The sequence below is a fragment of the Notamacropus eugenii genome, chromosome 2, assembly GCF_028372415.1.
Source record: "Notamacropus eugenii isolate mMacEug1 chromosome 2, mMacEug1.pri_v2, whole genome shotgun sequence".
Classification (NCBI taxonomy): Eukaryota; Metazoa; Chordata; class Mammalia; order Diprotodontia; family Macropodidae; genus Notamacropus; species Notamacropus eugenii.
The window spans coordinates 175060143-175132231 of record NC_092873.1 but is presented as its reverse complement, the minus strand read 5'-3'; positions in this window follow the sequence as shown (position 1 = coordinate 175132231).

The window sequence follows — 72089 nt, the reverse complement described above, 5'->3', positions numbered from 1 at the left end:
TCACATTTTTATCATCACATCATTCACTTTATACCTACTCGCTCTATACATGTATATCCCTTTTATTTTTCATAAAAATATATAATTCTCAAGATCAAGAAGCATCATCTTCCCTTACAGGGATGTAAACAGTTTGCTCATATTGAGTAATAAGAGTTTTTTTTCCCATTTACCTTTTTTTTTATGGTATATTTCTTTTTTTAATTATTATTATTATTTTTTAATGTTTAACAATCACTGCCATACAATTGAGATTTTATCCCCCGCACACCTGCCCCCCACTACCTCCCTCCCTCCCCACGACTGCATACAATTCTGTATGGGTTCTACATATACTTTCCTACTGAGTATATTTTCACTATACTCATGCTATGTAGTCAGACTAAAATAAATGAAAGAAATCATATAACAAATCAAAACATGATACACAAAAACATACACATACACAAACATGATCTCCTACATTTTGCGAATGACTTCCATATTTCTTTCTCTGAGTGTGGAAGGCATTTTGCCTTGAGAACCACCATTGGGATTTTTTTTTTTTAAAAGTTCTTGTGTTATTACGAAATTCCAAGTCTACCAGAAAAAACTCTCGCACACTGTGGTCATTGCTGTGCACAAAGTTCTCCTGGTTCTGCTCCTTTCACTCAGCATCAGGTCATATAAGTCCTTCCAGGCCTCTCTGAAGTCTTCTTGTTCATCATTTCTTATGGCACAATAGTACTCCATTACATTCATATACCATAATTTATTCAGCCATTCCCCAATTGATGGACATCCCCTTGACTTCCAGTTTTTGGCAACTACAAAGAGTGCTGCTATAAATATTTTTGTACATGTGGGACCCTTTCCCATTTTTATGATCTCTTGGGGATACAGTCCTAGTAGCGATATTGCTGGGTCAAAGGGTATGCACATTTTTGTAGCCCTTTGGGCATAGTTCCAAATTGCTCTCCAGAATGGTTGGATGCGCTCGCAGCTCCACCAACAATGAATTAGTGTTCCAACTCTCCCACATCCTCTCCAGCATTTATCATTTTCTTGTTCTGTCATATTTGCCAATCTTAGAGGTGTGATGTGGTACCTCAGAGTTGTTTTGATTTGCATCTCTCTAATCAATAGTGATTTAGAGCATTTTTTCATATGATTATAGATATCTTTAATTTCTTCTTCCGAAAATTGCCTGTTCATATCCTTTGACCATTTATCAATTGGGGAATGACTTGTATGATAATACATTTGAGTCAGTTCTCTATATATTCTAGAAATGAGGCCTTTATCCCCGAGCTTAGCTATAAAAATTCTTTTTCAATTTACTACATCCCTCCGGATTTTGGTTGCATTGGGTTTGGTTGTGCAAAAACTTCTCAGTTTAATGTAATTGAAGTTATCCATTTTGCATTTTATAATGCTTTCTATCTCTTCTTTAGTAAAAAATTCTTCCCTTCTCCATAAATCTGATAAACACACTATTCCTTGCTTCTCCAATTTATTCATGGTATCAATCTTTATACCTAAATCATGTACCCATTTGGACTTTATTCTTGTGTATGGTGTCAGGTATGGGTCTATGCCTAATTTCCGCCACACTGTTATCCAGTTTTCCCAGCAATTTTTGTCAAACAGTGAGTTCTTATCCCAGAAGCTGGGGTCCTTGGGTTTATCAAACAGAAGGTTGCTATATTCCTTGCCTACTGCGTCTTGAGTGCCAAGTCTATTCCACTTGTCTACCTCTCTGTTTCTTAGCCAATACCAAGCGGTTTTGATAATAGCTGCTTTATAGTACAGTTTGAGGTCTGGTAGCGCTAGGCCACCTTCCCAAGCATTTCTTTTCATTAGTCCCTTTGATATTCTGGACCTTTTGTTTTTCCAAATGAATTTTGATATTATTTTATCCAGCTCTAGAAAATAATTGTCTGATAGTTTAATTGGTATGGCACTAAATAAGTAAATTAATTTAGGTAGAATTGTCATTTTTATTATATTAGCACGGCCTACCCATGAGCAACTAATGTTTTTCCACTTACTTAAATCTGACTTTATTTGTGCAAAAAGTGTCTTGTAATTGTGTTCATATAATCCCTGGGTTTGTTTTGGCAGGTAAACTCCTAATTATTTTATACTGTCTACCCTAGCTTTAAATGGGATTTCTCTTTCTATCTCTTGCTGTTGGACTTTGTTGCTAATGTATAGGAATGCAGAAGATTTGTGTGGGTTTATTATGTAACCTGCAACTTTGCCAAAGTTGTTTATTATTTCAAGTAACTTTTTACTTGAATCTCTGGGATTCTCTAAGTAGATCATCATATCATCTGCAAAGAGTGATAACTTAGTTTCTTCTTTGGCTATTCTTATTCCTTGAATATCTTTATCTTGTCTAATTGCTACAGCTAATATTTCTAGTACCATATTGAATAATAGTGGTGATAATGGACATCCTTGTTTCACCCCTGATCTTATTGGGAATGCATCTAGCTTATCCCCATTGCACATAATGCTTGCTGAAGGTTTTAGATAGATACTGCTTATTATTTTATGGAAAGTTCCCTTTATTCCTACATTCTCCAGTGTTTTTAGTAGGAATGGGTGTTGTATTTTGTCAAAAGCCTTTTCTGCATCTATTGAGATAATCACGTGGTTTTTGTTAGCTTTGTTGTTGATGTGATTGATAATGCTAAGTTTTCCTAATATTGAACCAGCCCTGTAATCCTGGTATGAATCCTACTTGATCATAATGTATTAATCTCGTGATAAGATGCTGTATTCGTTTTGCTAAAATCTTATTTAAAATTTTTGCATCTATATTCATTAGGGAAATTGGTCTATAATTTTCTTTCTCTGTTCTGTCTCTTCCTGGTTTGGGTATCAAAACCATATTGGTATCATAGAAAGAATTTGGGAGGACTCCTTCTTCCCCAATTTTCAAAAATAGTCTATATAGTACTGGAATTAACTGTTCTTTAAATGTTTGATAGAATTCACTTGTGAATCCATCTGGCCCTGGAGATTTTTTCCTAGGGAGTTCATTGATGGCTTGTTCAATTTCTTTTTCTGAGATGGGGTTGTTTAAGTATTCAACTTCCTCTTCTGTTAATCTGGGCAATTTGTATTTTTTAAAATATTCATCCATCTCGTTTAGATTATCGAATTTGTGGGCATAAAGTTGGGCAAAGTAGTTTCTAATTATTGTTTTAATTTCCTCCTCATTGGAGGTGAGTTCACCCCTTTCATTTTTAATATTAGTAATTTGATTTTCTTCTTTCTTTTTTTTAATCAGATTGACCAAAGGTTTATCAATTTTATTAGTTTTTTCATAAAGCCAACTATTGGTTTTATTTATTAATTCTATAGTTTTCTTAATTTCAATTTTATTAATCTCTCCTTTGGTTTTCAGTATTTCTAATTTGGTATTTACTTGGGGATTTTCAATTTGTTCTTTTTCTAGCTTTTTCAACTGCAAGCCCAAGTCATTAATCTCCTCTTTCTCTATTTTATTTATGTAAGCATTCAAAGATATAAAACTTCCCCTAATAACTGCTTTTGCAGTATCCCATAAGATTTGGTATGTTGTCTCACTATTGTCATTCTCTTGAATGAAATTGTTGATTGTTTCTATGATTTCTTCTTTAACCCAACCCTTCTTTAGAATTAGATTATTTAGTTTCCAATTGATTTTTGGTTTATCTTTCCATGGCCTTTTATTACATGCAATTTTTAATGCATTATGATCTGAGAAGGATGCATTGATTATCTCTACCTTTCTGCACAGGACTGTGAGATTTTTATGTCCTAGTACATGGTCAATTTTTGTAAATGTTCCATGTACCGCTGAGAAAAAGGTATATTCTTTTCTATTCCCATTTAATTTTCTCCAGAGATCTATCATATCTACCTGATCCAGAGTTTTATTTACCTCCTTAACCTCTTTCTTGTTTATTTTGAGGTTAGATTTATCGAGTTCAGAGAGGGGGAGGTTGAGGTCCCCTACTAGTATAGTTTTGCTGTCAATTTCTTCCTTCAACTCCCCCAACCTCTCCTCTAAGAATCTGGATGCTATACCACTTGGAGCATACATGTTTAGTAATGATATTGCTTCATTGTCTATGATGCCTTTTAGCAGGATATAGTTTCCATCCTTATCCCTTTTGATTAGATCTATTTCTGCTTTTGCTTTGTCTGAGATTAGGATTGCTACTCCTGCCTTTCTTACATGAGCTGAAGCACAATATATTCTGCTCCATCCTTTGACCTTTATCCCATGTGTATCCCCCCATTTCATATGTGTTTCTTGTAAGCAGCATATTGTTGGATTATGGCTTTTAATCCATTCTGCTATGCATCTCCGTTTTATGGGAGAGTTCATTCCATTCACATTCACAGTTATGATTACAATCTGTGTATTTCCCTCCATCCTCTTTCCCACCATTTGTGCTTTTAGTTCTCCCATCTCCCTTCCGCTCAATAGTATTCACTTTTCACCCCCTCCTCCTGCAGCCTTCCCCTCCTTCTTTTAGCCCCCCTCCCTTTTACTCCCCTTTACTCTTATTGCTTCTTCCCTCCCTTTTAGCCTCCCTCCCCTTTCTTCCCCCTTCCCCTCCTACTACCTATAGAGCTAGTTAGGATTATCTACTTAAGATTATTATTCCCTCCTTTAAACAAATCAGATGAGAGTACCTCTCAAACAATGCTCATCTCCCTCCCCTCCTTCCCTCTACTATAGTTTTGTACTTCTTCCTGTGATGTAATTTGCCATTTTCTGCTTCCTCCTTTTCACACCTCCTATTACAATCCCTTCTCATACTTAAATCATATTTTTGACATGACATCATTTACTTTATACCCGTTCCCTCTATGTATATCCCTTTTATCATAATAGCTGCACAGTTCTCAAGATTAGCAGGTATCATCTTCCCGTATAGGGAGGTAAACAGTTTGCCCTAACTGAGTAACAAGTTTTTGTTTTTGTTTTTCCCCCCTGTTTACCTTTTTATGATTCTCTTGAGACCTGCATTTGAAGATCAAATTGTCTACTGAGTTCTGGTGTTTTGGTCAGGAAGCTCTGGAAATCCCTTATTTTGTTGAATGACTTTCTCCTTGCCTGAAATGTTATGCTGAACTTTGCTGTGTAGTTGATCCTTGGTTGAAGTCCCAACTCCTTTGCCTTACAGAATATTGGGTTCCAATTCTTTCGATCTTTTAATGTAGAAGCTGCAAGGTCCTGTGTGATCCTGACTGTATGTCCTTGATATTTGAATTGTTTCTTTCTGGCTGCTTGTAGTATTTTCTCCTTCACTTGATAGTTCTGGAATTTGGCAACTATATTTCTTGGGGTTTTGAGTTTGGGATCCCTTTCGGGAGGGGAACAGTGGATTCTTTCGATGACTATTTTGCCCTCTGAGTCTAGTACTTCTGGGCAGTTTTCCTTGATGATTTCCTGGAAGATATTGTCCAGACTCTTTTCTTCATCATGGGTTTCTGGCAGGCCAATAATTCTTAAATTTTCTCTCCTGGATCTATTTTCCAGGTCAGTTGTTTTTCCAATTAAATATTTTACATTTTCTTCTATCTTTTCATTCTTTAGATTTTGTTTGACTGATTCTTGTTGCCTCATTGAGTCATTAGTTTCTACTTGCCCAATTCTAATCTTCATCATATTGTTTTCTTCAGTTAACTTTTGCATCTCCCTTTCCATCTGACTAATTTTTCCCTTTAAGGAGCTATTTTCTCCATTTAATTATTGTACTTCTTTTTCCATTCGACCAATTTTCCCAGTTAGGTTTTGTGTTTCCTTTTCCATTTGATCAATTTTCCCCATTAGGTTTTGGGTTTCCTTTTCTGTTTGATTAACTCTTCCTTTTAGGGAATTATTTTCTCCAGTTAATTTTTGAACTTCCTTTTCCATTTGTTCAATTTTCCTTTTCAAAGTGATGTTCTCATCAGTGAATTCTTTTTTTATAATTTTAAAATCATTGGCCAGTTTTTCTTCTATTTTCTTCTTCATCTGTTCCAGGAAAACTAGTTGTGCTTGCGAGAAATTCATAGTCCCTTCTGAAGTTTCAGATGGAAGTACAGTCTCAGCTCTGACCTCTTTGGTGTTTGTGTTTTGGTCCTTATCCCCATAGAAAGATTCTATGGTTTTTTCACTTTTTGTCTGCTTTTTCCGATTCATGATGTTGCTGAGTGTTGTAACTTCTGGTTCTTTCAGTCAGAAGGTACAGAACTTTGTGTTGAGCTGATGTGTGAAGAAGGTAAAAGCAGGTTTTTGTTTTTTGTTTCCCAGATCAACCCTGGGGTTAGCTTGTTAAGTGTGTGGGAGGAGTGGTCTGGTCACAGGAGATCTCCTCAGCTGAACTGAGGCAAAGGCAAGCTCAGGGGATGGTGATCCCAGCTTTTCTATTATCTTCCCTTTTCCCCTGGAGGGCTGAGGCACGCCTAGATGCTAATATGTGTTCCCACCCCTCCTGGGGCTCGTCTCCCGGCGCTGAGGCTTGCCTGGGTCTCAGTGCGAGTTTTCTCTGCCCTGGGTCCTCTGTCCTTCCGGATCACCTCCGCCACAGTAGGAAGAATCCCCCTTTGCTATTTTCCTAGCCTCTGGTGTTATGAGACTATTTGCCCCCTTCTGCTGTTCCCACTGATCCAGGATTTTTCTTGGGAAATATTTTATGGTTCTTTCACGGACATCAGGGGAGAGGAGAGAGCATTTACTGATCACTCCGCCATCCTGGCTCCCAAAAGTTCAAGTAGGTGACTTACCGAAGTTTAATCTTCAGGCTGAAGGTCTCAGGAGCTGCTGCGCTGATATCTGGCTCTCAGCGGCTGTCACTGGCTCGGTTTGGCTGGTCTCCTGCTCCTCTGGTTCCATCCGCCGCTCTCAGGCTTCTCAGGTCCCTTCCGCCCCGTTGCACTGACCGCACTGTGCTGTGTGCTGGGGGCTCACCCCCGCAGAACAGATCCTTCCCGTGGACCTTCCAGTCTAACCTGGGCTCCGAAGCCGTCAAAGTCTGTCACCCACTGGATTCTGCACCTCCAAAGTTTCGTCAGATTCTCCTTTCAGAGGTATCCAGAGGAATTTGTCCAGGAGCTTAGGTGAGTTGTTGCTTTCACTCCGCCATCTTGGGTCCGCCCCCCCATTTACCTTTTTATACCTCTCTTGAGACTTGTGTTTGAAGACCGAATTTTCTATTGAGTTCTGGCCTTTTTATCAGCAAAGTCTGGAAATCCCTTGTTTCACTGGATGTCCATCTCCTTGACTGAAATATTTTGCTCATGGGTAATTGATCCTTAGTTGTACTCCCAGCTCCTTTGCCTTACTGAATATCATATTCCAATTCCTTTCATCTTTTACAGTAGAAGTTGTAAGGTCTTGTGGTATGCTGACTGTATCTCCTTGATATTTGAATGATTTTTTTCTGGCGGCCTATATATAGTATTTTCTCCTTCACTCGATAGTTCTGGAATTTGGCAACTATATTCCTTGGTGTTTTTAGTTTGGGATCCCTTTCAGGAGGTGAATGGTGAATTCTTTCAATGACTATTTTGCCCTCTGATCTAGGACTTCTGGGCAGTTTTCCTTGATGATTTCTTGGAAGATATTGTCCAAGCTCTTTTTCTTCATTATGCTTTTCTGGGGCCAATAATTCTTAGATTTTCTCTCCTGGATCTATTTTCCAGGTCAGTTGTTTTTCCAATTAGATAGTTTACATTTTCTTCTATATTTTCATTCTTTTGACTTTAACTAATTCTTGATGTCTCATAGAGTCATTAGTTTCTACTTGCTCAGTTCTAATTTTTATCAAATTGTTTTCTTCAGTTAACTTTTGCATCTTCTTTTCCATCTGTTCAATTATTCCTGTTAAGGAATTATTTTCTTCAGTTAGTTTTTGTACTTCCTTTTCCTTTTGTCCAATTTTCCCATTTAGGTTTTGTGCTTCCTTTTCCATTTGCCCAATTTTCCTTTCTAAGGAGCTGTTCTCTTCAGTGAATTTTTTTTTTCATACCTTTAAAATCATTAGAAGGTTTTCTTCTGTTTCTCTAATTTAGCTTTTAACTTCAACTCTTCCAAAAGTGCACTTTTTGCTTGTGACCAGATCACATACCCTTCTGAAGTTTCAGATGGGAGTATAGTCTCAATGCTGACCTCTCTGGTATTCATGATTTGGTCCTTGTCCCCGTAGAAAGATTCTATGGTCTCTTCTTTCCTGCTTTGCTTCTTACTCATGCTGATGAGGCTTTGTGTATTGTGGTCTCTTGTTCTTTCAGCTAGAAGCTAAAGAACCTGGTGCTGAGCTGGCTGGTGTGAGACAGCAGAGGCCAGGGGAAGTCTTTTTCTGGTTCCCTGGATTTGCCCTGGAGTTAGCTTGTTAAGTGTGGGGGATGGGTGGTCTGGCCACAGGAGGTCTCCTCAGCTGAGCTGGAGCAAAGGCAGTCTCAGCAGTTGGTGATCCTAGTTGCCCTAGTGTCTTCCTATTTCCCTTGTGGTGCTGAGGCACACCTAGGGTCCTGGTGTTGGTGGTTGGGAGGCTCCACACCCCTGGGGCTCCAGATTTCCTCTCAGTTCACTGAAGTGGGGCTGTCTGGGACAGTTCCAGTCCTGCACTGGTCCCCTTCCACCACAGCCAGAGGGATCCTCCTTAGCAATTTTTTCTAGCCTCACATGCTACGAGACTCTTTGCCCCTTCTGCTTATCCCACTGATTCAGGATTTTTCTGGGAAAATATTTTATGGTTCTTTCAAGGTCAACAAAGGGAGGGAAGAGAGCATTTATCTATCACTGTGCCCCTTTGGCCCCTGGAAGTTCAAGTAGGTGACTTACAGACATTTTAATCTGTGGGCTGATAGTCTCAGGAACACCCGCTGCATATACCTGGGGCTCTGCAGCTCTCACTTGCTCAGTTCCACTGGACTCCTGTCTTGGGCTGATATGCCTGAGATTATGCAGCGCAGCCACTTCCTCAGAGCACCTGGGACTTCTTGCTCAGCCCTGCTATGACAGGGACGCACTGTGCTATGCGCTGTTCACTCTTCCATGCCCGCAGAACAGACTTTCCTTTCTACCTTCCAGTCTGTCCTGGGCTGTCAATCTGCCACAGTCTGTCTCCTATTGGATTCTGTCCCTCCAAAATTTTATCAGATACTCTTTTTAGAGGAATCTGAAAGGGTTTGTCTAAGAGCTTAGGTGAGTAGTTGCTCTCACTCCACCATCTTGGCTCCATCTTGTAAAGCACTTTTCAAACCTTAAAACACTGTATAAATGCTATTATTATTATTATTATATGTATAATATATATACATACATATGTATATATACATATATATGCATGCACATCTATCCCCATCTCAGTATCCATATCAATATCTGTTTCTCTATATGAATATAAATATACATACATATATATATATATATATATATATATATATATATATATACATGGTCATACTTACACAATTCATGCATATGTAGATGGTATACTCTCTATATCCACATATGTGTATGTATTATACACATATATAAACACATATATACACATACTCACACACACACACACACATTATATATGTTACCAATAGGGCTGCTTTGATGTTTTGACCTACCTCCTCACAGCTAGCAGTAAATTGTGAGCAACAAATAAAGATACAGTAGAGTCCAAACATGATTGTTTCTTTAATTTATGGACTTGATAAATGTCCTGTTTCAGCTAAAAATAAAGGTGTATAGTATTTCCCTTATACTAAATTTTGTGGTGAAATATCTTTAATAACTAAAACTGACTATAATTTCCTCCTTTTGCCTGTTCTATTTCAAGGTCTCATAAATCCCTTTTATTGATTAGTTTTACACAGAATACTGTAGAGTTGCAAACACAAGAATTTGTACTGAATGACAGGAGAATTTTGTCTTTCAACAAGGCAAAAGGGACTACTAAGGGATAGTTGACTTGGTGAACATTTTATTTAAAAAAAAAGTTTTGCTAATAAGCATGTAATTTTGGGTCATTTATTTTTACTCCAAAGTTAGGACAGGAGATAACTAATAAATTGAACAGATGAGGCATTTTTAGTCTGTTTAAAAATATATATATTTATAGTGTAACATTCAAATATATATGTTCCAAAATCACACACACACACACACCTCCAACCATCCATATCTATATCTATATCTATATCTATATCTATATCTATATCGATATTGATATCTATAGTAACTCAGCAAGAAAAAACAATGGAAAATTGCAATATACCTGTAAAACTGGTCTCAGAATTATTTGTTAATGATGTCTCTCTTTATTGAGGAATTGGAATTGATTTATACTGCCATTATTTAGAATAATACTTCTCTAACCACTAAACTTGGGCATTCCCCAAGGCTCTACCCTAAACTTTGCCCTTTTTTCTTTTCATTCTCAAATATTTCACTGAGGGGTCTCATTAATTCCTATGGGTTGAATTAACAATTCTGTGTAGATGATTCCCAGTTCTATATTTCCAGCTCTATTCTCTCTTCTGAGCTAGTCACACATAGCCAATAGCTTTTTTCGATGTCTCATAGACATCTCAAACTCAACATGTCTAAAATGGAACTTGTTATTTTTTCCTTAAATCTTCCTTCCTAATTTTCCTATTATTATGGAAGACAACACTTTCTCAGTCACCCAGACCAACATCCATGGAGTTTTACTCAAGTCTTCATTCTTTCTTACCCCAAATATCCAATTGGTTGACAAATCTTGTTTCTACCTTCATAATACCTCTGGATTCCTCCAAGACTCAGCTCCAAACCTACCTTCAGCAGAATGCCTTTCCTTCTCCTCTCCCCATTCTAGCAAATGCCTCTCCTTTCAGCTAACCCTCCCTCTACTCTGTATGTATCTTGAATGTACCTAGTTATTTACATGTTTTCATCTTCATTAGAATGGAAACTTTTGGAGAGCAGGGAACAGTTTCCCTTTCTTTGTATCCCCAGCACTTTGCTTGGCACATAGTAATCACATTATAAATCCTTTCTGACTGATTCTATGCACATATTTAGGCACTTAGGAAGAAAAAAAATCCAAGACCTTATTTGTAGCGTTAAATAAAAATGTGGCCAGGCTTCATTCTAAGGACAGATGATTATAAAATATTTATGTGATAATTCAGAACTGGACCTCAGACATTATATAATCTAACTCTCTCATTTTATAAATGAGACCTGGGAAGGATAATCAATTTGCCCAACGTGTCACAGCCAAAATTCAAATCCAAGTTACCTTCTAACTCTAATTCCTGTGCTCTTTTAACACATAATACTTGGCTTTGTTCACCTGGGCACCCCATACAGTTTTTGATATCCAGTTATTTTTTCTTTCTTACAGTTAATTTTTTTCAATTACATATAAACAAAATTTTTTAACATTTGAATTGCAAATTCTATTTCTTCCTCCCTTCCCTCCCCCTTGTTGTCAAGAGCAGGAATTTAACAAAGGGAAAGCTGAGTCAGCTCTGAGTGAGATATCATTTATTAGCAGGAACATGCAACCTCCATTTATGCCAAATGACCTGGAGTAAGGGTTGATGCGCCTTTGGCCTTCAGATATGGATGATCACAACTCTCTCTGACACTGAAGGAATGTCAGTTGCTCCTTGGGCGACAGCTGCCTCCAGTAAGTTTGACTCAGTGTGCTTCCCCCTAGTTTTGACTTCCCCATTGGGGAAAACATTGCTCCAAATCTTGATTAGAAAGCAAGGACAGGAGACTTGTCTCCTGGAGACAGCTTAGGTAGTTCAAGTCGGTTCTCTGTCTAAGGGGAGAACAGAAGTGAGGGACCACTTGGAGGGGCCCAGCCAAAAGCTGATGAACCAGAAGATGCCTTGTGGGCTGAGCACTATCCCATTCCTCAACTCTACTTTAGTTCAGTCTGGGAGAGGTCTCCTTTTGAGCTAGGCTAAGAGATAGAGGTTTGACAAAAAAGTATATATTACAGATTAAGATTAATTTTCCTCAGCCTCCTTGAGAAGGCAAGATGTTTGATATAGATTATACATGTGCAGTCATGCAAAACATTTCCATATTAGCCATGTTGCAAAAGAAAATGTAGACCAAGAATCAAAAATAATAAATTTTAAAAAGTATGCTTCAATCTGCATTCAGACTCCATCAATTATTTTCTCTGAAGGTAGAAAACATTTTTCACTTTAAGTCCTTCAGATCATTGTATTACTGAGAATAGCTAAATCATTCATAATTGATCATTGTACCATATTTCTGTTACCATGTCCAAAGTTCTTCTAGTTGTGCTCATCTCACTTAGCACTGGTTCATATAAGTCTTTCCAGGTTTTTCTAAAAGAATCATGCTGATCATTTCCAACAGTGTTCTATCACAATTATGTACAACATGTTCAGCCATTCCCCAATTAATGGACATTCCTTTAATTTTCAACTTTTGTTTGCCACCACAAAAAAGAGCTGCTATAAATATTTTTGCACGCATAACTCCTTTCCTTTTTCTTTGATCTCTTAGAGATACAGACATAGCAGTGGTATTGTTGGGTCAAAGAGTACGTACAGTTTATAGCTCTTTTGATGTAGACCCAAATTTTTCTCTGGAATGGTTAGATCAGTTCACTACTCTGCCATCTGTGCATTCGCATCCCTATTTTTCCACATCCCCTCACACATTTATCATTTTCTTTTTCTGTCATATCAATCAGTCTGAGGGGTTACCTCAAAGTTTTTTTTAATTTCCATTTTTCTAATCAGTAGGGATTTAGAACATTTTTCATATGATTGTAGATAGCTTTGATTTCTTTTCTCAAAAATTGCCTGTTCATATCCTTTGACTATTTACTAACTGGGGAATGAATCATATTCTTATAAATTTGATTTAGTTTTCTTTATATTTGAGAAATAAGACCTTTGGAGAGAAATGTCAAAAAATTCTACTCCCTGTCCAGTTTCCTTCTAATTTTGACTGAGTTGCTTTTGTTTGCCCAAAATCTTTTTAGTTTGATATAATCAAAATTATCCATTTTATATACTCTAACTCTATCTCTTATTTGGTCATAAATTCTTCTCTTCCATAAATGTGACAAGTAAAATATTCCATGCTTTCCTAACTTGCTTATATTACTGTTAATGTCTAAATCATGTAATTATTTTGAGTTTTTCTTGGTATATAGGATGACATATTGGCCAATACCTATTCTCCACCAAATTGCTTTCCGGTTATCTCCACAATTTTTGCTGAACAGTGATTTCTAGTCTCAAAATACAGGATCTTTAGTTTTGTCAAACTCTAAATTACTATAGTCATTTACTACAATGTACTGTATAGTTAATCTCTCCCAATGATCCAGTTTATTGGATTTATCAGCCAGTACCACGTTGATAATTACTGCTTTGTAACACAGTTTGAGATCTGGTACTACTAAGTTACCTTCCTTCAAATTTTTGCATTATTTTTTCTAGTCTCTTAAAAGTAATTTTTAGTAGTTTGATTGCCATGGCACTGAATAAGTGAAGCAAATTAGTTAGAATTATAATTTTTATCACATTGGCTCAGCCTTCCCATGGTCAATTAATATTTCTGATTGTTTATATCTGAGTTTACTGGTGCAAAAGGTGTTTTATAATTGTTTTCATATAGTTACTGGTTTCCTTTGGCAGATAGACTCCCAAGAATTTCAAATTGTTTGTAATTATATTAAATAAATCTTTTTTATCTCTTTCTGCTATATTTTGTTGGTAATATATGGAAATGTTGATGATTTATGTGGATTCTTTATATATTCAAACTTTGCTGGATGTTAATTATTTCAACTAGTTTTTTTAATTGATTATTATATCAACAGTAAAGAGTGATAGTTTTGTTTCTTCATTGATCATTTTTATTCTTTCAATATTTTTCTTGTCTCATTGCTATAGCCAACATTTCCAGAACAACTTTGAATAACAGTCATGATAACGGGCATCCTTGCTTCATCCCAATCTTATTGAAAAGGCTTCAAGCTTATGCCCATTACTGATAATACTTGGCTAATGATTTTAGGTAGTTACTGCTTATCATTTTAAGGAAAGCTCCATTTATTCCTATGCTTTCTAGTATTTTTAATAGGAATAGTTCTTGTATTTTGTCCAAAGTTTTTTTTGTATCCACAGAATTAATCATATGATTTTTGTTGGTTTTGTTATTTATATAGTCAATTATGCTGGCAGTTTTTCTAATAATAAACTAGCCCTGCATTCCTGGTATAAATCCCATCTGGGTTATATGTGTATGATTTTTTTTGGTATCTCTTAGCTAATATTTCATTTGAAACTTTTGCACTGGGGAGTGCACAGCACACAGGCTGTACTAGCATGGCCCCACTGTGGCAGGGCCAACTGGGAAGCCTAGGTGATCTGAGGTAGCAAGCTGCACTGTGGAATCTTGGGTATATCAGCCCAGGAGAGGAGTCCAGCCTAAATGAGCAAGTGAGAGCCGTGGAGGCCCAGGTAACAGTAGCAGCTACTCCTGAGAATATCAGTGCGCAAATTAAATGTCTGTAAATCATCTAGTTGAACTTTCAGAAGCCAAGATGACAGAGAGATCATTAATTGCTCTCCCTCTCCCCTTGTAGACCTTGAAAAACCCATAAAATATTTACCCAGGAAAAATCCTGGAACAGTGGGATAAGCAGAAGGGGTAAACAGTCTCTTAGCCCATGAGGCTAGGAAAATCACAAAGCGGGGGATCCCTCTTTCTGTGGATGAAGGGGACCAGTGCAGAACTGGAGATGCATCTGACAGCTACTCAGCTAACCTGGAGGAGATCCTGAGCCCCAGGGGGGTGGAGCCCACAGCTTCCAACACCAGGACCCTAAGCATGCCTCAGCACCACAGGGGAATTGGGAAGACACTAGCGCAGATGGATTCACCAACCCCTGAACTTACTTATGCTCTAGATCAGCAGAGGAGACTTCCTGTGGCCAGACCACCTCTCTCCCACACTTAACTCAGATAGCTACAGGGCAACTCAAGCGAAACCCAGAAAGACTTCACCTGGCTTCTGCTTTTGAAGATCAGCCAGCTCAGCACCAGGTAAGCTGCAACATTTTAGCTTCTAACTGAAAGAACTAGAGGCCACAGCACACAAAGTCTCAATTTTTAGGCACAAGAACTATGGGACAGAATCCCCTGTGCCCCAGAAGCAGAGATTTACTTTAAATGCCAAGAAAAGGGTGATCAGCAAGAGTAAGAACCAAACCAGAAAAGAAAAGACCATATAATATTTCTATGGGGACAAGAATCAAAACATGAATATCAAAGAGGTCAGCATTGAGATGGTACTCTCATCTGAAAATTCAGAAGGGAATATGAACTGGTCTCAAGTCCAAAGAGCATTCTTGGAAGATGTCAAAAAGCATTTTAAAAGTCAAATTAGAGAAATAGAAGAAAAACTAGGCAATGATTTTTAAAAAAACAGAAAAAATAATTCACTGAAGAAAACAGCTTCTTAAAAAGGAAAATTGGACAAATGGAAAAGGAGGCACTAAACCTAACTGGGAAAAATGAACAAATGGAAAAGGAAGCACAAAAACTAACTGGAGAAATAACTCCTTAAAAGGAACAATTGAACAGATGGAAAAGGAGATGAAAAAGTTAACTGAAGAAAACAATTTGATAAAAAATTAGGATTGGGCAAGTAGAAGCTAATGATTCAATGAGATATAAAGAACTAGTCAAACAGAATCTAAAGAATGAAAAGGTAGAAGAAAATGCAAACTATCTAATTTAAAAAAACAACTGACCTGGATATTAGATCCAAGAGAGAAAATCTAAGAATTACTGGCCTACCAGAAAGCCATGACGAAAAAAAAAGAGACTGGACAATATCTTCCACGAATTTATCAAGGAAAACTGCCCAGAAGTCCTAGATCCAGAGGGAAAAATAGTCATCCAAAGAATTCACCACTCACCTGCTGAAAGGGATCCCAAACTAAAAACACCAAGGAATATCACTGCCAAATTCCAGAACTATCAAATGAAGGAGAAAATGCTTCAGGCAACCAGAAAGAAACAATTCAAATATCAAGGAGCTACAGTAAGGATCACACAGGACCTGGCAGTTTCTATATTAAAAGACTGAAAGAATTGGAATATGATATTCAGTAAGGCAAAGGAATTGGGACTACAACCAAGGATCAATTACCCAGCTAAAGTGAGCAAAATATTTCAGGCAAGGAGATGGATATTCAATGAAATAAGGGATTTACCGACCTTCCTGATGAAATGGCCAGAGGTCAATAGAAAATTCGATCTTCGAACACAAGTCTCAAGAGAGGCATAAAAAGGGAAAAGGAGGCAAAAAGCTTGTTATTCAATATGGGCAAACTGTTTACATCCCTATAAGGGAAGATGATACTTGTTAATCTTGAGAACTGTAGGAGGGGAAGGGGGAAAGAAAATGGAGGGGAGGCTAAAAGGGAGAGAAGAAGTATTAATAGGAAAGGGGAGTAAAAGGGAGGGGGGCTGAAAGAAGTGAGGGAAGACTGCAAGAGGTGGTGGTCAAAAATTAAAACTCTATTGTGGATGGGAAGGTAGAAGTAAAAGCACAAATAAGGGAAAGAGGATGAAGGCAAAGACTCAAACAGTAATCATTACTATGAATGTGAATGAGATGGACTCTCCCATAAAACAATGGCAGATAGCAGAATGGATTAAAAACCATAATAAAACAATATGTTGTTTACAAGAAACACATTTGCAATGGGGTGATACAAACAGGGTAAGGGCAAAAGATTGGAGCAAATTATGTTGTGCTTTAGCTCATGTAAAAAAACAGGGGTGGCAATCCTAATTTCAAACAAAGCAAAAGCAGAAATAGATCTAATCAAAAGAGAAAAGGAAGGAAACTATAGTCTGCTAAAAGACACCATAGACAATGAAGTAATATCATTACTAAACATATGTGCTCCAAGTGGTATAGTATCCAAATTCTTAGAGGAGAAGTTAAGGTAAGTACAGGAAGAGATAAGCAAAACTATACTGGTGGGGGATAGAAAGGAATATACCTTTTTCTCACTAGTACATGGAACATATACAAAAATTGACCATGTACTAACTACATTTTCCTCCATCCTATCCTGCCCCCCATTTCTTCTATTCTCTCTTTTGACCTTGTCTCTCCCCAAAATTGCTTACATGTGATTACTCCCGTCTCCCATTTGCCCTCCCTTCTATCAACACCCTCACCTCACTTGTCCCCTTCTCCTCTACCCTTCTGTAGTGCAAGATATACTTTCATACCAAATTGGGTGAGCATATCATTCCCTCTGTAAGCCCAATGTGAAGAGAGTAGGCTTCCCCTCTTCCTTCTCACCTCCTCCCTTTTTGTTTCCACTGAAAAATCTTCTTACCTCCTTTATGAGTGACAATTTACCCCATTCCATTTCTCCCTTTCTCCTCCTGTTATATTCCTCTCTCACACCTCAATTTTATTTATTTATTTTAGGTATCATTCCTTCTTTTTCAACTCACCCTGTGCTCTCTGCCTGTGTGTGTATGTGTGTGTGTGTGATCCCTCCAACTACCTAAATACTGAGAAAAGTCCCAAGAGTTACAAATATTATCTTTCCATGTAGAAAAGTAAACAGTTCAACTTTAGAAAGTCCTTTATGATATCTCTTTCCTATTTACCTTTTTATGCTTATCTTGATTCTTGTGTTTGAAGGTCAAATTTTCTATTCAGTTCTGGTGTTTTCGTTAAGAATGCTTGAAAATTCTCTATTTTATTGAATAACCATTTATTCATCTGAAGCATTATATTCAGTTTTGCTGGGTAGGTGATTATTGGTATTAATCCTAGTTCCTTTGACTTCTGGAATATCATATTCCAAGCCTTTCAGTCCCTTAATGTAGAAGCTGCTAAACCCTGTATCATCCTGATTGTATTTACACAATACTCAAATTATTTCTACCTGCTTGCAATATTTTCTCCTTGATCTGGGAACTCTGGAATTTGGCTACAATACTCCTAGGAGTTTCTCTTTTTGCATCTCTTTCAGGAGGTGATCTGTGGATTCTTTCAATATTTATTTTGTCTCTGGTTCTAGAATATCAGGGCAGTTTTCCTTGATAATTTCATGAAAGATGATATCTAGGCTCTTTTTTTGATCATGGCTTTCAGGTAGTCCCATAAATTTTAAATTGTCTCACCTGGATTTATTTTCCAGGTCAGTTGTTTTTTCCAATGAGATATTTCACAATATTTTCTATTTTTTCATTCATTTGGTTTTGTTTTTTAATTTCTTGGCTCTCATAAAGTCATTAGCTTCCATCTGTTCCATTCTAAGTTTTAAAGAACCATTTTCTTCCGTGAGCTTTTGAACCTCCTTTTCCCTTTGGCTAATTCTGCTTTTTAAAACACTCTTTTCCTCTTTGGCTTTTTGGATCTCTTTTGTCAATTGAGTTAGCCTGTTTTTAAAGGTGTTATTTTCTTCAGCATTTTTTGGGTCTCCTTTAGCAAGCTGTTGATTCACTTTTCATGATTTTCTTTCATCACCCTCATTTCTTTTCCCAATTTTTCTTCCACCTCTCTAACTTTATTTTCAAAATCCTTTTTGAGCTCTTCCATGCCCTGAGACCATTGCATATTTATTTTGCAGGTTTTGGACATGGAAGACTTGACTTCCTCTGATATTATGCTTTGTTCTTCCTCATCCAAAAGGATGGGAGAAAATATCTGTTCACGAATAAAGTAACCTTCTATAGTCTTATATTTTCCCTTTTGGGGACATTTTCCCAGTCAGTTACTTGACTTTTGAGTCCTTTGTCAAGAGGAGGGTATCCTCTGGAGACCTGTAAGTTCTCAGTTCCTCTAAGGTGGCACAATCAAGGAAGAGGGTGTTACTCTTCTCCTGGCCTGCACACTGGTCTAGGAGGTACCAGAAACTTTTCTGCCTAGAATTTGCAATTGGAATTTCCTCACCACAACCACCTGGAGCTCCACCATGCCAGTGCTCTCTTTCAGGCCTGGGTGCAGCTCAGGATTGAAAAGTAGATCAGTGGCTCAATTTCCCCAGGGGCTTTAGGTGGAAGTCTCCCAGGGCTGCCCTTCAGGGCTGAGATTCAGATCAACGCTCAATTCCCCCAGGGGCTCTCGGCTGAGGTCTCCAAAAATGGCAGCTGCAGTGCCTGCAGCCTGGAGGTCCAGGCCACATTCTCCTCTCTTAGATGAAGGAACCCTCCCACTGACCTTTGAAGCTGTCTGTGATGTTTGTGGGTTGAGCAATCTTGGAACTGCTGCAGATGGTGCCCTGAAGTCTGTTCCAGGTCCTGTCCCTTCTGCACTGCGCTGGTCTGTGCACCACATTGGTCTGTGTGCCATCCTGGTGTGCATGCCTCATGCTGAGTGCTGCACGCTGGGCTGATCTGCGCACCACATGCTGAGCTGGTCTGTGCATCACACACTGGGCTGTGAATGGAGAAATTTTTGACCAAACAAGAGATAGAGAATATTATGAAGTACAAAATGGATAATTTTAATTACATTAAATTGAAAAGTTTTTGCACAAACAAACCCAATGCAAGCAAGATGAGGAGGTAAGCAGACAACTGGGAAAGAATTTTTGCAACTAGTGTCTGATTAAAGTCCTCATTTCTAAAGTATATAGAGAACTGAATGAAATGTACAAGAATACATCATTCTCCAATTGATAAATGGTCAAAGGATATGAAAAGGCAGTTTTCAGAGAAAGAAATTAAAGTTATCTATAGTCATATGAAGAAATGCTCTAAATCACTATTGATTAGAGAGTTGCAAATCAAAACAACTCGGAGGTACCACATCACACCTATCAGATTGGCTAACATGACAAAACAGGATGAGGATAAATGTTGGAGCAAATGTGGGAGAGGTAGAACACTCATTCATTGTTGGTGGAGCTATAAGCTGATCCAGCCATTCTGGAGAGCAATTTAGAACTATTCTCAAAGGGCTACAAAAATGTGCATACCCTTTGACCCAGCAATATCACTTCTAGGACTGTATCCCAAAGAGATCATAAAAATGGGAAAGGATCCCACATGTACAAAAATATTTATAGCAGTTCTCTTTGTGGTGACCAAAAACTGGATATCAAGGGGATGTGCATCAGTTGGGGAATGGCTGAACAAGTTGTGGTATGTGAATGTAATGGAATAGTATTGTGCTATAATAAATGATGAACAAGAAGACTTCAAAGAAGCCTGGAAAGACTTATATGAACTGATGCTGAGTGAAAGGAGCTGAACCAGGAGAACTTTGTACACAAGAACTACAGTGTGTGAGGAATTTTTCTGGTAGACTTAATCTTTCATAGAAAAGCAAGGACCTAAAAAATTCCCAATGCAGTTTTGAGGCAAAAGACTTTCCACATTGATAGAAAGAACTATCAAATTGGACTGTAGAAAGAACCAGATCATTTACTTCTGTATTATGTTTTTTGTTTTGTTTTGTTGTGTGGTTTCTTCCATTCATTTCAATTCTTCTAGTCAAGATAACTAAGGTGAAAATGTAAAAGAAAGAAAGGAAGAATGAAAGAAAGAGATAAAGAAAGAAAATTAAAAAAAAAACTTTTGCATCAATCTTTATTAAGGAAATTAGTCAATAGTTTTATTTCTATGTTTTTTACTCTCCCTGGTTTGGGTATCAGTTCCATATTTGTGCTGCAAAAGGAAAGTGGTAGGACTCCTTTGACTATTTTTTCCAAATAGTTTATATGGTGTTGAAATTAATTGTTTTTTAAATGTTTGGTAGAATTCACTTGTGAATCCATCTGGTCCTGAGGATTGTTCCTTAGGGAGCTCCTTGATGGCCTGTTCAATTTCCTTTTCTAAGACAGGTTGTAAATATTCTAACTCCTGGTAATCTGAGCAATTTATATTTTTGTAAATAGTCCACTTTACTTACATTGTCATCTATATATATATATGTATATATATATATAGGCATATAATTGGGCAAAATAGCTCTTCTATTTAATTTCCTCTTCATTGATGGTGAATTCTCCCTTTTCATTTTTTGATAATGATATGTTATTCCCCCTCCCCCAACATCCATGGATGGAAAACTCCAGAAGCTGCTGCCGCCAATGCAATAGCCTCCAAGGTCCACAATTACAGGCTAGACTACCATGTCATGAGGCAATCCTTTCTAGCCCTCTAAGTTGTCCTGGGCTGAAAAACTGTTTCACCTTCTCCTTTTGTTAGTTCTGCTGCTCCAAAATTAAATTTCTGGCATTATTTTAGAGATATTTGGAGTACAATTTAGGAAAGTTCAGCTGAGTGCTTCTCTACTCCATTATATTCCCAACTGCTTCTCTATGTCTCTAATTACACCTGAGTAGTATGAGAGAAAAACGCTGGCTCTGGAATCAAAAGAACTGGATTCCAATACTATTTCTGATACATATTACTGATGCTGGACAAATAATTTAGTCTCGCTGGTATCAGCTCATCTGTAAAATAATGAAATTGAATTTGTAAGCCTTTTCTGTCCCTTACAACTTTAGAACTTTGATCATTATCTGTAGAATCATTGAAAAAGCATGAGAGAATTTTCCTTTGTCTAGAGTCCATGCCAGCATAACATCATATAACTGGTTTACAATACTGAAGAACTTCTCTAGGCAATGAAATATCACCATAATTTTTCCACAAGCCTTCATGACAGACAGTATCACAAGCCTTAGTCAGGTTGATGAACACTGCATACAGAATCCTGTTCTGCTCCTGACATTTCTCCTGGGGTTGTTGGGCAACAAATATCAGGGTGGCAAATCCTTAGCCCTCTCTGAAGCCATGCTGACTCTCCAGCAAGTGACCATCTTCCAGATGAAGGACCAGCCTATTAAGAAGGATTCTGGCAAGAACCTTGCCAGCATCAGTAAGAGAGAGACCCTACTGTGATTCTCATAGGACAGTCTGTTTCCTTTCCAGAGATGGACAATGGAGGTATCCTTGTTCTCCTGGGGGATAACCTCCTCTTGCTATATAACCCAGAAGATTTTAGTCAGTTTCTGCATGAGCTACAGATCCCCTGCCTTGTGGATTTTTGTTGGAATGTAATAAGCACTAGGTGCTTTACCACATGAGTGGAGCCTAACGTATCTCTTATTCAGCTGGAAGTTTGACTTGAGAGGGATGGACTTCAACCTGAGTTAAACAGTCAATGAATTCAGCATTGAGTGACTATCGTCTATTGAGAAAACCATGGAATTGTTAAGTCCCAACTCTCCAAGATCATGTTCACAGAGTGAAGCATGGTTATATTCTTGTTTCCAAGGTTTTTTGGCATGATGTTATCTACAGTGTTTTCAGACTTCCTCAACAAGGATGAAAAAAAGCATTAAGTTCAGTTACTACACTGAAGGTAAACTACTTAACTTGAAAATTCTACAAGCCAGTGTAATGGTAATTTAAATGGGAAGATCTTTCTCATTCACTAACAGGCCCATGTGACCTTTGCAGGTCACATAGAAGTCTGACTCACATGGAGCCTATGGTGAGAGGAGTATGCTGAATGGGTAGAATAGGAAGGGTAGAACAGAAAGAAGATGATCTAGAGCAGAGCTGAGGGGAAATTAGTGAGAGAGCAGTCAGAACTGAAGGACTCAGGCAAGTGAAGAAGAGAAGGGCATTTTGTTTAAGAGAAGCTGTTTGTGATTTGTTTAAGGTAACTGGTTTATGGGAAGCCTACCAGCAGGAAGTATTGTTCTCTGCATTGTTATTGTGTATTGATTTTTGTTACCATGATAGACAGGGCTTTCTGGTTTCTGAATAAATGTTTTGGTTCCATCTTTCATGTGGAGAGTTTGTTGTATTCCTTGATTCAGAATTATGCAGGGACATTTGTGGTCATCATAGGCACTGTGAATATCCCACTGATGTTACAACTGGTGATGAACATGGAACTGCAAAATATCAGTCCTCTATTTGGAAGCAGGAAGGCTTTGGAGGAAGGAATGGATATCCCTGGGTGGGAAGATTTGCCTTATTCCTGCCTAGCAAGAGAATGGGCTAAAGGCACAGGGCTTTGTGAAAACTGGGAACCAAGGCTATAGAAGAGATAACTCAGAGAATTAAGAAGATGTTTGCAGGGAATAACAATAGAACCAGGGAAACAAATGGCAGGGATGTGTAGGAAAGGCTTGGCTTTGCTAACAAGCTATCAAATTATATGTAAAAGCAGAGGCAAGCTGTTGGAGGAGAAAGCTCAGACGTAAAAGGAGTTAGTTGATTTGCAAGAGAAGCTTTCTATGCTGAACTCTCCTTCAGAAAAGCAAGCTAAAAAGTATCAGGATGAAAAAGCTGTTGTTTGTTTGGTTCACAAAAGGAGGCAAAAAGTTAACAATAGGAAGGTGAATGCAGCCCTTGTATAGACCAGGCCTGATTAGGCCCTATTGGGGCCAGGAGGATGCGTGGGAGGAGAATGAAACACTATGAAGGAAGCAGGAGAATCAAGGAGTCCCCACAGTGTTTAGGAAGGTGATTGAGGATTATACTCAGCAGGAAGTCACAGATATTTTGAGTCAGTTCACTCAAAGAAAAGGAGAATCGTTGTTTTGCTGGATGGTGAGAATCAGTGAAAAAGATACATTTCCTTGAGAGAGAAGAGTAAATAGTCAGTAGAACAAAGTCAGAATAGACTGACAAGAAAAGAATTGTTTACTACTCTATTGAGAGCAGGGATAGATTTTGGAAAAATAGTTGGCATTCCAACTAATGAACTATATAAAACGTATTGAGGAAAGAGGCTTAATATTAGACTAAGCAGAGAAGTAAGAATTGCCCCTACAGATCCTCTTGAAACATTATGCCCAAGTTCATCACACTTGCAGGGACAACCAGGAATTCACTGGGTCTCAGCTCAGATCAAAGAAAGTATGCCTGTATTCAGAATGATGACCCTAAAACTGCAAATCAGAAAGTAGTAAACAGCAGTGAATGAGGCTATGATAGTTGATTCATGGACTCCAGAAGCATGGCTGACCCTATATCCACCCTGTTTTTGGTTATTGGCTCCTTGTTTCTTTTTTGTTTTTTGTCTGTTTTGTTTGTCACATTTGTGTTCTGTAGGCTTAGTATCCTCCACCTGCAGATGCCTGATCACTTAAGCCAGATGATACCCCCATCCACGACTGTGATATATGAGTCACCCCTGGACCTAGAGTCAACCAAGTTCCAGATGCCAGCTAAAGAACTGACTCCTGGAATGGGAATGTCTTGGGGCAGGGACAGCTCTACATCCAAATTCAACAGGAAGTAGTTATGGAAGAGTAGGCCTTTATCCCTTACCCCAAGATTTTGGGCCCCATTTTTCAAGGGGGAAGTGATGGGGTGCTTGTGCTCAAGCCCCACCCTAAGTAATTGTTTTACGTACTTATTTTGTGTGAGCCTTGTTACATTGTTGTAAAGTTTTATTGACACCAGTTAACTAAGATATTGTTTTATATGCTTATTTTCTGTTATCCCTGTTACAGTTCTATGGACACCAGCTGCCTCACCAATCTATGTAATGAATACAGAAGATCTTGGGGTCATATGTAATGATAATTTAAATGGGTAGATCTTTCCCATTCATTAATAGGCCCATGCATCCTGCCTGGGTCACATGGAAGTTTAAGTCACATGGAGCCTGTGGTGGGAGGAGTTTTGTGAATGGGTAGAACATTAAGGGTAAAACAGGAAGAGGCTGAACTAGAGCAGAGCTGAAGGGAAATTAGTGAGAGAGCAGTCAGAACTAAAGGATGCAGGCAAGCCTGCAGCTGGCTGTGAGAGAAGGGCATTTTGTTTAAGGGAGCCAGTTTGTGACGTGTTTAAGGGAGCCTGTTTGTAATTTGTTTAAGGGAGCTGGTTTATGGGAAAGCCTAGCAGGGGGGAGGCTTGGGGATGGTGTTGTTCTCTGCATTGTTATTGGGAATAGATTTTTGTTACTATGATAGATTTGGCTTGCTGGTGTTTGAATAAATGTTTTGGTTCTGTCTTCCATGTGGAGAGTCTGTTGTATTTTGTGATTCAGAATTGCACTGAGATATTCATGACTGCCATGGGTATTTGAATATTGCATTGGTGCTACAGCCGGGACTAAAGTGGAAGGAAAGCTGATGCATGACTTTTTGTTCACAGCTGACTGTGCACTCAATGAAGCCTCTGAGGCTGAGATGTAACAGATTATATGGAATGATTCTCTGCTGCTTGTGATAATTTTTACCTGACAACACCAAAAAAACAAAGGTTGCCTACCAGCTAACAAAGCACCATCCATCTGTGAAATCATTTATTACTGCAAATAAAGAAATTCTGAATGCTATGGATAAGTTTGTTTACCTTTGCACTACACTTTCCAGTGACATCCACATAGATGCTGTACCCATTACCTGAGCTACCTCAGTGTTTGTGAGGTTCCAAAAGAAAGTGTGGGAGAGAAGAGATATTAGGCTCCATACCAAACTGAAGGTCCACAGAGTTGTTGAGCTGACTTCACTATTGTGTGCCTATGAAATCTGGACAGTCTACCAGCATCATGCCAGAAAATTCAACCACTTCCATTTGAATTGTTTTAGGAAGATTCTGAGGATTACTTGGCAAGATAAGTTACTGGACACTGAGGTTCTCTCTTGAGTTGAAGTGTTAAGCATTCATACTCTACTGCAAAGTGTGTAATTCTGATGTACTAGCCATAGAGCCCAAACACCAAAGGTACTTTTGCCCAAAAGAGTGTTTTACAGAGAATTCACACAAAGGATGTGTTCAGAGATAGGTCAGAAAGAAAAGTACAAGGACACTCTCAAGGTCTCTCTGAAAAACGTGAGTATCCATTTTAGACATGAGAGGTCCTAGCAGAAGACTGCCCCAGAATAGCATGCCCACACCAAAGAAGATACTGTGCTCTTTGAACAAAGCAGAATCACAAAACAAAGGAACCATGAGATTTACAAATCCAGAGACATCTCCATCAAAAATATTCAGATGGACTATTTGCACCTGACATGTGGTAGAGCCTTCCAAGCTCATTTTGGATTTATCAACCATAGGCAGATACATTGTACTCTGGCCCCAACATTGTGATGTCATTCATCCTTTTAGCTGTTTTTGATTAAGAAGGACAAACAAGAGTAGGATATACTAAACATTTTATCCGAATTTTCATGAACTGCTCAAATCTCAATATATCTTCCCTACCATTGGTAAAAAAGAAATTATGAAATAAACTTTAAAGAAAAAAGACATATAATGCTTTCCTGTAGTAGTTCTGTAGATAACAGATCTTAGGAAAGATGTCAAACATTGAACATTTTAAAGATATTACCTGTGCTACTACTGAAGCTAAGGCTGGAAAGGCATCTGAGATATTCTGTCCCTTGAGAATTTTTCACTGGTTGGTACCTCTGGAGAAGATCCATAAAGATTTTACTTAATGTTTGTAATATGATTAATTACTATTGAACACATGAGATAATGCATGAAAATGTACTCTGAAAAAATCTAGTGTTATATAAATGTATGGTATAATTACTATTATTGATATAAAAGTATGACAAGAAATTTTGTAATTAATTTGTCAATGTTCCTCAATGTATACATTATTTATATTTGTAACGTTCCTTCTTTGGCTAATTTAAATGGGGGGGGGTGAGATCGAGGAGGGAAGATTAATTTACTGTCCATATGGAGTGACTGAATTATCTTACCTCAAAAGAGGCTTGCCTAGTTTTGTATTGTTGATCACAGTTTCTAGTTAGGCATTTAGGACAAAAAGGTGCATTCAGAAACCAAGAAAGCAGTATTCTAAATCCACTGCAAAAGTCTTTTTTCCTTTTCTGAGATAGTCTTGAAAAAATTCAGCCTGTAATTTGGCAGATCGAAATGTATAGTTGAGACCTGCGTCAGACAGGATCTCATAAACTCTGATGTGACTTTTACATTGACCAAGAAAAGAAGAGGCTAAAAAAAAAAAAAGATTAGCCTATTGAGTAAAGAAGATAAATTCTACTTATTTTGTTTATACTATATGGACTATATATACAACCAGCAGAAAGTACGTAACATCAATAAAACCACAATACCATTCTTGTCCCTCAGTGAACATATTTGACCGATGGATTACACAATACATCGTTCAGTGGAAATAAAAAATCACATCTGTAAGACCTTAGTGGTCAATCCCTGTTTACCCCCTAGTAGATTCTTATTTGGATCACTTTTATCTTTGCTGCAATTCAGCTACTCCAGTACAGTTGATACAGAGGTAATTTCTTGATAAACCAGTAAACCGTGGACTCCCTTTATAGAAAGATGATTAACAAAAAGCTGGAAATAACTTTCCCTTCTATTGCATTCATGTTTCATTAGAGCATGGCCACTTAGATTCACCAAAAGTTACAGTCCTTCTAGTTCTGTCTGGCATTAAATGTGTAGACACACCTTGGATTTTCACATAAATTTCATTTCAGGAAAAAAAAATCACATTTATTTAAGACTGGATAAATTGTGAATATTAGCAGTTGACCTGGAAACAACAAATTTCCAATTGACATCGAGGGCTACTCTAAAAGGGAATGGATGACCGTAGGAGGTCATGAGTTCCCTCACTATCACTGGAAAAGTTCAAATAAAGGCTGGGAAACTTTTTTCTACAGTATTGCAGTATTATTCATGCTATGGGCAGGGGGATGGACTAGAATGAGGGCGGGGAACTTGTGGCCTTGAAGCCACATATGGTCTTCTAGATCGTTTAAGTGTGGCCTTTCAAATGAATGCAAATTTTAAAGAATGATTGTTTGGATTCAGTCAAAAACTATACTTAAGGATCTAGAAGGCCACATGTGGCCACAAGGTCACAGGTTCCCCAGCCCTGGACTAGATGAAGGAGGTCCTCTTAATAGTGAGATACTGAGATATCTTTTATTGTTTTCATAGAGAAAGTAACATGGAAGGGATCTGTGATTTCTTTGTTACAGGAAATTCTTGCACATGAAACTCCCTCCACCAATTTAGTAACTTCTGAGCAATATATTCTCAAGGGGTTGCTTATAGCATGGAGAGGATAAGTACTTACTTGGTCAGGGACATACAGCCAATATGTTGCAGAAGCCAGCACTTGAACCCAGGTTTTTTCTGGTTCTGAGGCCAGTTTTCTATCCACTCTGTCAGTCTTCCACATAAAATTTAAAAAATAAAAAAGGTTTCATGTTAGATAGACCTTATCAACAGAGTCGCATATATTTAGAAGCAAAAAAAAAAAAATTCGCAACGTTTCACAAAGATTATTTTATAGCAGAACTTCAATGCTGGGGGAAAGAAAATCAACCTAACCCTCCTGCTGATTGTTATTGAAAAATATGTATTCACTTCACACTAACCCAGGCACTAATCATAAAGGGAAAGCAACAAGCACTGGCAGAAAGTATACAAAGATAAAATACCAAATGTTATGAATATTAAAATCATAAATACAATAAAACAAGATAATGAGTGTCCTCAATTATAATACTGGTAAAGTCCAATTAAAACATAATCATTGACTTATTATTCAAAAGTTTTTTTTAGTTATCATATTTAGCTGATTTGCTACACTCATTTCCCTCTAACAGATTTCATCATTCTCTTTTTGCATATCCTCTTTTAGAAGATTCATTTATTCGTCTAATTGAATAATTAGGCTTTCTTGATTAATTGTTTTAAATAGTTTCATGTCATGGGTATCTTCTCACTGAAATGGTTTTATATTATCTTCTGTGCCCTGGTGTTTCTCTTCTAAATTACACACCATATCATGTCTTCACCTTTCTCTCTGGCCTTTTTGTAAGGAGTAGGCTTAGAGTTCCCTTCTACTCATCCTGCCCATCCAGCACTTTGCTTCCCTGTTCTCCCTTCTGCCAACACTGCTAACCTTCTTCCTACGTGATCGTTTTCAACAACAAGGCTACAGAGGAATGGTGGCCTTCTACCTTCTTATGTTCATCCCTGTCATCTCGTACACCATTCACAGCTTCAAAGGTTTCCCCAGGGGTCCTAGCACAGTAGAAAATCCTGATTATAAGTGACATGTGAGTGGATTTTTAGAATTAGTATATTCACAATTATACCCAACCTAAGGCTCTTTATTAATAGTATCAAGACCGTAGTCCAGTATGGGGCTCAACATTGCTATGTTATCTTTGCATAAAAATGATTTCCAACCTGTGCATTGATCTTAAAAATGATCTTGAGGTAAAAGCAGAGGGTGGTATCTTCCTTCTAAGAGAACAAAATAGCAGAGTGTGAAACGACAGAAGCCATGCACCATAGCATCACTTGAGACAACCACCTTCCTTTTCCCTCAGGAATAGGCATTTCCATTTGAGAAATTAGCCAGGCAAGGCTGTCTGCTAGAGCTTGGCTGCTGCCACAGATCTTCTGCAAACCTCTACAAATCTAATGCCATCCCTACAAAGAGAGTACTAAACGAAGTCTTCCTGCTGCTGGAATACAAACGAGGGCATGCAGCTCATGCTAAAAATGATTTAATTGGCTCATAACCATCTATACTCTTCTTTGAATGTTGGTGTTTCACCAACAGACTGATGCATTTATAATTGCTTTTGAAATACCAACAATTCTTTCCTGACAATTTTATAGGTGTGGAATGAAGGATGCCATGCCAGCAATGTAGACCAGTAACCTCAATGTCCCATATCTGTGCTGTGGCTAGGTGAAAGAGCTATAATGGGATCTGTCTGATTTACAGGGGCAAAAAAATAGGCCTGTGTCAGAGATGAAATACAGCCAGGTGAGCCCTTTTAGGAATCTGGATTAGAACATCTAACTTTAGATTAAATCTAAATGGAATTGAGCTATTAACACTCCAGGGGGAAAAAAAAAGCAGCCCTCTTTTCCAGTGTTTTAGCAGTAATCATGCCATCAGTGTTTAACAGGGAACAAATGGGGGAGTCGTGTGATTATTAAAAGCATCTGTGATTACAGAGCACAATTATGGCCATTTCATATATTGATTAACCTGTTTAAAAAAAAAACACATATAATAACTAGCTTAACATTTGCTTTCCAAGAAGGATGCACATTTGCTTTTCATGGCCTATAGTGGTAACGATTAGGGACCAGTCAAGTATCGGGACAAGGTGATTACTTAACATCTGTGACCAAGTGAAAGGCTAAAGGAGAAAATCAACCAACATCTGCACTGTCAGTGAAATACTTGGGGGAAAAAAACACAAGTGAAGTGTGATTAATCACCATGGATGTATGATTGAGTCAATTGACTGTTACTTTTTCATGATGATTAATCAGCTACAAAAATTATAATTGTCCCACTTCTAGTGGCTGCATGCTGTGCCCGATGACATCAGCTGGGGCTATAGATCCTCAATGTGGGGCTTTCAAAAGAATATGCAGATGAGACCTAGCAAGGAGGGGTGGGACTTCAGTTCCATTGTGAAGAACACCACCCTTCCAGGCTGGGTTGGAGGTGTCTTAGCAGCTTCCTGAGTGAGCAGTGTCTAGGCTATTATTACTGTTTCAGAACCTCATCACCACCACAAGTGAAAAATTAGAGACACCGATTTTGGCAAATTGGCCTTTGTGATCCTGCCTGGGATATGATCAACACTGTAGTGATTTATTTCCTCCTCCTTCAGTGATTTCCTTTGCGATTAGTATGAAAAGGAGGCATAATATATTCAGTAAAAAATTTTGGCTTTTAATTGTGTATGCCTGAGGCTGGGGCAAGGTGGCTTCTTTGTCACTTGGTATTTTTGGGACATCCATGCAGCCAGCTAAAGAAACAATAATAATAAAAACAATTATGACTGATACTGTGATTTAATTGGTAGAAGGAACTCTGAGATAATGAAACTCTACACATATAGGTAAGAACTCTCTCTGCAATTTAGAGTAACAGAGAGTTGCCCAGAATCACAGTCAGCTTTTGTCACAATTAGAACTTGAACCCAAGTCTTCCTGACTCCAAGGTCAGCTCTTTATCCACTTTACCAAACTGCTTCTTAAAAAACAAACAAGCAAAACCATTTTTCACTACATATAAAAGAATAATTAGGTATCACCTTGCCCCATGACTGTTTCTATCTAAGCTCTATTGAATACAAAGACAAGAAAAAAGAATAATAGTAATACCAAAGCATATATTTAAATAACACTTTTTGATTTACAAAGTCTTTTACATAAATTTGCTTCTCACAACCTTTTGCAGCAAGTACTACAGATATTTTTACCTGCATTTAAAAGATTAGGAAATGGAACCTCAGAGAAGTTCTGATTTGTCTATGGATCATATAGATCGGAGATTTAGAGGCAGAAGGGACACTGGAGACATGTAGTCCAACCACTTAATTTAATTTAAGCAAGGAAATTGAGTTGCATGGAGCCTAAGTGACTTGCCCATGATCACCCTGGTAATAAAAGGCAGCGCTAGGAGGCAAATCCTCTGAATCAAAATGCAGTCATTTTTCCACTAGTCATAAATGCTAATGTTGAAAAATTTTACATATATATGATATATCACATAAAATTATAAATTTTTTATCTTTACATTATATGAGAATATAGTATATAAAAACATTACATGACAATATATTATATGTTAAATATATGAGAATGTATATGTATATACATATAAACATGTGTATACGTATAGATAGATGGATGGATGGATGGATGGATGGATGGATGGATGGATAGATGGCCAATAGCCAGGAAAACCTGTGTTCTATTTCTTCTTCTGACACCATGGCTGCATGATCCTGAGCAAGTCATTTATCAGTACTCTAACCAACTCTAAAAACATAAGTTTTAGAGAAGGTGCCACACTGTATCATAGAGGGAGTTTCCTCTAACAACAGAATCAAAAGATTAGTCTTGATATATTAACTTCCTGATTCCATGTCCAGTAGTCAATACACTGGTAGAATACATGGTGGCTATCACAGCATGTTACTAAGGATTAACTCCCTTTGTTGTGACTGAATTTAATGAAGGATAGAAAAAAATAAATGCTCTCCCATCACAACAGTAGGCTATACCACTATAGGTGTGAAAATGATTTTAAATGATTATTAAATAATCATTATAAATGATTATTATTTAATATAACAATAAACCTTTGCCCCATGTCCTTCTGGTGCCTTTCAGTGATCATGGTCTATACTGGCACAAACCCAAGTATATATTATAAGTTTCATAGCAAACCTTTGTGTGTTGGGTAATCCTGTGACTGTCATCATGCTGCTGAATGTATAAAGTATGCTATTTTATAGACACAATCCCCCAGGCTCCTCGGAATAGATTGTTACCTTAAATTCACAGTTAATCTGCCAGGGTTGATATACTAAGATCTGACACAATACCCTAAATGATGAATTATTCCATGCAATTTTGCCCCATCAGGCAAAATTCAAATATGCTATTGGGCTGTCCAGAAGGCTAGTCATTGCATCTGAAAAACCTCCCATCTCCTCCTCACTCACTGTTTTAATTTCACCATTCTGTGTGCCTCAAAACCTCAACTACTTTGTAAAGATGAGATCCCACTTGAAATTTAAAGTTTGCAGTTTTATTTAGAATTTTTAAAAGGCAAATTTCAGAGGAAAAAAATCCTTAGAGATAACATCTTTAGAAGAGAATCATCTTTTATATTCATTAAAGAAAAAAAAAAAAGGATTTCAAATTTCTTCCCAGAGAGTTCTGAGGCAGCAATACCTCTCTGAGTTTTCTGCTCTACATAAAGTCCCACTAATGATCTGTAATGAAGAGTTTCTTTTTGCACAGCAAGCATTTTTAGCTCTAAAGTTCAAGAAATAGCACAATTTTGCCAACAATTTTCCCCTTTTAGCACATTGACTTTACTTCTGAACCGAAGCAGTAACATGATTTGGAAAAAAAATACCTAGTGAACACTTTAGCTGCTTTTGTGGGTCTTAATAGATGCAGGCTTAACTATAACTATTAATATCTACTTACATGCTATCATTATATTATATAGGTATGTAGATATGCACATGGATGTATGACACAGATGGATTCATTGATACATAAGTGTCATTTGATTTCTTTTACTTTTATGCCAGAAATATTTATCTCACCTCTAGTATATACCCAAATCCATGAACCCATAGGGGCCTTAGATTTTTCTATTTAATATGAGACACCAGAGACCTTCTAGCTTCCTAAATTTGGATTAAAAAAAAGAAACATAAGAGCTCTAGTCTCCTGAGCTTTTTCCTAGGTACCTACTAATTGTTAATTATTAGAGACTAACTAAGTCACTGAAGTGAGTCGCTTGGCTGGTGTCTCAAACGCTGTCGTTTACTACTACACAAATCAGCCTGGTGATAGAGTGTCTTTAAATTAGGTTACAACCATGCAGTTATTGGACAGGGAGTAATTGATAAAACCATTAGTAACACTTGTAGAGATAACAGCCAGCAAAATCATGCAACCATAATTATTCCTAATGGATACATGCTATAAATTGTGGCAAGAAAAAATCTTGCATTATCTTTCAATCAAATCTGACAGTCCTGGAAGATTACTGTAGACTAAATGCTTGGGTGTGAAAAAAAATGACCTATCAGACTCTCATTGCTATTTCCTTTCCCTCCTTCCCCATCAAATTATGGGTTTTTCTTTTGTAATTTCTTTCTGTGATAGCTTTTGGGGAAAGGAAAAAGTAGTCCTCTTTATTAGTTGTCTTTCTTGTGGGTTGTTTTTTCTATATTTTCATGCATCCAAAGGATATGTCAAGACTTTTTGAAATGTGACATGAATAGTTATTGATTTGAAGGTAAAAATTTTGAATTATATTGTATTTTTCAATAGGTAAATGTTACCTCCTGATATGCATATGTATGTATTTACACAGCATCTCAAGTTTTGTAAACATTTTACATGTTACATCTTTTAATCCTCATAACAATTCTATGAGGTTGATACTGGTATTAGCTACATTTTACAGATCTGAAAATTGAGCCTGAGAGGTCAAGTAAAGTTCCCCAGGGTTATGTAACTAATAAGTGTCTGAGCTCAAGCCTAAATCCATGTTTTCCTGACTCCAACACGAGCACTGTATGTGCACTGCTTAAGTTAACATCTGTGTCAAAAAACAAAGTTCTCTGAAGTTCCTAATCACAATCCCCTACAGTTTTTCTGATCCTGCCCCCCTTTTTCTCCTATTGTGAAAACATTATGAAGTCCAGACATTGTCCTTTCCTATGAAGAATACACAAAACTACAGCCAAACTTCCAACATAGCTTTCTTTCCCTATTAACATCCCTTGTGATTTGATACCTCTAAGTTGTCCTTCAGTTGCATAGGTAAGTTTGTGATGTGCCTAGAAAAAGAAAAAAGCTTCTTAGGAACTTGTGTGTATGTGCGTGCATGTGTGCGTATGTGTGTATAGATTGCTGGCATCATTAACCTTTTAAAATTTTTAAATACCTAATTTACTGGATAAATCAACCTGATAAGCTAACTTTGGTTCCTGCCCTGGCAATATTCCTGTAACTGGGGCATGGTGGAAAATGATTTGTCCTAGTTCCCTAAGAGGAGGTAGTAGGATACTTCTTCCAATTCCTTGACCACCATACAAATACTTCCTAGACTTTTTTCCAGTTTCTTTCCCCAAAGAGTTTTGGAGAGAAAGGTAGGTCCTAGAGGGTTAAAGTCCATTTATAATGCAGATCCCTGGGGCATAAGGGTCAGGTCACCCTCTGTCACAATAGGACTGCATACAGGACAAAACCATCTCTTTTTTTAGAACCAATTTCAGCACAGGTGTCTGTGCTACATATACACATTAAAATAAATATTGTGTCTTATAATCTTATTTCCTTCCTTCTGGCCTCTTTTCCTTGCTTCCTCCCTTCCTCATTCCCTTCTCTCTTTCCTTCCCTTTCATTCCTATTTTCCCTTCCTCCTTCTTTTCTTCATCTTTCTCCTTCTTAAAGAAAAGATTTTCTAGTTGCCCATGTTTGATCCAGTGTTACTAATAATTGGCAATTAAAGTGACAGCTAAACTCTACATTCTCTCTGACTATCCACTAGGCCCGGTTTTTTATCTTTTTCCCTGTCCTTAAGAGGAAGAGGAAGAGGAGGAATTTAGTCACCTAAACTCACCAGACTTCATTTATGTCATTTGTAAAATGAATGGGGTGGGATAGATGATCTTTAAGGTGCTTGCTACCTCCAAATCATAACATTATACAAAGTACTGGAAATTATACCTATGATTAAAATGAGAAATATAACTGGTATCTAAAGCCCCAAGGATGCCTTATGTTAACAGCTTAATCATACAACTAAGTCATAACTAATAGGAATAAAAATGAAATTTTTTCTAATTTTTTGGACAGGAATCTGTTAAAATTAATTCCTCACCCCCCAATAAAAATAGACACCAAATTTTAAATAACTGCCACTTGCAGGACAACTCATAAAGTCATACTCAACATTTTAGTTTCCATGATAATACATTGACTGTCATTTCTGTTTTTATTAAATGCAATATAGTAATATACACATATATACTCAAGCTACATACATACGTGTGTGTGTGTGTGTGTGTGTGTGTGTGTGTGTGTGTGTGTGTGTGTGTATACCTTAACAGTGAAGGTCTTGAAAACACAAAACAACTCTCCTCAAAAAGAAACTATGGCTCAAATTGATGGACATGGCAGGGTGAGAGAATATCTTATATAATAAGTAAATTCTTAAGAAATGAATGAACAAATAAAGCATTCAATAAGAACTTACTACATACCAAGCATTATGCTGTTGGGGATACGAAACAAAAGCAAAACCTTGCTTGCCCTCAAAAAGTGAACATTCTAATGGAGAAGACAAAACATACAGAGGAATGGTGTTTAAGGAAGGATGTTTTGACTTGGGAAGAAAACAAATGTCAGGGATGGTGAGTTGAACAATTAGTCCATTGAAATTCCATTATCTCTAATGTGTTTTAAAGCAATAATTACTAAATATTTAGCACTAATTTAAATGGAAAAGGAGATCAGTGGAAATTATCATATGATAAGGAATCAGAAATAGTTGACTTCAATTACTCATTTTTTTTTTAAATCTGACTATATTAATTGGAAAATAGTTTTCTATTTGATAAGAACTGATGGGAATACTGGAAATCAGTTTGGCAGAAATTAGGTTTAGACCAACATGTCATACCACAATAATTTCAAAATAGATACATGACCTGATAGTAAAAGTCATAAATTTTAAAAAATTGACAAAAGAATGAAGCAGTTATTTTTAGAGTTAAGTTAAAGGGGATAGTCCTTAAACAGAAAAAGGTAATAACTGATGAAGAAAGATTTCAAAAAATCTTTAATTAGAAGACATTGAAAAGCTTCTGTGTAAAAATTATTAGGATAAGAAGAAAAGCAGTTGGTTGGGAAAAATGCCTTCAATTAAATATATCTGGTATCCAAGATATATTGGAAATTATCATAAATATTTAAGACCTAGAACCATTTTCCTGGGGAGAAGTAGTCAAAGGATAAAAAAAGAAAAGTTTTCAAAAGAGGATATACCAACTATTAATAATCACATGAAGAATCATTACAAATCATGAGTAAAAAATGAAAACAAAACAATTTTTAGGTTTTACCTCACACAGAAAATTTGCAAAGATAGCAATGATGAAAATAGTGAAGTCGAAGGGTCTACAAGGAGGACAAACATACTAATACACTACTGGTAGAGATTTAAACCCATCCAATCATGCTGGAACTTAAATTGGTATAATCATGCAGTTTGGAATTTTACTAAAAAGGAGACTAACATATCTATATCCCTTGACCCAGGGATTCTTCCAAGAATGAAACTCAAAGGTGGTCAAAGACAGAAAGAAAGGTCCTCCATGCACTGAAATATTCACAGTATCACATTTTTATGGTAGTGAAAAACTAGAAACATGGATATGGGAGAAAGTTGAAATTCTGAAAGATTAAGTCACTTGCCAAAATTCCAATGGAAAATCCTTGTCTGAGGCAGGATTCAAAACCAGATTTTCCCTATTCCAAATCCAGCAATACACATACACATACATACATACATATAAACATATATGTATAAACATATATGTGTGTATGTATGTGTGTGTATATATACATATGTATACGTATATATATTTGGGGTGGATATCTCAAATTTGAGCATCCTATGTTTACTTTGTGCTGCCTCAATTCTGCCATGCTGGGAAGTCCTGTGCCAATGTCTCCCATGTTGCACAGTCAAATCCAAAGTTCTTGAGAGAGATCTTGAGAGTGTTCTTGTATCGTTTCTTCTGGTCACCATGTGATCACCTGTCCCATGCAAGCTCTCCATAAAAAAGTCTTTTTGGCAATGGTACATTTTGCATTCAAATAACATAATCAGCCTATTGGAGTTTCATTCTCTGAAATATAGTTTGAATACCTGGCAGTTCTGCTCGATCAAGGACTTCAGTGTCTGGTACCTTATCTGGCCAGATGATCTTCACAATCTTCCTAAGACAGTTCAAATGGAAGCGATTCAGTTTTCTGGCATGGCACTGCTGGACTGTCCATGTTTCATAGGCATATAACAATGAGGTCAGGACAACAGCTCTATAGATCTTCAGTTTGGTAGTCCGTCAAATACCTCTTCTCTCCCAAATTTTTCTTCGAAGCCTCCCAAACACTGAGCAAGCTCCGGCAATGCATGCCTCAACCTCATTGTCAATGTGTACATCCCTGGAAAGTACACTACCAAGGTAAGTGAATTTATTCACAGCATTCAAAACTTCTCCATTTGTTGTAAATGATGGTTCCACATATGGATGGTGTGGTGGTGGCTGATGGAGAACCTGTGTTTTCTTGGTGTTAATCATTAGGCTAAAATTAGCACAGGAAGCAGAGAATTGATCCATACTTTGTTGCATCTCAGCTTCAGAGGCTACATTGAGTGCACAATCATCTGCAAACAGAAAACCATGCACCAACACTCCCTCCACTTTGGTCTTGGCTTTTAGCCTTTTCAAATTGAAGAACTTGCCATCAGTATGGTAGTTGACCTTGATGCCACGTTCATCCTCATTGAAAGCATTTGTCAATATAGCTGAAAACATCATGCTAAAAAGCATGGGAAGAAGCACACAGCCCTGTTCCACTCCATTGGTATTTCTAAATTTAGGATCCTGCTACATGGCCCTCATTGCTCTATGCTATTTAATCTGTTGTTCATATTTTCATTTATTCATATTTAATTTACACTTCTAAGGTAAGAACATTAATGGACTAAAGACTGACACCATCAGAATCTTTGATGCCCAGGTATAAAGACAATGGAATCTTCCCCTCCTACTATATAGGACAGAAGGGAGGAGTCATGCTCCATTTCTTTGGAAGAGGAGTCAGTAGATGCAATTAAGAGTACAACTGAAATGAACCATAGTAAAAGGAAGAAAGAGATCCCCAATCCAAAGCAAAGCCTTTGTTTTCTCTTATGTGAGATACTGAGGTTGAGCATTACTTGAAAGGTCAGCTTTTGTGGGGGCTACACTGACATTTCTATTACTCATTTTTAACCTTGTGCGTCAATATGTATATCTGGGACAAACAATACAGATGAACAGTGAATTGGGTCCAGAACTAAACATGAAGAGTAAAACCCTTTGGATTGCCATTGGGAAACTGCCAATACCTACATTCTACTGGCCAACAGCAATAAGAAGTATTTATCAATCACTTGCTACATACTAGGCATTGTGCTAAACACTTGGAATAAAATACAATCAGCTAGAAAAATAGTCCTTACCCTCAAGGAACTTAAATTTTAAAACAACACATAAAATGAAGTAGAGTGCTGCTTGGAGAGAAATGAAAAATGAGTGCCCAACTTAAATGGAGGTTCTGGGAAAAGTCAGACAATGAGAAGGTGAAAGTACAAGGGGGAAGAATATTTCCAATGTGTTAGTCTCAGGACTGGAATGAACTTTCAGGATGAAGATTTATCTGGGTCATGGTGAAGACAGTCCTGAATACAGCTTGGAGAATTTCATTGCAAAGAAAAGGGGGAAGTAAGGGTTACATTTTTAAGGTGGATGATTTTTAAAATAACAATTTTCTCTTGGTGTTGCTGTAGGGCTATGACACATGATGCATTACAGTCTTTAAAGAATTAAAAATAATTATTATACAGAGGACAATGAAGTTAATGTGAAACATCTGCAACATATACTTTTGAAAGAAAAGTAGGATAAAAAAGATAAAAAAACAGACTGGTCAAATAGGGTGGACCCCAATGTACTTATAGGAGGACATGGGTGAGAAGCTCTTTGGATAGGTAATTATGGATGAATTGCCATCCACATTACATAAAAGAACATCCAGATCAATGAGATTAGGGATCTAATTGACTATGTGAATATATGTATATGTCCTTAAATTAAGATTTAATATGTTGGTAATAATTGTTAGCTGTCTGAATTCTATCTGTACTAGGCAGAGCTCAATATCTTAATATATGAAATTGTGGTTTTACTTTACAAATTTCTTACTTTTTCTTATTTACATGATTAATTCTTAATAATTTCTCTCAATGAGATTTAATAAAGATTTTCACATGTGTTATTAATGAAGTTGCAATAAAAAGGCAGTATGCTGTTGCGGAAACTATCTTGGGCTCATGATCAGTGGAGACAAAGGACAGAATTCCATTTCTGATGCTTCAAACTATGACTATGGCTGAATTATTGAATTTCTCTGAGTCCTAGTTTTCTCATCAGTAAAATACAACAAGTAATACCAATAGTAGTGACTTCAAGAAGCAATTGTGGGGATCAAATAAAGGGACATAAAAGTTCTTTGCAGACCTTAAAGTGCTTTAAAACAAATGACAGTTTTTTCTTGTTGAAAAATAATTTGGATGCAAGCAAACTGACACACCTCACTTGCTTAAGCCTTCAGTGAGATGCTTTACTTCTGATGTTGTGTAGTATTGGAGTGATAGGAAAAGATCACACAGAAGGATGTGGAAAGAATATGTAAGTGAAGGTGGTGTAAAAACAAGAGAGAAATTTTGATTTAAGAGAAGAGATAGAAATTATAACCTATCTCTGAAACTCTTTGTAGAAATATTTTGTGAGACATTTCTTGTATTATCTTGATGAAAATAACTAGAACTGAATGGTAGACTGAGGATAACTAGATTCAATTTAAAAGAGCTGCATACTTGTGTCCAAAAAACAGAATTTAAAAGTGTGAAAATGTGAGTCAGAAGCAGAACCTGAGGTGCTAGTAGTTTAACATCTCCATCTCCATTAGCACTGTTTTATCTGGAGAAAGGCAATAAGAATCATAAGTGTAGCTCAAAATGATGACACACGAGGAATGTTTGAATAAAATGAAAATATTTAACCTGGAAAAGAGAAGACTCAAGAGAAAGATGAGGATTGTCTTTTGTTGTCTTTGAACATTTGAAGAATTATGAGGTAGAAAGGGGATTAGACTTTATTTCTGCCTGACATTAAATCACAGAATTAGGAACAATGGGAAAAAATTGCAGAAATGAAGGAAGATTTTAGCTCAAAAAAAAGGAAAAAAAAACACTTTCTAATAACTAGACTAGTATCAAAAAAAGAAAATTAACTTTCTTATGGGATATCAAGGCAGCTAGATGGCATAGTGCATAGAGTGCTAGGCCTAGAGTCAGTAAGACCTGAGTTCAAAATTAGATTCAGGCACTAACTGTGTGACCCTACACAAGTACTTAGCTTCTGTTTGACCAGTTTTCTCAACTGCAAAATGAAAATAATAATAGCACCTACTTTTCAGGTTGTTGTGAAGACAGAATAAGAAAATATTTATAAAATGCTTAGTACAGTGTCTGGCATATAGTTTTTGTTGTGTTTTTCCTGTATGTTTGAAGAGGACCATGACATCAGTGAAATGATGACATGACTTGCAGTTGATTTGAGTGAGGGATGGTTACGCAAGGTTACCAGCTTCACTTTCTCCTCCAGAGCCATGTGGATCCAGTGATCAGATATTCAACAGGATGACTGCAGATGGCCCAGGATGCAATGGGAGACCCAGGCCCTTTTAGGCTAAGGCCTTTTTCAGGTACTCACTTAGAGTGAAGTATATGCCCTTTCAGTGAACAGATCTCTTTAAGAAGTAGTCAAGGGATGCCCCCTTTAATCAGAAAAATAAAAATATCAAGCTGAGAGGGCAAGACCATCAGAGTTGCTATTTTAAAGAGAAACAATTACCACTGATATGCACTCTAAACCAGGAGGGTCCAAAAGATAGTCATTTAATGGAGCTTGTGCAGTTCCAATCTATAGGCTTCAGAGTGAACTGAATATAGTAGATAATTAATGAATGAGGAGAGGGAGAGAGGAGAGCAAGAGGAGAAGACAGAAAGAGGAGGAGAGGAAGAGAGAGAGAGGAGACAATTCCTCCTCCTTTTCACTTGGGATAATCAAGGAGAAACTTTAAGATCAGTTTTCAATGATTTCTTCTTTGGTAGGACTTGGACAATAGGACCTTGGAAGTCCTCTTCAAGTCCAGCATTCATACCAAAGGGGCAAGAGTTCTCTTTATATATTAGATACATCATGGAGTCATAGAACATCAGAGTTAGACAAAACTTTACATATGTGTCATCTAATTCTACCTCTTCTTCTTGCCCTCCCCTGGTCAAGAGCAACAAGTTATCCTGAAAACGTGTGGAAAACTGAATTGCAGTAGGTATGACAAATGTATGCAAATAAAATAGAAAAACAGAGAGTCTCTGACATAAAGGAGTGTACAATCCAGTTAGAAGACAAAAATACCTTTGTTGAAATGATGTAAGAGTAACTTTAAAAACAACAGATAAAAACAATAATAAATTTTCAGTAGAGCAAATAGAGCATAAATATTACAAAATTATAACAGGCTAGGTATTTTTTGTGCTGGGCACTAAAGGCATTTTTTTAAAAGAGCAACTAAGACGTGGAAACTCAAGCATTGCTTATTGGGAGAATGACTGAACAAATTATGATGAAGATAACCCATAATAATTTTTGATAATACTGAATATGAGGAATTCACAGAAATAGGAGACTTGTGCCAACTGATGGGGAGTGAAGTAAGAATCAAGAGTACAATATGCAAGACAACTAAAATAGGGGTGGGGCCAAGATGGCAGAGTAGAAAGATGGACCTGCAAAAGCTTTCCCCTATAGCCCATAAGATACCTGTAAAAAATGACTCTAAACAAATCTAGAGCAGCAGAAGCCACAAAACAACAGAGTGAAAGAGATTTCCAGCCCAAGGCAGCCTGGAAGGCTGACAGGAAAGGTCTATCACACTAGGTGTAGAGCAGAGCACAGCCCAACATGGGCCACATGGCCCAGCAGGGACAGGACCCAGAACAGGCTTCAGGGAGCCATGGGATGCAGCAGTTCCCAAACTGCTCAACCCACAAATGCCAAAGACAGCTTCAAAGGTCAGTGAGAAAGCTCTTTCATCCAGGAAAAGGAAATGTGATTTGGACCACCAGCAGCAGGCATTGCAGCATCAGCATCCATTTTTGGAGCCCTCCACCTAAAGCCCCTCCAGGAATTGAGCAGCTGATCTGGATCTCAGCCCTGAGTAGTGGCCCTGGGCTTAGGAGGAGTGCTGGTGTGGTAGAGGTGGAGGCAGTTGTGAAGAGGGAATTCTACTCGCAGATTCTGTGCAGAAGTTTTTGGTACCTCCCAGACCAGTGCACAGGCTAGGAGACGAGTAAACTCCTCTCCCATGACTGTCCCACCTCAGTGGAACTGAGAACGTTCACATCCCCAGAGTATACCCTCCTCTTGACCAAGGACTCAAAAGTTAAGTAACTGGCTGGAAAAATTCCCAAAAAGGGAAAAATATAAGACTATAGAAGGCTACTTTCCTGGTGAACAGGTATTTTCTTCCATTGTTTCAGATGAGGAAGAACAAAGCATAACATCAGAGGAAGTCAAAGCTTCTGCATCCAAAACCTCTAAAATAAATATACAATGGTCTCAGGCCATGGAAGAGCTCAAAAAGAATTTTGAAAATCAAATAAGAGAGGTGGAGGAAAAATTGGGAAGAGAAATGAGAATGATGCAAAAAATCATGAAATGCGAGTCAACAGCTTGCTAAAGGAGACCCAAAAAAATGCTGAAGAAAATAGCACCTTTAAAAATAACTCAATTGGCAAAAGAGGTCCACACCCACACACACATATAGACAGAGAACACAGGGTGAGTTGAATAGGAAGGGATGACATCTAAAGAATAAAAGTAAGGTGTGAGAGAGGAATATATTGGGAGAAGAAAAGGAGAAATGGAATGGGGCAAATTATCTCTCATGAAAGAGGCAGGAAAAAGCTTTTTCAATGGAGGACAAAAGGGGGAAGGTGAAAGGGAAAAAGTGAAGCTTACTCTCATCACATTTGGCTTAAGAAGGGAATAATATGTTCACTCAATTTGGTATGAAAATCTATCTTACACTATAGGAATATTGGGGAGAAGGGGATAAGTGGAGTAGGAGGGATGATAGAAGAGAGGACAAATGGCAGGAGGGAGTAATTAGAAGTAAACACTTCTGGAGAGGGACAAGGTCAAAAGAGAGAATAGAATAAATGGGAGGCAAGATAGGATGGAGGGAAATATATTAGTCTTACACAACATGACTATTATGGAAGTCTTTTGCAAAACTACACATATATAGCCTACACTGAATTGCTTGCCTTCTCAGTGGGGATGGGTGGGGAGGGAGGAAGGGAGAGAAGTGGGAACTCAGAGTTTTAGGAACAAATATTGAGAGAATTGTTTTTGCACACAACTGGGAAATAAGAAATACAGGTAATGGAGTATAGAAATCTATCTTGCCCTACAAGAAAAGAGAGAAGATGGGGATAAGGGAAAGGAGGGGTGTGATAGAAAGGAGGGCAGATTGAGGGGAATGGTAATCAGAACGCACAGTGTTTTCAGGTGGGGGAAGGGAAGAGATGGAGAGAAAATTTGGAACTCAAAATTTTGTGGAAATGAATGTTCAAAACTAAAAATAAATGAACAAACATAAAAAAACTAAACATAACCAAAATCATTAAAAGCCATTTGGACTAAGATTTAATTATAAAGATCAATCATTCTTAGAATGGTCAAGAAAGATGTCTTTCACCTTGCAATGGAAAGATGAAGGGCTATGGATGCAGTGTCATATACTGTTAGAATTAGCTACTGCATTGGTTAAATGTACTGGACTATCGGTCTTTGTTAGAAGGGATGATTCAGTTGGCTGGGAGGTTATATTTGAACATGACTACAATGTAAAAATAAGAGGCAGTAATCTCTCTCTCTGTCTCTGTCCCTCTCTCCATATATATACACACATACATACATACACACACACACACACACACACACACACACACTTAAAGAAGAGAGGCCAATCAAGGAAAGCAAACATTATTTTAGAGTGTGTTGAGGGGGGGGGGTTGGTTAGTGGTGAATTTTTACAAGGTTAAGCACATGAGATGGTAGAAATAAAATATGAAAATATTTCAAGTCCCAATTTTTAAATCAGTTCACTCAAGGTGCACAGAAATTCACACACAGTATAATATGAATTATGAAACAAGGTTGCAGTCTATTTATCCTTACATTTTCTTATATGATAAATCCCATGGCAGTAAATTTTTTTGAAGAAATCAAGAATAGATCAAAAATGTTTCCACAAGGTAACGACCTTAGCATATTGCCTTTCAGGTGACCAGCTCAAATGGCTTTATGACCATTAACTTATTAATTCTTACAATACCCCCATGAGATAGATAAGAGATGAGTATTACTACCCCTATTTTATTAGCTGGGAAAAAGTGAATTAAAGAGTTGAAATGCCTCAGCCAAGGTTGCACACTGGACTAATGGCACAGACATGAAAAGAACCATGTTTGAACTCCCCAGCCATAGACAACACCGACCAGCATCCAAACATCAGTCACTGGGGGGACAATGATATGTTACATAAAATGCTAATGGTTGGAAAACCTCTTAGTTTAGAATATAAACTAGTGCTTAGATAGCACAAATGAAATCGGTTAAATTAGTTCCAGTGAAACCTTTTGTCCTTTAAATGAAAAATTAACTAACTTGGTACATAGATCAGAGCTGGACTAACTTTAATATACTCAAATTCATATAAACCTCACACTTCCCTGGAGAAACTTGAGTATCTAAAGATTTAATTCAAGTTCCAAGGTCAAGCTAAATAGATCTGAATTTCTTCTTAAAATGAGAATTTCATTCCAATAAGTATCTGACTTCAATTTACTGTTCTTTCCCAAATTGTGACAGCATAGCCCAGGTCAGCCTAGAAAGATCAAATCACATAGCTTGGGCACAATGCCCAAGATAGGGCTCTTCTGCAACTGGTTGGGTAGCCAGAATAGAGACTCGGGCAATAGATTGGGCTGAACACTGCAATCCAGAGGACAGGTTTTGTCTGAGGTGTTTAGAGAGCTGCTTCAGGCTGTGGCTTTTCTTTGTCAGTGGGCATCAGAGCAAAAGGGTCTTAGGTATCCCATCCAGAGGTTTTCTATGCCTGTATTTTATTGCATTTTCTGGACAAGTAAGTTTATCTGAAGAGAAGGAATTAGTCATAAAGATCAAAACAACCTTACTATTGTTTATTTGCCATTTTAAACAATGGCTGCAGTAAGATGGAAATCCAGATATTTAAAATAAATAACAGATATTTAAGAAACTCTATGACTCCTAAATAGTCATTAATTATATTTTAACAGATGAAACAAATCTGCTTGATTTCTTGGGGGGGAAGGGACCATTTTTTAAAAACAATTATGAAAGACTTTGTATTTTTTTTAGTAATTTATTGACTTTTTAAAAGTGAGCCCCACTTACTTCATTGCCACTCTGTCCTTCCTAATTCGGAATATTAGAAATGTCAGGAATTTTTAAAAATGTTATTGAAGAAAAAGAGCTATTCCATTTAATATTGTTTTACTCATTGTTTAGCAAAAAGTAATACATAAATAATCACATTCAGTGATGAGTATGAGGATATGGTTAGCTGGCATGAAGGGTACTGGTTTGGGGGTCAGATTCAAATTCTACATTTTCTACTTACTATGCGACCTTGACAAGTCATATAACTTTTCTAAGCCTTAAATTTCGTCATTGGTTACATGAGGTTATTTGTGGCCTCCAAGATCCATTCCAGCTCTAAATCTCTGTTCTTATCTCAGATCCTATGATCTAGAGTGTGGAAAGAGCAGTTAAATGGGAGTAAGAAGATACAGGTTTCAATCCTTTCCTGCTAAATATTCCTTGTGTGACCCGAGTTACACCATTTAAATATCTGTCCTTCAATTTCCTCATCTCTAAAATGAAGGTGTTAGGCCAGTTGATCTCTAAGGTTCCTACCTGCTTTAAAACTTATCATTCAATGTATGCTGAAAGAGAACACTATCTTTGAGAAATGTCACCACTTTTAATAACACAGAAATAACCTAGAATGGGGCATCATTAAATCAGGGGGAAGTAATTAGTAATGAAATAATTAGCAGGATAAATTCAAAAACACTCCAGCTTTTCATAGGAATGCTTGAAAATGTAACTTTTAAAGAGCAAAGACTCCACTTTAAGTTACTGAGAATCTCAAAAGTACAGAACACCTTTAAATGATTTGCACAACTTTGCTAATGCAGGGTGACTTTTACATAGACCTTTAAAAAGTGATTCCAAAGACAAACATTCCAAGGATAATTAAAGAGAGTGTGAGTTGAAGTGCATGTCTAAGAAAGTTAGACCCAGACTAGACAGTGTTCTTTCAAGACCACATTCAAGCATACTTTCAATATATTTTGCAGATATGATACTGCTGAACTTGAAAAGGTGGCAAGGTTGAAAGCATGAGCTATGAAGCCAAACTAGAACACCTAAATCTAGGAAGTCTAAAGGAAATCACTTAAAGAGTAGATTTAATTGAAGTATTTTAAATTTTAAATGGAACAGATAATGTCAACAGGAACTGCTATTTTCAGAGCAGAACAAGAAGGCAGGACATGAGGAACATAAATGAGAATTAAAGGAGAACAAATTCAGAGCAGACATAAGTACTCATTCATGCCGGGAATAATCAATGTGCAGAAAATCGTCTCATATAAAGGGTATTGAGAAAAAAGCACAGGAGTCATTGGAGAAAATTTCACTTCTACAAATCAGGGTGATAGAGAAGGGACATATCCCAAAGTACAAAATATTAGTTTTCCACACACCATCATCTTATGATGCTAAGACCATGTGTTGTACTTCTTTTGTAAGTTTCAAAACATTTTTGCATAGTGATAAGCATATAGTAGGAAGAGAGGAGGAAGAGAGGTAGGGAGAAAAGAATGAAAGGAGGGAGAAAAAAAGGAAGGAAGAAGGAAATGAAGAAGAAGGAAGCAAGGAAATAAGGAAGAAAAGAAAAAAGAAAGGAGAAAAAGAGGGAGAAAGGGATGGATGGTGAGAGAAAAAAAGCAAGAAAAGAGGAAGGAAGGAAGGAAAGAGAAAGGAAGGAAACAAGTAGTTATTAAGTGCTTTTTTAGGCCAGGCACTTTGCTAGGTACTTTACAGGTATTTTTCTCATCTGATCTTCACAACAATCCTGGGATGAAAGTGTTATTCTTATTTTCATTTAAGGAAACTAAAGCAAACTGAAGTTAAGTGACTTGCCCAGGGGCACACAACTTGTGTGAGACAAGAGTAGCACAGAACTGGCCACAGAAAACCAGGAGCAGGCCTTGGGGGGCTGACTGAAATCAGTGGCAGCAATGTCAATTTACAGACTTCTCAGCCAAGAGATGACAAGTGATCAGAAAGAGATTTACATAGGTCCCTTTGCTGGTACCAAGGGCAGGACTGTATTGCATTGGCTATACTTGGATCTGGGTCACAGTCTTGTGTCTTAGTCCTAGTGAGAGGAAGAATGCTAGCACAGCAGAGCTTGTGGCCACAGCAGAGCAGGGACTGTGGTCACAGTTCCAGGGTTGAAAAGAGTGCTTGTGATCATTCACAAACCAGCACACAGTATTAGAAAATAGTAGACATACCTCTCCCTATATCATATGACCTGAGAAGAGGCAGAAACTTACAGGTCTCCAGAATTATCTCTGAAAAGAGCTACACAAAAAAATGAAGCATGGGACACAGTGCCTTTTACACTTGGGAAGCAGAATTCCACTTCAGCATAAAGTTGAAAATTAAGAAATAACCTGGAAAATGATCAAAAAACAGAAAAAAATTCTGACCGTAAAAAGTTACTGTGGGGACAAGGAAGATCAAAACACATACTCAAAAGAAAAGGTCAAAATTCCTATATCCAAAGTCTCAAAGAAAAATATGAATTTGTCTCAGGCCATGGAAGAACTTAAAAAGAATTTCAAAAAAAAGCAAGAAGGTAGAGGAAAAAATTGGGAAGAGAAATGAGAATGATGCAAGAAAACCATGAAAAAAGAGTAAAATACTGAAGAAAACAACACCTTAAAAAGCAGAGTAAAACAAGTGGTAAAAAAGGCACAAAATTCAATAAAGAGAGGATTCCTTGAAAAGATGAACTGGCCAAATAGAAAAATATTAAAAAAAATTCACTGAAGAGAAGAGTGCCTTAAACATAGAACTGACCAAATGGAAAAGGAGGTACAAAAGCTCACTGAAGAAAATAATTACTTAAAAGTTAGAATTAGGAAGATGTGGATTGAGAGCATGGACTCACCTGAGCCTTACCACAAGTTCCTCTCTAAAAATAGAATCTGAAAACTTTTCGAGTGGCAGAATCCACTAGGAGACAGAGTATGGTAGATTTCTAGACCAGGACAGCTCAGAAAGTCAAAAGTCTATGGGAAGGATCTGTTATACAAGGCTGGGAGAATGCAGGGTGCACAGGCTGCACCAGCATAGATTCCTCCATAGCAGGGCAGAGCAGGAACCACCAGGGTGGATTGAATCAGAAGCAGCAGTATGGTTTCTCAAGCATGTCAGCACACAGGAGTCCAGCAGAACTGAGTGAGAGAGAAGCACAGGTCCCCTTGCAACAGCAACAGCCATTTCTGAACTAAATGTGTGAAAGTCACCTAGTTGAACTTCTAGTAGCCAAGATGGCAGAGTAAACCATAAGTGCTCTCCCCCTCCCCTTCTTGAAATTGAAAAACCCAGGGAATATTTCCCCAGGAAAAATCATGGAATAGTGGGATCAGTAGAAGCACTGAAGTCCCTCAGCTCAGGAGGCTAGGGAGATTGACAAAAAGAGCAGCTCTTGCTGTGGCTGAAAGGGATCAGGGCAGGACCTGAGGCACCCCAGCAAACCTCAAGTCAGAAGACCAGAAGGAGATCCTGAGCCCCAGGGGAGTAGAGCTGATAAGTGCCAAAACCAGGACACCAGGCATGCCTTAAGACAGCCAGGGGAAATGAGCAAGCATCAGTGCAAATGAGGTTCACCAGCCACTGAGCGTGCCTGCGCTCTAGCACACACCAAGGAGGGAAGGAGAACCCCTGTGGCCAGACAACCCCCTACCCCATATCTCATGCAGTGAGCTTCAATGTAACCCCGGGAAAACTCAGAAAGACTTCACCTGGCTTCAGCCTTAGCACATACCAGGTAAGCTGCAGCAGTCCAGCTTTTAGCTGAAAGAACCAGAAACCACAACACACAAAACCTCAAGTTCTCAGCACAAGAAATGTGTAACAGAGCCCCCTGTGACTCAGAAGCAGAAAGTCACTTTAAAAGCCAGAAAAAGGCAATCACCATGAGCAAGAAGCAAATCAGAAAAGCAAAGACTATAGAATATTACTATGGAGACAGAGAAGATCAAAATGAGAGATCAGAAGTGGACACCATTGACACTGTACTCACATCTGAAACCTCAAAAGGGAATATGAACTGCTCTCAAGCCTAAAAAGCTCTTTCAAGAGCTCAAGAAGGATTTTAAAAGTCAAATCAGAGAGGCAGAAGAAAAAGTGGTCAGTGATTTTTAAAATATGAATAAAGGATTCACTGAAGAGAAGAGCTACTTAAAAAGGAAAATTAAGCAAATGGATATGGAGATACAAGACCTAAATGGAGAAAATAACTCCTTAAAAGAAAGAAGCAGATAAATGAAAAAGAAGGAACAAAAGTTAACTGAAGAAAATTTATTAAAAATTAGAATTGGGCAAGTAAAAGCTAAAAACTCTATGAGATATCAAGAATCAGTAGAACAAAATAGAAAGAATGAAAAAAAAAAGAAGAAAATGTAAAACATCTCATTGGGAAACCAAGTGACCTGAAAAATAGATCTGGGAGAGAAAAATCTAAGTATTATTGGTCTACCAGAAAGCCATGATGAAAAAAAGAGCCTGGACAATATCTTCCAAGAAATAATCAAGGAAAACTGCCCTGAGGTCCTAGATTCATAGGCAAAATAGTCGTTGAAAGACTTCACCAATCATCTCCTGAAAGAGATCCCCAATTGAAAAATGGCAAGGAATATTGTTGCCAAATTCCAGAACTATCAAGTTAAGGAGAAAATACTGCAAGCAGCCAGAAAGAAACAATTCAAATATCAAGGAACTATAGTCAGGATCACACAGGACCTTGAAGCTTCTACATTAAAAGATCAGAGGGATTGGAATATGATATTCCATAAGGCAAAGGAGATGGGACTTCAATCAAGGATCAGTTACCCAGCAAAATTAAGCATAATATTTCAGTCAAGGAGATGGACATTCAATGAAATAAGAGATTTCCATACCTTTCTGATGAAAAAGCCAGAGCTCAACAGAAAATTTGATCTTCAAATACAAGACTCAAGAGAGGCATAAAAAGATAAACAGTGGGAAAAAACTTGTTATTCAATACAAACAAACTGTTTTAATCCCCATATGGGAGGATGATACTTGTTAATCTTGAGAATTATATATTTATTATGACACTTAAAAGGGATATACATAGATAGAAGGAGTGGGTATAAATTAGTTGATGTGATGATAAAAAACCTAATTAAAGAATGTGAAGGGTTTATAATGGGAAAAGAGAAAAGAGGGAGGCAGAAAAAGGTAAATTACATCACAAGAAGAGGCACAAAAACATATTGTAGTAGAGGGAAAGAGGGAAGGGAGATGAGCATTGTTTGAGCTTTACTCTCATCTGATCAGGTTCAAGGAGGGAAGAACATATTCAGTTAAATATAGAAATCTAACTTAACCTCTAAGCAGTAGGAGGGGAAAGGGGAAAGAAAAGGATGGGGAGTTAAAAGGGAGGGAAGAAGTAGCAACAGAAAAGGGAAAGAAAAGGGAGGAAGCTTGATAGAAGGGAGGAAAGACTAAGGGAGGCAGTGGTCAAAAGTAAATCTCTGTTGAGGAGAGGAAGGGAGAAGAGAGAAATAAAAGCATGGGGAGGGGAATAAGATGGAGAAAAAGATGCAGATGGTAATCATAACTGTGAATGTGAATGAAATGAAGTCTCCCATTGTTGTGTTTGTCCTTCATTGCCAAAGACCATGCCATTAGAGAAATGATGACATGACTTGCACTTGATTTTGTTTTGAGAGAGGGCTGTGCAAGATCACCAGCCTCACTTTTCCTCAACAGCCATCTGAATACAGTGACCAGATATTCATCAGAATGACTGGAGATGACCCAGGATGCACTGGGAGACCTTGGCCCCTTTATACCAAGGTCTATTCAGGTACCCATTTAGGGTGATGTAAAGTCCACTGATCGAATAGGCCTTAAGTCAGGCATGATCCTTTTAATGAGGGAAAGAAAAATAAAGACATCAGGCTGGGAGGGAAGCAGTAACAGTTACTACTGATAATCACTCTTAAGCCAGGAGGGTCCAGAAGAGAGCCCTTAGGCAGGGGCTTATTGTTGTCCAATGTATGAGCTTCAGAATGCTGTAGGTTTAACTTTCCCATAAAACAGAGGGGGACAGAAGAAAGGATATAAAACCATAATCCCATAATATGTTGTTTATAAGAAACACATTTGAAACAAGGTGATACACACAAGGTAAAGGTAAAAAGGTTGGAGAAAAATATATTATGCTTCAGCTGATGTAAGAAAAAGCAGGGGTAGCAATCCTAATCTCAGACAAAGCAAAAGCAGAAATAGATCTAAGCAAAAGAGATAAAGAAGGAAACTATATCCTGCTAAAAGGGATCATAGACAATGAAGTAATATCATTATTAAATATATATGCACCAAGTGGTATAGCATGCAAATTCTTAGAGGAGCAGTTAAGGGAGTTACAGGAAGAAACAGACAGCATTACTATATATATACATGTGTGTGTGTGTGTGTGTGTGTGTGTGTGTGTGTATACATATATATATATATATATATATATATATGGTAACTATATATAGACAGACAACTATACTAGTGGGGGACCTCAACTTCCCCCTCTCTGAACTTGATAAATCTAACCTCAAAATAAAGAAGACAGAAGTTAAGGAGGTGAATATAATTCTGGATAAGGTAGATATGACGGACCTCTGGAGAAAACTGAATGAGGATAGAAAGGAATATACCTTTTTATCAGTGGTGCATGTTGTATAAAAAAAATTGACCACTTACTAGGGCATAAAAACCTCACAATCTAGTGCAGAAAGGCAGAGATGTTCAATGCATCCTTTTCAGATCATGAAGCAATAAAAATTACATGTAATAAAGGGCCATGAAAGGATAGACCAAAAATTAATGGAAACTAAATAATCTAATCCTAAAGAATGAATGGTTGAAACAACAACAACTTCATTCAAGAAAATGGCAACAATGAGACAATCTACCAAAACTTATGGGATGCTGTGAAACCAGTTCTTGGGGAAGTTTTATATCATTTATTGCTTACAGGAATAAAATAGAGAAAGAGGAGATCAATGAATTTGGCATAAAAAGGCTAAAAAAAGAACAAATTGAAAATCCCCAAGTAAATACCAAATTAGAAATACTGAAAACCAAAGGAGAAATTAATAAAATTGAAATTAAGAAAACTATTAAAGTAATAAATAAAATTGAGTTGGTTTTATGAAAAAAAATTGATAAACCTTTGATCAATTTGATAAAAAAATAGAAAGAAGAAAACCAAATGACCAGTATCAAAAATGAAACTCACCTCCAATGAGGAAGAAATTAAATTTAGAAATTACTTTGCTCAACTGTATGCCCATAAATTTGATAACCTAAGTGAAATGGATGAATATTTAAAAATATAAATTGCCTAGATTAGCAGAAGAGGAAATAAAATACTTAAATAACCCCATACAAGAAAAAGAAATTGAACAAGCCATCAATCAAGCCTAGAAAAAAATCTTCAGGGTCAGAAGAATTTACAAGTGATTTCTATCAAACATTTAAAGAACAGCTAATTCTAATACTATATAGACTATTAGGAAAAATTGGAAAAGAAAAAGTACTACAAAATTCTTTTAATGATACAAATATTGTTCTGATTCCTAAACCAGGAAGATTCATAACAGAGAAAGAAATTCATAGATCTATTTTCCTAATGAAAAGAGATATAAAAATTTTAAATAAGAAAATAGCAAAAGGATCATAGCAACTTATTACAAGAAATACATTATGATCAGGTAGGATTTAGAGCAGGAATGTAGGGCTGGTTCAATATCAGGAAAATTATCAGCATTATTGATCATATCAACAACCAAACTAACAGAAACAATACGACTATTTGAAAAGATGCAGAAAAAACTTTTGACAAAATGCAATAGCCGTTTCTATTGAAAACACTGGAGAACATAAGAATAAATGGGGCCTTCCTTAAAATAATAAGTACTATCTAACTTAAATCATCACCAAGTATTATACGTAACAGGGACAAGCTAGATGCATTTTCAATAAGATAGGGAGTGAAACAAGGACGTCCATTATCACCACTGTTATTGAATATGATACTTTAGCTATGTTAGAAAAGAAAAGAAATTGAAGGAATTAGAATAGGAAGGAAGAAAGTGAATTGTCACTCTTTGCAGATGACATGACAATACACATAGAGAATCCTAGAGAATCAAGTAAAAAACTACTTGAAATAATGACAGTTTTGGCAAAGTTGTGGAATACAAAACAAACCCACAAAAATCATCTGCATTTCTATATGTTGCTAACAAAGCCCAACAGCAAGAGATAGAAAGAGAAATCCCATTTAAGTTATGGTACATGCTACAAAATATTTGGTAGTCTACCTGTCAAAACAAATCCAAGGACTATAAGAACATAACTACAAAATGCTTTTGCACAAATAAAGGAGGATCTAAGTAATTGGATGTTGGGATTGGAAGCTCAATTCCGTGTGGACAGTCTCGAGCGGGTAAAGGTGGGAGCTTCTAAATCTTAGAGCTCTCACGAGACCCCCCCCAGGAAACGGCAGGGAATCGAGGTGAACCCAGCTATCTCGAGTAATTCCGCCTCTTCCCGTGAGAAACGTGATGGGAGAGAGATCTCCCCGCCCTCGAGATTGTCCCAGATCTGGGCACACCTAGTTACCTAACAGCACGGTATTCAGATGCAAACTATGTGGCTGAAGGTTAAGTAGGATTGAGGAAGCCTGAAAGCTCTCTTAGCACGTGAGGAGCCAAGAGGACAGAAGGTCCGCTTTTCTTCTTTCCTCTCTCCCCTCCCCCTCTCTCCCCGCTTGTACTTCTACTTCCAATCCCTTAAGATCCTAGCCTCCTTAGGAAATCTCCCCCTCTTCCTCCTAAGGAAGACCCCCCTGCACTTGTAACCGAGACCCTGAAATAAAGCTCAACCCTTGTTCGACTCTGGAACGTCCTTTCTCTCATATGAGCATCCGGTTTTGGCCAACCGAAGACCTCGGAGGTGAGGTAAGAAGACTCGGGTAGCCCACAGGCCTCTAGGCCTGGCAATTGGAAAAGCATCAGTTGCTCATGGGTAGACTGAGCTAATATAATAAAAATGACAAGTCTACTTAAATTAATTTACTTATTCAGTGCCATACCAAACAAACTACCAAAAATTATTTTCTAGAGCTAGAAAAAATATCAAAATTTATCTGGAAGAACAAAAGGTTCAGAATATCAAGGGAATTAATGAAAAGAAATGCTGGGAAGGTGGCCTAGCCCTACCAGATCTCAAATTGTATTATAAAGCAGCAACTATCAAAACCACTTGGTACTGACTAAAAAACTAAAGTGGTAGATCAGTGGAATATGTTAGGTAAACACGATACAGTAGTCAATGATCATAGCAGTCTACTGTTTGATAAACCCACCCCAGATTCTGGGATAAAAACTCACTGTTTGACAAAAACTGCTGGGAAAACTGGATAACCGTGTGGTGGAAACTGGGCGTAGACCAATGCCTGACACTGTACACAAGAATAAAGTCCAAATGGATACATGATCTAAGTATACTGATACTATAAACAAATTAAAGGAGCAAGGGATAGTTTATTTGTCACATTTATGAAGAATGGAGAAATTTAGGACCAAACAAGAGATAGAAAACAATATGAAATACAAAATGGCTAATTTTGATTACATTAAATTGAAAAGATTTTGTATAAAGCCAATGCAACCAAGATTAGGAGGGAAGCAGAAAAGTGGGAAAGAATTTTTGCAACTAATGTCTGTGATAAATGCCTCATTTCTAAAACATATATTGAACTGGGTCAAATTTACAAGAATACAAGTCATTTCCCAGTTGATAAATGGTCAAAGGATATGAACAGGGAATTTTCAGAGGATGAAATTAAAGCAATTTATAGTCATATGAAAAAATGCTCTAAAGCACTACTGATTAGAGAGATGCAAATCAAAACAACTCTGAGGTACCACATCACACCTATCAGATTGGCTAACATGATAAAACAGGAAGATGATAAATATTGGAGAAGATGTGGAAGAGATGGAACATTAATTCATTGTTGGTGGAGCTATCAGCTGATCCAACCATTCTGGAGAGGAATATGGAACTATGCCCAAAAGGGTATAAAAATGTACATACCTTTTGACACAGCAATATCGCTTCTAGGGCTGTCTCCCAAAGAGGTCATAAAAATGGGGAAAGGTCTCACATGTACAAAAATATTTAGAGCAACTGTCTTTGAGGTGGCCAAGAACTAGAAATCAAGGGAATGCCCATCCATTAAGAAATGGCTGAACAAGTTGTCATATAAGAAATAATGAACAGTCAGACTTCAGAAAAACCTAGAAAGACTTATATGAACTGATACTGAGTAAAATGAGCAGAACCAGGAGAACATTATACATAGTAACAGCCACAGTGTATGAGGACTGTTTGTGATAGACTTAGCTCTTCACAGCATTGTAAATACATTCCCTAAGGATTCTTGATGCAAAACCGCATCTACATCCAGAGAAAGAACTATGGAATCAGAACACAGAATGAAGCAAACTATTTTTTCTTGTGTTATATCATGTTTTGGTTTGGTTTTTCTCATGATTTCTCCCATTGGTTTTAATTCTTCTATGCAGTATGACTTATGTGAAAATGTGTTTAGTAAGAATGTATGTGCAGAACTTACATAAGATTGCATGCTGTCTCGAGGAGGGAGGGATAGAAAAGTTAAAACTTATGGAAGTGACTATTGAAAACTGAAAACAAATAAATTAATTTTTTTTTTTAAAGTTAGAATTTGGCACCTTGAAAGTTAATGACCTCATGGGGCATCAGGAAACAATGAAAAGAAAATAAAAAGAATGAAAAAAAGACAGAGAAAAATATTTCTTTGGAAAAACAACTGACCTGGAAAATAGATTCAGGAGAGATAATTTAAGAATTATTAAACTATCTGAAAGTCATGATCAAAAAAGAGCCTAGACATTATCTTTTAAGAAATTATCAAGGAAAACTCTCCTGATATTCTAAAACCAGGCAGTGAAATATAAATTGAAAAAATTCACCAATCACGTCCTGAAAGAAATTCTGAAATGAAAACTCCCAGAAATAAGAGAGCCAAATCCCAGATTTCCAAGATCAAGGAGAAAAATACTTCAAGCAGTCAAAAGTAAACAAGTTAAATTCTGTGGAGCCACAGTAAGGATAGAGCAAGATTTAGCAGCTTCTACATTAAAGGATCATATTTAAATATGATATTCTCGAGGGCAAAGAGGCTAGGATTACAATCACAAATCACCTACTCAGCAAATCTGAGTATAATACTTCAGAGGAAAAATGAACATTCAGTGAAATAGTGGACTTTCAAGCATTCCTTATAAAAGACCAGAGATGAATAGAGAATTTGACTTTCAAATAGAGGATGCAAAAGAGGCATAAAAAGACTAATAGGAAAGAGAAATCATAAGAGATTTAGTAAGGTTAAACTCTTTATGTTTCTACATTGAAAATTATATTTTATAATTCCTAAAAACTGTCTCATTATTAGGGCATTTAGGAGTATACACAGAGAGAAAGCACAGGTGTGAGCTGAATATAATGGTATGATTATCTAAAAAATAAAATAAAATTAAGGGATAAGAAAGAAGAATACAGTGGGAGAAGGGAACAGGGAGAGGTAGAATGAGATGAATTATCTGACATAAAAGAAGCCTGAAAGAAATTTTACAAAGAAAAGGAAAGTGGGGGAAGTGAGGAGGGGAGCACATGAACCTTACTCTCTCTGGAATTAGCTCAAAGAGAGAATAATAAACATATTCAGTAGAGTGTAAAAAACTATTATACTATACAGTAAGTAGGAAGGGAAGGGAATAAGAGAAAGGGGTGGAGATGATAAAAAGGAGGGCAGTTTGGGGGAGATAAAAGTCAGAAGCAAAACACTTTTGAGAATAGACAGGGTGAAAGGAGAGAGAGTAGGATAAACAGGAGGGAAATAGGATGAAGGGGAACACATACTTGGTAATCATTACTGTAAAAAAATTATAGTAAATTTCTCTGATAAAACTTCATTTTTCAAACATATATAAAACTGAGTCAAATTTATAGAAATGAGTCATTCTTCAATTGAAAGATGGTCAAAGGATATGAACAGGCAGTTTGCAGACAAAGTAATGAAATTTATCTATAGTTATATGAAAAAAATGTTCTGAATCACTGTTGATGAAAGAAATGTAAATAAAACAACTCTGAGCTACTACCTCACTCCTGTCAGATTGGCTAATTTGACAGAAAAGGAAAATGACAAATACTGGAGGGGGTATGAGAAAATTAAAACATTAATGTGCTGTTGGTGAAGTTGTATGCTGATTCAACCGTTTAGCAGAGCAATTTGAAACTATGCCCAAAGGGCTACAAAACCATGCATACCCTTTGACCATGCAACTCTACTCCACTAGGTCTATATTCCAAAGAGATTTTAAAAAAAAGAAAAATGACCTAAGTGTACAAAAATATTTATAACATTTCTTTTAGTGTTGGCAAAGAATTTGAAATTGAGAGTATGTTCATCAATTGGAGAATGGCTGAACAACTTGCTGTATATGACTGTGATAGAATACTATTGTGTTTTAAGAACTGATGAACAGGATGCTCTCAGAAAAACATGGAAAGACTTACATGAACTGATGCAAAGTGAAATGAGCAGAACCAGGAGAACACTGTATACAGGAATAGCAATATTATATGAAGACTTATTATGAATAACTTAGGTATTTCTCAGTGATACAATGATCCAAGACAAGAATTTAGGATGAGAGTCGCTGTCTATCCCCAAAGAAAGAACTGGTAGAGTTTGAATGCAGCTATTTTTTCTTGGGGTTTTTTGTGTGGTTTCTTTCAAAGAATGACTTACATGGAAATATGTTTTGTATGACCACCCATGAATAATGTGTCAAATTGCTTTCCTTCTCAATGAGGGGAGGGAAGAGGGAGAGAATTTCGAACTCAAAATTGAAGAAATGTTAAATTGTTTTGACGCACAATTTGGTAAAAAATAAAATATTAAATAAGATTTTTAAAAAGAAATCTTTATCACTTTTCTAATCCCTAGCTTGCTACGCTTGGGACTTTTTGGGAATTTCCCCTTGGATGAGATCCAGGCTTCTCTCTTTTTGCTGAGCTGAGTTATCTTATGCCCAGTGGTAGAGCTTTTTCACTCCATATAATCTGGTATATATTCTTCTATGTAAAACTTCTCTGATTTTCGTTTTGCTACTGATTTGAATAAATGAGCTTGCTGTTAATTACTACTGGTGTATTGTGGAACTAGTATTTGGTAGGAAGGGAGTAAAGCCTTGGATGTACAGTTTGGGATCGTCCCTCCTTCCTATAATGACACAGAAATCAGAAGTTAGATTAAATATGATTATATCCCCTAGACTAATCATATTTAAGGGAGCAGACAGACATAATTCTACCCCTTCTCTCTGAGGACAGCAGCGTGGTTGCTAGCCCAACTTCCTCCACCCCCTCCAGGCAAAAATTAAAATCTCCTTTTGGCAAGGTTGGGTGAAGAAGAGCAGGAGTGGGGAATCTGCTGCCTGATGGCATATGTGGCCTCTAGGTCCTCAAGTGCAGTCTTTTGACTGAATCCAAATTTCACAGAACAAACCCCCTTAATAAAAGGAATTGTTCTATAAAATATGTACTCAGTCAAAAGCCCATATCCAAGGAGCTGGAAGGCCTCAAGGACTCAGGTTCCTCACCTTTGGTAGACAGATCTATTCTTCCATTTGAGCCACTTTATACTTCCTACCCCATTCTACATGTATGAGACTGCCCTCACACTACACTTGGGACCTTACAAAATACTGAAATATAGTTACAGTTTTTTAAAAACAAATTTGCAGACTACTGACTAAGAATGCTTAGTCTAGAGTTTTGCATTCAATTTCCAGCTCTGAACTTTGAGGAGGACTCTAATAAACTGGGGAAGGACATGGATGAAGCAGAGTAAGACAATTAGGATGAGAAGAGGACTGGACACCTTGTATGCATAGTGGGAACAGTTGACATAACGTAGGAGAGGCATGATAGTTGTATCTACCCTTTCAAAGAGCTGTCTTGCAAAAGAGGGGTTTGTTTTGATCCCAGAATTAGAACTCAGAGCAGTCATTAGAAGCTGCAAAAATGCACATTTGGGACTAATGTCAGAAAAAAAACCCAACAACAACTTAGAAGTAGAATTTTTACTTGATGTGTTTAGATGTTTGTTGTCGTTGTTGTTCAAGTAAAGGGGACATAGATAACCTCTGAGGCAATTTCTAACCTGAGATTCTAAAAAATGACACACAAATATCACCTTTTGGTAAATCTGATTTTAGAAAGTCTGAGTTTCTTCATGTAGAGAATATGCACATGATGCAGATACATAAGAAAACATTAGAAATCCAACCTAGCTATCTTATGCATCTGTTGCTTTATTGGGCCCCCCATCTGTGTGGTTTTGCTTCACCTTTGGTTCTTTGTGCTATTTTATCATTTGAATAATGGGGATCAAGACCCCTTTGTGTAAAAAGCTTTGAGATCCACCAGTGAACAGAATAATATAAATACAAAATATGAATCAGAACAGCAAATACAGTATTCTAAACTAACTCAAAGCTTTAATGTTATTACCTTAAAAATAAGTGGATTTTTTCCCCCTGGAATTATCTTCAAAGACTTCTTTGTAGTTGTATTAGTCAGAAATAATTCAATGTCATAGACTGAACTTTCCTTTTCCCCCCACCTAGTCTATATGTGTTCCATTGTTCTGTGAATAAAGAGAGGTGACTGGATGATAAGGGGATATTTCAGTCATTTTCAATTAGCTGCAGAATGTTTCTTTACAGTAGCTGGGTTTCTGGTTAGCTGACCAATAGAACAATGATGGCCATTTTACACAGCAGAGACAGTGCTGACAGGGGGATAATGAGAGAAACTGTCTCGGATTTTCCTATTAACAAGTGTACCCAAAGCCCCCATTGGCCTTGCTAATGGGTAACAGCATATTACTACTATATTGGTGAAGGCCTTTAGGAGATTACAGACAAAGTTGGTTAATTAGTGGCATCACAAGTGTTACCCCTACCGCAGTCCAGAATCTTCAGTTTTCTTACAGTTTCTAATTATTTTCCTCTGAATAAGAATACAGTACCAGATTTCCCAACCTGATTATGTGAGAATTCTTAAAAAAAAATTTGAATGGGTAATCAAGCACTACTTATTTCAATCAAAATACACTCAAATAGAACCTAACCACAGATGTATGAATACAAGCAGTTCTGGTATTGATATTGATTTTCCAGTAAATCATCTTAAGCCCAAATGATCAAAAATCAAGACAGGTCAACATCAAAGAAACAGGAATATTGGCATGAAAGCAAGCTCCGTTGATTGGTACAAATTAAAAGATCATTTATTAGTGATTATGCTGTATAATACTGCCAGTGCCAAATGAATGCAATTAAGATGAAATGGGCCCCTGCAGCTACAGGGGTTAATAAAGACTGAATTCCTAATGATTTTTCCATTAATTATGAAGATGTCCACAAAACAGCCTTAACAAAGTGGTGGCCACCTCAGACAAATCTTTGTAATCTGGATAAAACGCCTTCCTTAATTGACACATTACTGGGATAACGTAAAGATTTCTACAGCTCTCAAATCATTACTTGCTGAGTAAAAGGTAGACAGGAAAAAACGGGTGCAAAACTCATTGTTGGGGAGGAGGGAAGAGCATGACAGCCAATGCTTTGAATGACCTGAAAGAACCCTTATTATAGCCTGATTACTGACTTTGTTTCAAGACCAGAAGACTAAATGCAAAGTAAATCTTTCTACTTTGCATTATTTAATTACTCCTGGAAATACTGACACGGAATTGTTTTTGCCTATAAATGTGAGAAAGAAAGAAAAAGAAAGAGAAGAAAGAAAATGACAGAAAGAAGATGGAAAGAAAGGTGGGGTACAAAGAAAGAAGGGAAGGCAAGAAGGAATTATTGGGATTTAGGAATACAACAGTGTCTTCTCTTCTGAAGGGTGCCATGAGGTAATACTTATTATTTTGGGATGTGGTCTTAAAATTGAAAACCACAAGGTAAATTGATTATTACATTGAAATTAGTTTTTAAATTTGGCAAGTTTCACACAGAAAACTAACTTTAAGTCAATCATTTAGTCAAACCACAAGGATTTATTAAGCCCTTACTACGTACTAAGTTCTCTGCTAGCCACTGGGGGTGCAAATACGGTAAATGAAATAATCACCACTCATAAGGAGTTTAATTTTAAATGGGGGGAGATAAGAAAGGCATGTATGTATGATATGCATACACAAATACACAAACAGAGAGTAAGAACAATGAGAATAAATATAAAGTAGTTAAATATTGGATGGATTGGGAAGGAAGGCAGTAGAAATTGAGTGGACTAAAAAAGATTTCACTTAGAAGGTTGTGCTTCAGGTGAGTGTTGAGTGAAGGGAAAGATTTAATGAACTGGAAGTGAGGAGGGAATGCACTCTAGGCACAAGAGACAGTCCATGCCATGATACACAGATGGGAGGTAGAAAGCTGTATGTGAGGAGGAAAGAGAAGGCTAGTGGTTTTGTTTTTGGTTGTTTGTTTTGTTTTATTTTTCTGGACTGAAGAGGGAGGGAAGTAAGTAATGTACAATGAAGCTGGAAAGATTAGGTGGGATAAAATTATGAACAACTTTAAAAGTACAATCGATTGGAATTGATTGACTAATGGACTAACATGGTCATATCAGCACTTAACTCACTTTGCCAGCAAGGTAGAAGATGGCCTGAAGAAAGAGACACCAATTAGGAGACCATTTTAGTAATCTAGACTGTAGGTAATGAGGATCTCAACTAAGGTGGCAGCTACATAAGCAGATGGAAGGGAGCTATATAAGCAGATGTGATATCATGAAGGTACAAATGGCAAGATTTGACAACTGACTGGCATAATGATGGACAATAAGGAGTTGAGGATAACGCTGAGGGGAGGTTTATCAAACTGGACAACTGGAAAGATTGAAGTACCTTCAATAGCAACAGGGAAGTTTGGGGAAAGTATGTGTCAGGAAAGGAAGATAATTTTAGATATCTTGGTTTAGATATCTTGAGTTTCAAATGTCACCAGAATATCCAGTTTGAAATATTTAACAGGTGATGCAGAATTGAATTTCCAGGGAAATATCTGGGCTGGACATATGAATCTGGGAATCAATGGCATAAATCACATGGACAATGATATGGTTCTCCCTTCAATAACATTCAATAAACATTTATTAAGATCTTACTATCTATCACGTGTAGTACTAGGCATGGGGGAGACACAAGAAAAATAAGATGTAGTCCTTGCCCCTACAGAGATTAAACTTAAGTAGTGATGATAAAACATGGGTACAAATAAGTATGATATAAAATATAACTTGGCAAATGTAACAAAAGGAAGTACAAAGAATATGATGTATGATAAGACAACAGAGAGAGAGACAGCTTTCAGCCAGGTGAATAAAGGGAGGTTTTATGGAAGAAGTGGGATTGAAGCCATTGGAGTATGGCTGAAGTATTAGCAGGGAGACCTTGGGGCAGGGTAGCAGCATGCAGGAGAGAAGAAATGGCATCAGTAAAAAGTGTGGGGCACATTTGGAGGGCAAGGAGTAGTGCATTTTGGCTGCATCATAGAATAATAATTAAGTAGAATATTGTGACATAACACTCAAAAGTTAGTTTATACATAAAATATGTTTGGTACTAGTCAAAAAACAGAAAAATGGCTCAATAGAATAAATGGACTTTTTTTTCCCATGCGATACACATGTTTGAGCAGTGGGATCAGTTTTTGAATTAAGATTCTTAATCTGGCAGTCAAGTGATAGATTGATGGATTGGAGAGGGAAAGTGACTAGAGTTAAGGAGACTATTCTAATAGAAGGCAAGGGTAAGAATCCACATTAGAGGTGATAAGGGCCTGAATAAGGATGATGACAGTACACAAGGTAAAGAAGAAATAGATTTGAGTGATATTATAGAGATAGAACTGGCAAAAGGATGGGTTTTTTAAGGAATAAGGAGGACTGAAGAAGGTCTTAATGAATGAATAAGGTTATCAACAAGCATGACTGGAAGAATCACTGGCACAGACAGACAAGTCAGGAAAAGGAAAAATTTTAAAGTAAAAGAAAATAAGTTCAGTTTAGGACAGATAGCACTTAAGGTTTCAGACATTTCAAGTACATGCACATGCATACACAAACACAACAAAGCATTACCACTACAACAACAAAACAAAACACTTGTCCACAGAGGCTTAGTTCTATATATAACAGCTTCATATCCCAGCACTCTTTTTGAACCCACCAAGTCAAGTCCCTTCCCTCAGTCAGTCCAATCCCATTCTCATTAACACCAGGAGAAAGAAAAGACAAATTCTGTCTTTTGATGAGTACTAGCAGGTCAAATGACTTTGATATAAGTGACATTGTTCTTTCCTAAAAATAAGGATCTCATTTTGTGCTCTTCCATGCTGAATGTACTTTGCAAACTTGTATCTCTACTGGATATGTATGTGTATATGTATGTGTGTGTGTATACACACACACATATATATATATTATATATATATATATATAATATATATATATATATATATATATATATATATATAGAGAGAGAGAGAGAGAGAGAGAGAGAGAGAGAGAGAGAGAGAGAGAGAGAGAGAGAGAGAGAGAAAAGGGTGGCAGAAATGGGAAGCCCTGCTGAGAAAAATTGATCACTAGGAGCACATGACTCCCTGATGACTGTAACTGATCAAAAAATGGGTGAGATGAAGATCTCTCTTTTATGGGTTTGAGTACAGTACAGAGGAAGGTAAAGAGATGAGAATTAAAATATAGTTTCAGTAGGATTCATAGACTATTCTTTTATGCATAATGATTCTCTAAAACCCCAGGAGATATGGAAAAGTCATGGACTCTGACAAACTCCAAGAAATAGACAAAAATTATATTACCTCACAGCATGATTTATACTTTCTAAGAAAGTCACAATGATGCAACCAACATTAATTAAGTGCCTACTGTGTATAAGAAGCTGTGCTAGGTGCTAGGAAAACAAAAGTGAAAAATAAACAGATTACAGTTCAATTGCAGATGACCCAATTACACTAGAGAAGTATGATACAGGGGGTAAAGCAATAGAAGTAAAAGAGAGGTTCAGACCAAAAAGCTCTAGAAAAAATTTAGAGAAAATTCTTATTTTTAGTTGGGGGATGGTAAAGGATTCAAAAAGTGGTAGAACCTTATATGGGATTTAAAGAAAGAGAAGAATGCATTTACTTATTCGTTTACTCATTCATTCATTCATTTTAATTTAAAAGCTATTTTTCTAGTGGCAAAGAACTGGAAATTAAAAGGGGTGCACATCAGTTGCAGAAGAGATAAATATATCATGGTATATGAAGGTAAGAGAAGGATTTTCACAGCTTAAGTAAGGCAAGACTGTATTCCAGGCATGAAGGACAGTCTATCCAAATGACTAGAGCTGTGACAATTTAGAATGAACTTTGCTAGGACACAGTAAATGTGAAGGATGCTAGTATGAAAATATAAAGCTAGGTTGAAGTCAAACTGTGGAGGTGCTTAAATGTTAGATTAAATGTTAGAATAAAACTGAGTTTTATTCAATATACACTTGGGAGTCACTAAATGGTATTTTGGACAGTAACATATGACAGAGGGTAGGGTTGGACTCAGAAAGACAGTTAGAAAGCTAGTTCAATAGTACAAGTGATAGCTGATGAATAAGTGAACTTGTGTGGCAGAAATGTGAGAAGATGGACATGAAAGCTATTGTGGAAATAGAATCTGGCAAATCATTGGAAAGCAAAGACGTAAGGGATAATGAAAGAGTATTGAAATTTTGAACCTTAATGACTGCAATGTCAATTTATATAGGAAGGTCCTTCCCATTCATTACTAGGCCCACATGACCTGGCTGGGTCACATGGAAGTTTGAGTCACATGGAGCCTGTGGTGGGAGGAGTTTGCTGAATGGGTGGAGCAGGAAGTGACTCAGACTAGTCAGAGCTGAGAAGAACAAGGGCAGGCAGGCAGTTGGCTGTGAGTGAGAGAAGGGCATTTGCTTAGAGGAGCCTGTTTGTGGTAAGGCCTGATAACATGTCTAGACCTCTTGGTTACTATGATGGATTTCTTTGTTGTTATGTAGGATTTGGCTTTCTGGTGTTGGGATTCAGCTTCCTGGTGTTTGAATAAATGTTTTGATTCTGTCTTCCATGTGAAGAGTCTTTTATATTTTGTGATTCAGAACTGTTCTGGCATATTCACAGCTGCCGTAGGCACTGTGAATGTCACATTGGTGCAACAATAACTTAGAAAAAGAATGGTGGTGATGATGATGATAATGAAGATGACAGTGCTGGGGATGATGATAACTAACCTTTATATAGCATTTCAAGGTTCCCAAAATGTTATAACTATATATGTGTGTGTGTGTGTGTGTGTGTGTGTGTGTGTATGTGTGTGTATGTGTATGTGTGTGTGTGTGTGTACACATACATATTATCTAATTTGATTTTCACAACAGCTCTGTAAGGCAGGTGCTATTATCATCAACAGAAAAAAGAGAATTTGGTAGCATGGGATTTTAGGGGGGCTGGAGGGGAGATGATGAGCTAAGTTTTATACATAATGAGTTGGAGGTGATAATGGGATACATGGGTGAAGGTCAAGAAATGGAACTGAAGCTGATCTATATCTGTCTATCTATCTATCTAGTAATATGTACGTTGTATACAGATAGACACAGAAGTACAGATAGATATGGGCTTATTTACCTACATATCATTTATGTCATGTCTTGCCTATGAAATCTATGAACCTTAACCTATGAAAACTGTGAAAATCCTTTTCTTACTTTCACATACCATAATTTATTCATCTATTCCCCAATAGAAGGGCACTGCTTTTAATTTACAATTCTTTGCCACTAGAAAAATAGCTTCTACATCAAAATAAATGAATGAATGAATAAGTAAATTAATAAATAAATCCTTTTTTTCTTCAAATCCCGTATCAGGTTCTACCTCTCTTTGAATAGAAGCTTCATAGAAGCAATAATTGAAGTCATATACTAAGATGGTAGCTGGGAATTAATACATCTGAGATAGACTTTATTCTGGACTGGATAGAGACCTTGGGATACTGTGAGGCCCAATGTATGCTACTATTAACACTAAATCTGATGTACCACAAGTCTACTCAAAGGATCATTCTCTGTAAGTATGCATGGTCAAGCTTACATGTTGATGGAGGATACAGTTTCATGGAAACTTTTGGAAGTCTAGGACCCACAGTATAGGGGTTAGAAGGTGCAGAGTTTGGAAAGGTTATATATTCCCTCACTGCCTCACTTAGGTGAAGTAGATTATGTTTGTCTTTTGGTGAACCAGTTAGCACAGTCACTGAAGGAAAGATATACCTTTCAAAAAAAAAAAAAAAGAGCAAGCAACATCAGCTACCTATAGAGAAGAAGCATGCTGCCCTGGATGTCATGATCCTGCAAGTAAAGGGAACAAAAGAAAAGGACCAAGGGTAGAATCTGAGGGAACACAAACACTTAAGAGTCAAGAGGAATGTAAGAAACCATTAAGGGAGATAGAAAGGTAGTCACACATGTAGAAGGAAAATAAGGAAAACTGAGCTTCAGAGAAGAGAGAAGAGAATATGTAGAAGAGAGGAGTGATCAACATTTTTGGTGCTACTGAAATATGGAAATATGTGGGCTAATGAGTACTGAGTAAAGACCACTAAATTTATCATGTAAGAGGTTAAGGGTGAGCTCATCAAAAGCAGTTTCAAGAGAGTTTTGAGATCAGAAGCCAGATTGAAAGAGACAGTAGAAGCAGAAAAAGTTAAAAAATATATAGAGAAGATTAGTAGTGAAGGGGAGACCTATGGGTTCATATCCTTGAAGTTGAGAAATAGGATATGAGAGAGAGAGACAGAGAGACAGAGAGACAGACGAAGAAAGAGAGAGAGAGACAGGACTTTCATTCCATGTGGAATTCAGGAGGCAGGGGGTCTAATTATTTGATTCTCACTGAGTCTACTGCTGGACAGATCTGTAAAACTTGTAAAGTACAGAGCACCTCAGACTTCAGCTTCAAACCTGTAATGTTCCCATTCAAAAGTATTTGTAGAAAAAAACATTCTCGTTATCATTAAGCTTATCTAATTAACATTCATACTCAGCATGACTCCATTGGATATTTCCTACCTAGTAAGTTTTGTGCTACCTGTTAGCTATTAGATAAACAGAAGATTCAACTAGTATTTCTTTGCTCAGCCCCTTAAAAAGTTATGTAATAACTGGTGTCAAAGTCCCAATTATATTCTTCTTAGTAGCATTTTCATACATCACTAATAATAGCTAACATTTATATAATGGTTTAAGATTTGCCAACCACTTACCAAATATTATCTCATTTTGTCCTCACAACAAGCCCGAGGAAATAGGTACTGTTATTTTACCCATTTTACAGATGAGAAAATTGAGGTACACAAAAGTTAAGTGACTCACCAAGGATTATACAGTTAGCACTTATCGGAGGTCAGATTTGAAATAGGTCTTCCTGATTTCAGGTCCACTGCTTTATCTACTATACTACATAGCTGCTTCTTTCTTTGAAATAGTATCTTTGCATATGACATTTTTTACATAAGGAATAATTTCCTTCCTAACTTATAGAAGAATTATATCCTTTAAATTTCATTTAAATTAATGAGCTATTTTACTAAATAATTATAATTCCATTAGTTCATAAAGTCTTCTTTTGCTAATCAATAATCAGTGAGCAGCTGCCCAATTCTATCACCAATAGAATACCATCTTCCTACCAAAGATGATAATGTAGTGATTTGTAAATGGATTCAACTTCATATTTGTCAGTTACTTACAAGCTTAATTTGGAAGCTTACAATAATCCTGTGGGATAAATATGGAAGTTATTATTGCCCCTGTTTTAGAGATGAGAATCTAGACATATGAGTACCTATGCCATATATGAAAGTACATCTTGATTTGATGAGATTTTGACTTTTATTTCTGCATTCCTGATCCCTCATAGAGACATAACAAATAGCAGTTGAATCTTAGTGTCCAATACGTAATGTTAAACACATTTTTTAAAGCAAAGTCAAAATGGAGTGTGTGTGCTTTGTAGATTCACAGGGTTCAGAGTGCATCAGCTCAGACCTGTGTTTGAGTCCTGGCACTGATACTGCCTATGTGACCCTGAGTAAACCATTTAAACTCTATGGTCTTCAATCTCCTCATCTGTAAAATGAGGATAGATAGATCAGCTGGTCTCAAAGATAACCTTCTCAGTACCCTATAATCCTAAAGAGACAATGAGCAAGGCAACAAGCATTTATTAAGTGCTTACTATTTTCTAGGAATTGTTAAAGCCTTGGAATACAAATATAAGCATAAGGAAATACAATTCCTCCCCTCAAGGATTTTGCATTTGACTAGGGAAGACAATACTGAAAAGGCTGGGAGTCAGGAAAGAAAGCATTCAGTCAGATTCAGTCAGGAGGATAATGAAGGTTGGCTAGTTTAGACATTTCCCCAAAGTGGAGAATCCAAAAAGAAAGAACTCATGAAGAGACAAGGGAGAAGTGACCCGTAAGTTCCTTTCTAAACAGAAATTCAATTCAATCTTGGGCTAATGTACCCTTTAAAAAAATTGCTGTACCATGGCAAATATCAATGAGAAGAAAAGGAGGTTCTTTAAGACTTTGGATTACCTCACTAGTAGTACTAGCATAAGAAAAGTTTACAGACTTGCTGGGGAATTGAAACTTATATATTGTTAACAAGCCTAAATGAAGAGAAGTGATTGGATCATAGAGGACCTAAAAACTCAACAGTCTCTCACCTTAAAATTCAATTGATGGGGAGAGTTTCTTCCTCCAGATTGAACTTTCCCTTGTTAAAAAAAGATAAAGGAAATTAAGCAAAACACTAATTTAGTGACTGGATTTTACAGAATGTATATAGCATTCCTCTCTACTACTCCCTTATCACTCTATGTGAGGAAGAAATCATGCTTTAGGATCTATTCCCCAGGATCATAATTTCCCCAATCATTTCTCTCTCTCTTATAAAAGTTTCATTGATGACTTGCCCATGTGCCTAAATTTTTGCCAGAGTGTGACAAAGGCAAATGTCAGAATCCACCTCAGTATCCTGCAAGAAATAGTCTTTTGTGCAAGGCCATTGGTTGGTCTCTACATGCTTGCATTTGCACACACACACACACACACACACACACACACACACACACATACACACACACACTGGTCTTATCAGTTCAACTAGTTGCTGTTTAAGGACAGTAAATGCATCTTCTATAGGCTTTCTAACATTTAAGGCCTATTGTTATGAGTTTAAAATATGACATAAAATATACTGGGAAGGAAGGCTGATCCAACTCAGGATTTATGAGAAAATGACAATCTGTGGAAAGAGCTTTCCCTGGTGGCATTACGCTATACCCAGCTCTAGCCAATGCTTTTACTCTCCCACTTTGATAAGCAGCAAAATTCCCAACAATATTAAAATACAAATATCTCTATGAATATTACTGCTCAGTAGGTCATTTCCCATTTCCCTTTAAAGTCATTCGATTCACTCAAATGTATTCTTCTGGGGTGTCTTGGCTGTCTTCCTCCTGTGCTTCAAGGATAACCACAACGGCTATGTGAAGAGTGCAGATTTTCTTTTCTTTCTTTTTTTTTAAGGAAAAACTGTTTCATGTGATGCTAAAAAGGGCTCTATTCTCTCAACCTGAGGTTTGTGAGGCAAACTAGCCAGCCTGGCTCCTTCGGTTAGTGAAAGTTGGAGAATTATTATGGGGCTGGCTGGCTTTTCTTCCCTAGGCCTGTGTTATGCTTCAACTGAGACGTAGGTTCCTGAATTTTATTTTTATTTTGCACATGTTATTTTGGCTTGGTGAAGTGTTCATGAATAATGCTAGTTTATTTTCATAACTTTGTTTCATGAGAAGAAAGTTACAGAGAGACATTTTCTCAGAATGGAGCAGACATGTTTGGTAGGTGAGGACAGGCAGATGGTGTCAGGAGATTTTGCCTGTTATGGAGAAGGATAATCAGGGTTGTGTTTCTCCAGTTATCCAAAGCCAGTCAAGCTCCTCTGGGAGAAAGCACTATTTGCATGTTTCTTTCATCAATTTTTTTCCAATGTCATATTAACGGTTCAAAGGGAAATATGTATTCCCTCTGTCTTTACTGTTATTTTAAAAATGCATTCAGTGTTTGTATGGTATTTGTTTTTTTATTTATAAAAAAACAAAACACCTAAAACTGGTCACTCATAAGACATCTTTAAGTTCCTTGGCCAATTATATGAAAATCAAAATCCAAACTCATCTGGTAACTTCAAACAAATCCTAGGTATTTTGTGCTCATCATGCACTGACATGAAGTAATGTATTATATAGCCTTGCTGTGTGGTTTAGGATAAAATTCAACTATTTTCCTTAATGAGTCTCACCATGTAGCCCTATAAATCTCTACCTGTGGTCTAAATTTGGCTTATATGGGATGGGTAATATTGCATCCATTACTTCCGACATTAGAGGCAAATCTTACATAAGGAAGCTAGTCCATAAACATGTAATAAGTACTTGGTATGTGCCAGGAACTATGCTACATGTTAGGGAAGCAAAGGAAGGCAAAAGTAGTCCTTGTGTTCAAGAAACTTGTGCTCTAATGGGGAGACATTAGTTATAAAAACTGATACATATTAAGCAAATTAGATACTAAACGCAAAGCATTTTTATTATTGCAATAGTAATAACACTGTAGGGTTTAGAAGGTGTTTTAAATCTGCTAAATCATTTGATCCTCATAAGTATCCTGTGAGGCATTTTTACTAGTCACAAGTTATACATGAAGAGACTGAGACAGAGAAATTCAATGATTTCCCTAGGATCTGAGACAGGATTTGAATCTGGGTCTTCCTGACTCCAAGTCCTCTGCTCTATCCACCTAGTTATTTATTGTTTTATAAGCATAAAAAAGCTTAAGATAAGATTTTATACCTAATTCTTAGAACTTCTCAAA